Source organism: Oncorhynchus mykiss, chromosome 29 (genome assembly GCF_057628025.1).
Source record: "Oncorhynchus mykiss isolate SJ-2025 chromosome 29, ASM5762802v1, whole genome shotgun sequence".
Lineage (NCBI taxonomy): Eukaryota > Metazoa > Chordata > Actinopteri > Salmoniformes > Salmonidae > Oncorhynchus > Oncorhynchus mykiss.
This window is the reverse complement of record NC_143050.1, coordinates 47,239,688-47,311,776: the sequence shown is the minus strand read 5'-3', so window position 1 is coordinate 47,311,776 and position 72,089 is coordinate 47,239,688. Positions and strand designations below refer to the sequence as shown.

Here is a 72,089-nt window from a genome sequence, read left to right as displayed (position 1 = left end):
ATACAAAATACTAAAACCAGGGCGTGACACCACCCCATTCATTTTATAGATAGGCATGCTTAATTTTTTTTGTCTGGTTTAGCGCCCCCGATAAAGCAAAATATATATAATATATAATATAATATATAATATAATATAATATATATAATATATAATATATATGCTCTTATGATTTGAAATTTTTTTTAAAAAATCAGGAGTAGGCAGTGCCATAAGTGAGTGAGTAAACAGGAGTTAATCAGGGCAATCAATTTTTCCATAAATAGACAGGTATTTACCTCTCCATGGTTGCAGGATCTTGTCTATTTTTACAAGTTTTCTATTGACATTCATTGTGGAGAGCTCATTTATATATTTTGTGATATGAATACCAAGTGTCTGCTTCACCATCAGCCCATGTTATAGGTAAACGGCAGGGTAATGTAAAAGTTGTATTTTTTTAATATCCAATATGTAATATTGTACACTTATCATAATTAGGTTTTAGTCCAGAGAGTCCAGAAAAGTTATTGAGATCTTCAATGAGACATTTCAGGGATCTAGCTTGCGGACTTAATATAAAACTTGAGTCATCGGCCTACATGTGTAATGAACACGAGGGGAGACAGAGAGCTGGTTTCAAGCACAGGGTGTAGCATGGGGTTTATTGCAAAGGACTACAGGAGGAGGCAGGTAGCTGGGTCCAGGGGAAGGCAGACGGTCATACACAGGGGGTCCAAAAGGGTAACAGTACAGGCAGGGAAAAGGCTAGTAACGTAGTCCGGGAGATCAGGCAATAGATAACAGCAAATCCTATAGGCTAAAATACAGGCAGGAAATAGACACAAAGGCATCGTTAGTGAGGCAGGCAAAAACTATCATACACCACAGGAGTAAATCATGGGAAAAACAGAGCTCAGAAAGAGTGTCACAACACAAACAATACATTACTTTTAGCCATTTTTTAAGAGAATCACCAAAATTGAAAAAAATCCAGGCATTTATAAATAAAATCCAGTCTTACTTTATCAAAGGCCTTTACAAAATCTGCTATACATACCAGGCCTGGCTTCTGAGATGTTTCATGATGTTCTAGTAGTTGTCGTATATTATCTTCAATGTATCAACCATGTAATAAAAAAACCTGTCTGATCAGGATGAACCTATACCTGGTAAAACCCTTTTAATTCTGAGTGCTATGCATTTTGCTAGTATTTTTGCATCACAACACTGAAGTGGAAGAGGCCTCGAGTTCTTTAGATTGACTGGCTCTTTATATTTGCCATCTTGGTCTTGTTTTAATAATATTGAAATCAGATCTTCCTGCTGAGTACCTGACAGACTACCATTTCTGTAGAAGTAGTTAAAACAAGCTAGCAATGGAGCTTTGAGTATATAAAAAAAGGCTTGATATACATCTACTGGTATGCCAACCCTGTGGTTTTTCCAGACTGAAAGGATTTAATAGCCTCAAAAAGTTATTCCTCTGTAATTTGGCCTTCACACTGATCTTTCTGTACATTTGTTAATTTTCCATTTGTTTTATTGTTTGGAAATAATTCCTTACAATCGTCATTCAGTGGGTGAGGATGAAAAGGAAGAGAACATCTGCATAAAATATTTAGCTTCCTTGTGTAAAATATAATTCGGAGAATCATAGATGACTACGTCTTTAGTAACGAGTTTCTGCAAATTATTTTTGTTAGCGTTCCTGTATTGGAGATTCAGGAAGAATTTGGTGCATTTTTCTCCATATTCCATCCAGTTTGCTTTATTTTTGTAATATATTATATTAGATCGTTCTTGAATAAGTTAGTTATTTTTGTTTTTCCTCTATCTCTGTAGTATCGGTTTTATTGTCATCTACCTGTACTATTAGTTAATGTATTTCCCTTGTTAGTCTTGTCTCTTTAGCCAGAAACTCTTTTTATTATTGATTAATATTTAATTGAATGACCTCTGAAGGTACTTTTAAAGGTATCCCAAACAATAAGGGGACTTGCTGAAACTATAATATACTGTTAACTTCTTATGGGCAGGTGGGACGGTAGCGTCACACCTGGCCAACATCCGGTGAAATTGCAGAGCGCGAAATTCAATCTACAGAATTATAAATATGTAACTTTCATAAAATCACAAGTGTAATACATAAAAATAAAGCTTAACTTCTTGTTAATTCAGCCGCTGTGTCAGATTTCAAAAATACTTTACGGCGAAAGCACACCATGCGATTATCGGAGGACACATACAAAAGCATGAAAAACATACTCAATCAGGCAGGTGCGCCACGAAAGTCAGAAATAGCGATATAATAAATGCCTTACCTTTGATGACCTTCTGTTGGCACTCCAAAAGGTCTGATACATCACAAATGGTCCTTTTTGTTCGATAATGTCCTTATATCCATAAAAACTCAGTTTAGCTGGCTCGCTTCTGTCAATAATCCACCCAGTTTCCCTCCATCAAAATGCATACAAAATTAATCTCAAACGTTACTAATAAACTTTTCCAAACAAGTCAATCAACGTTTATAATCAAACCTTATGTACCCTAATACGTAAATAAATGATACAATTTGATGCACCTCTACACACCTACACCTGCTCGGGTGGTTGTTGTCCTTGATGATCTTTATGGCCTTCCTGTAATATCGGGTGGTGTAGGTGTCCTGGAGGACTTGCTTGCTGTTTGGGGATTTAGGCTGAGTTTCTGTACAGCACTTTGTGACATCTGCTGATGTAAAGGCTTTATCAATACATTTGATTGACTTCATATCAGGGTTTTAGTCATAAAGTTTCACATTGAAAAAAAAATGTCAATTATTTTTTGAGAGTGGTCCACTACTGCTAGATGAACATAGGGGAAACTGCAATGTCCAATATGAATATAGTGTTATTCCGTTTCAGGTTCATATTATAATTTATTTGGTTGATCATTTTATTTCAGTTACCATATGGTAATTATTTCTGGCATCATTCAGGGTTTGCAATAATCTTCTACATATGAAACCACCTAAGACAGGGTTGAAAGCTTCTACACTACATTTTTTTAAATCTCACTATTAATTATGTTACTAGTATGCAAATCAAATCAGACACCATGCAGCAAGGAAATAAACATCAAGGTAGGTATTTAGGTAAGAATTATGGAAGACTGCATTTACACAGGCAACCCAATTCTGATTGGGTTTCACTAATTGGACTTCTGAACAGATCTTTTTCATATTTTCTGATTGATGTGATTGGTCAAGACCAATTAGTGGAACAAATATCAGCATTGGGCTGCCTGTGTAAACACAGCCTTTGTATCCAAAAGCTTCTAAGTACATGTACATTACATAACTATATATTGTAGATAACATAAGAGACTCACACATTTGAGCCGCCATGCAGTGATCATGCATTAGTTCTGATTTTTGTTTCCCATGTAGGAAACCACAGTGCCACCACCTGGCACATATTCTGACATGTGAGATCCAAAAATAGTCTGTAATGAGGAAGTGTCTGGTTGGACAGATCAGTAGGCCTACACAATATTCTAATGTGTGGTCAGAGTTATTTATTGTCAGCTTGGTAAATTCAATACGTTACTGTGACTGCAATTATTCATACCAGTAACCACATTTCCATCCACGTAAGTAAGTAAAGTCATACCGTCAAAAGAATGAATCACGACAGTGGTGATGGAAATGGGAAGTTTCGGTTAAATTTTATAAAAATGACGACATATCATTTATTGGTTCGTGGCAGGATCTTTTTGTGCCGATAAAATGTATTATCCTGTCTAGGACTGCCTCGCCAACAGCCAATGAAATTGCAGGGTGCCAAATAAATCAAATTTCTCAAACCGACAAGTACTAAGCACCATTTTTAAAGATAAAATTCTCATTAATCCAGCCACAGTGTCTGATTTAAAAAATGCTTAAACCTCTCTGAACCACCCATCCCAGATCTGGGATAATTGTCATCAGCAATGCTGAATAGCATAGCACAACAGTCAAATAATATTACTAGAAAATATTCATATTCATGAAATCACAAGTGCAATATTTTGAAACACAGCTTAGCCTTTTGTTAATCACCCTGTCGTCTCAGATTTTGAAATTATGCTTTACAGCGAAAGCAATCCAAGCGTTTGTGTAAGTTTATCGATAGCTAGCATAGCATTATGTACACTTAGCATCAGGAAGCTTGGTCACGAAAATCAGAAAAGCAATCAAATTAACCGTTTAACTTTGATGATCTTCGGATGTTTTCACTCACGAGACTCCCAGTTACACAGCAAATCTTCCTTTTGTTCCATAAAGATTATTTTTGTTTGTTTGTCGTGTTATGTTCAGAAATCCACAGGAAAGAGCGGTCACGACAACGCAGACGGAAATTCCAAATAGCCTTCATAATGTCCACAGAAACATGCCAAGCGTTTTTTATAATCATTCCTCAAAGTTTTTAAAGTGTATATTCGATAATATATCAACCGAGTGTGTAGCTTTTTCCATAACAGCGGGAGGAACACCAACTCACTCTGAGAGCCCCCACCTATCCACTTAAGCAATGTGATCTTTCGCGCTTATTTTTTTTTTTAAAAAGCCTGAAACTATGTCTAAAGACTATTGACACCTTAAGGAAGCCACAGAAAAAGGAATCTGGTTGATATCCCTTTAAATGAAGGACAGGCACGCATAGGAACACAGAAGTTTCAAATAAGAGGCACTTCCTGATTGGATTTTCCCTCAGGCTTTCGCCTGCAATATCAGTTCTGTTATACTCACAGACAATATGTTTACAATTTTGGAAACTTTAGAGTGTTTTCTATCCTAATCTGTCAATTATATGCATATTCTAGCATCTGGTCATGAGAAATAGGCTGTTTAGTTTGGGAACGTTATTTTTCCAAACATAAAAATAGTGCCCCCTAGCGTCAAGAGGTTTACAGCGAAAGCTCCACAAAAGATTGTTAGGTCACCACCAACTCCCAAAAAACCCAGCCATTTTTCCAGCCAAAGAGAGGAGTCACAAAAAGCACAAAGAGATAAAATTAAATCACTAACCTTTGATGATCTTCATCAGATGACACTCATAGGACTTCATGTTACACAATACATGTATGTTTTGTTCGGTAAAGTTCATATTTATATCCAAAAATCTTATTTTACATTGGTGTATTATGTTCAGTAGTTGCAAAAGAATGCAGGGATATTGCAGAGAGCCACATGAATTCACAGAAATACTCCAACTTAAGTTGGAACATAGGGAGGAGAAAATTAAAGTGATATGCATGGAACTTTAGATACACTTCTCCTTAATGCAACCGCTGTCAGATTAAAAAAAAAAACTTTACGGAAAAAGCATAATCTGAGAACGGCGCTCAGAGCCCAAACCAGCCACAAGAAATATCCGCCATGTTGCGCAGTCAACATTAGTCATAAATAGCATTATAAATATTCACTTACCTTTGATGATCTTCATCAGAATGCACTCCCAGGAATCGCAGTTCCACAATAAATGTTTGTTTTGTTCGATAATGTCCATCATTTATGTCCAAATAGCTTCTTATGTTAGGCCGTTTGGTAAACAAATCCAAAAGCGCGTCCAGTCGGACGAAAAGTTCAAAAAGTTATATTACAGGTCGAAGAAACTTGTCAAACTAAGTATAGAATCAATCTTTAGGATGTTTTTATCATAAATGTTCAATAATGTTCCGACCGGAGAATTCTATTGTCTGTAGAAAAGCAATGGAACGAGAGATACCTCTCATGTGAAATGCGCGTGACTAAGAACGAGGCTGCTGGCAGAGCCCTTAGTCAAACAGCTACCATCCTGCCCCCCTTCACACGAGAAGCCTTAAACAATGTTCTAAAAGATGGTTGACATCTAGTGGAAGCCTTAGGAAGTGCAACATAATCCATAACCCACTGTGAATTCGATAGGGGCCGAGTTCAAAAACTACAAACCTCAGATTTCCCACTTCCTGTTTGGATTTCTTCTCAGGCTTTTGCCTGCCATATGAGTTCTGTTATACTCACAGACATCATTCAAACAGTTTTAGAAACTTCAGTGTTTTCTATCCAATACTCATATGCATATATTTGCATCTAGGACTTAGTAGGAGGCAGTTCACTCTGGGCACGCTATTCATCCAAAAGTGAAAATGCTGCCCCTATCCCAAAGAAGATTTATGCGAGAAATGGCGGTGAAATGCTGTATTAGCAAATATTGATATAATAGCCATCATATCGAAGTAAAATTGGAGTCACACGATGATATGGTGTGTGGTCCTCCCACTATGACTCAGGAAACTATGCAGTTAATTAGACTACATTAGAAAATGTTTTTAATGATTAACTTCACAGGGTGGTGAAAGTGCCCGGTGATGATCATGATGCTTTCCCAGACATTTACCAAGAAAGACTCTTTGGAAAATATTCATACCCATTGTCTTATTCCACATTTTGTTGTGTTACAGCCTGAATTCAAAATGGATTAAGTAAATAAAACATCTCACCCATCTACACCCAATACCCCATTATGACAAAGTGAGATTTTTTATTTATTTAAATTGTGGCAAATTTATTTTATTTAAAATAAAATATAGAAAGATGTAATTTACGTAAATATTCATACACCGGAGTCAAAACTTTGTAGAAGCATCTTTGGCAGCGATTACAGCTGTGAGTCTTTCTGGGTAAGTCTAAGAGCTTTCCACACCTGGATTATGCAACATGTTCCCATTATTCTTTTCAAAATGCTTCAAGCTCAAATTGTTCGTTGATCATTGCTAGACAACCATTTTCAGGTCTTGCCAAGTAGATTTAAGTAAAAACTAACTTGGCCATTCAGGAACATTCACTATCTTCTTGGTAATGAACTCCAGTGTAGATTTGTAAGGATTTTTAATTCTTGAGACAATTCAGACATGGATTGTGTGTGTGTGCCATTCAGAGTGTGAATGGACAAGACAAAATATTTAAGTGCCTTGGAACGGGGTATGGTAGTAGGTGCCCGGCGCACTGGTTTGAGTATGTCAAGAACTGCAACGCTGCTGGGTTTTTCACACGCAATAGTTTCCCGTGTGTACCCAAAGGACATCCAGCCAACTTGACACAACTGTGGGAAGCATTGGAGTCAACATGGGCCAGCATCCCTGTGGAACACTTTCAACACACAAATTGTAGAGACCATGCCATGAGAAATTGAGGCTGTTGTGAGGGCAAAAGGGGTGCAACTCAATATTAGGAAGATGTTCTTAATCTTTCCCATGCATTGATATTGACATTGATATTGCTTCAAATGTTTTTGTGGAAATGGAGTTGGTGGAATTGCCCTTTAATTGATGGCAACTTTCGCAGATTCCAATAATAATATTTTAGTATTATACATTTTATACTAAACCGTAGGCAGAACTTAACCGCAATCACGACTAGGTCGGTTGGTGGAAATAAAAGTAGAGGCTTTGTCGCCGGCATTGCCTTTCATATAAAGAAAAGTCAGCAAAAGGTTTCACAGGAGTATAAGTGTTATTAATTTAGAAAAACGATATGCAAATGCATTGAATAACTGCACTAATCATGGTAAGATGATCTACTGTATATAAGAAGATCTGTTCATCCTCCAGGATCCCTCTTGGAGGCTCCTCAGAGGAGGAAGGGGAGGACCATCCTCCAAGGTGAATTTCATAATGTAAATTGTAAAACATTTAAGAAGTTATCCCTTTTAGATGAAACTATACTAAATATAATCACGTCACCAAATACCTGATTAAAACACACTATTTTGCAAAGAAGGTCTACAGTAGCTTCAATAGCACTCTGTAGGGTAGCACCATGGTGTAGCCGGAGGAAAGCTAGCTTCCGTCCTCCTCTGGGTACATTGACTTCAATACAAAACTTAAGAGGATCATGGTTCTCACCCCCTTCCATAAATTTATGACAAATTCTGGAGGACGTCCTCCAGCCTATCAGAGCTCTTGCAGCATGAACTGACATGTTGCCCACCCAATCAAAGGATCAGAGAATGAATCTAGTACTGAAAGCATTAAGCTACAGCTAACTAGCACTGCAGTGTATAAAATATGACGAGTAGTTGACTCAAAGAAAGAGAAAGACAATAGTTGTACAGTTTTGAACAAATTAATTTCTTCCAAAATAAAGGTGATTCAAGAGAGTGCCCTATTTTTTCACTTTTAGTTTCACTTATTTAGCTAGCAAATGCAGCTAGCAAGTTCAGTCTACTGAAACATCCTGCTCAAACAGAAGGATGCTATGTTAGCTAGCTGGCTATGACTATCCAACATAACACCTGAACTCTTCCAAGTCAAGGTAAGCTTTTGGTGTTACTCATTTATTGCCACCGGGGCCCCCCGGTGTAACTGCTAACTGACTGTACATTAACGTTACTGCATGAATTAAGTGGATTTACTAACGCATTAGTTATATTAGCTATGCTATGACGGTACTTTAGCTAATATGGTGACAATGATGTAGGCTGGAATGGTATTCTTTGCCTGGTAACATACAGCTGATTTGTTGTGCATTGAAGTCCACAAGCAAAGGGAAAAGAAGGAGTACAATGCGACTGTTATGAGTTTATGCATAATCAGGGGTGTATTCATTCCACCGATTCTATTTAAATACGTTTCTTAAATGGAAGCAAACAGAACAAAACGGGGATAAACATACCTGAATTTGTCCAATAGAAACTTGTTTGCAACTGTTGGACTAATGATTACACCCTATATCAGCTAGATGCAGGCAAGAGTGTACAAGGCGGCATTGAATGTCACCGTCTGTCGCCTCAAATCTGTCTCTCGACCTGTGTGCACCTACATTGTAAACTTTAATTCATAGCCTAGGTTGTAGCAACATCATGATGGGTATAGGGAAAATTTGAGTATCATGTTAGTAGACTAAACCTATCGCTGTTACATTGAACTGGGTGAATGGAATATGAATGAGAGTCATCCAATATGCTGTAATAGAAAAAATGATCCAACATAAACCAGCACTCACTGCCACTGCTCCTCATTGGGCGGCAGCAGCGGGGAAGGAGGACTGTGTCCAGGCCTTACTGCAGCTAGGGGTGGAGCCTTGACCTAGGGCTATCAATGAGAACACACCTCTCACATATGCAATGTACTGTGGCCACACTTCCAGCATCAATCTCAGCTGACAACAGGTTGGTTAACACTGCATTTTGTATGCATTTCTTATTTCACCTTTATTTAACCAGGTAGACTAGTTGAGAACAAGTTCTCATTTGCAACTGCGACCTGGCCAAGATAAAGCAAACAGTGTGACACAGACAACAACACGGAGTTACACATGGAGTAAACAATAAACAAGCCAATAACAAACAAGTCAATGACACAGTAGAAAAAAAGAAAGTCTATATACAGTGTGTGCAAAAGGCATGAGGTGGTAGGCAATACATAGGCCATAGTGGCGAAGTAGTTACAATTTAGCAGATTAACACTGGAGTGATAAATGATCAGATGGTCATGTACAGGTAGAGATGTTGGTGTGCAAAAGAGCAGAAAAGTAAATAAATAAAAACAGTATGGGGATGAGGTAGGTAGATTGGGTGGGCTATTTACAGATGGACTATGTACAGCTGCAGCGATTGGTTAGCTGCTCAGATAGTTGATGTTTAAAGTTGGTGAGGGAAATAAAAGTCTCCAACTTCAGCGATTTTTGCAATTCGTTCCAATCACTGGCAGCAGAGAACTGGAAGGAAAGGCAGCCACATGAGGTGTTGGCTTTGGGGATGATAAGTGAGATATACCTGCTGGAACGTGTGCTACGGGTGGGTGTTGTTATCATGACCAGTGAACTGAGATAAGGCGGAGCTTTACCTAGCATAGACTTATAGTTGACCTGGAGCCAGTGGGTCTGGCGACAAATATGTAACGAGGGCCAGCCGACTAGAGCATACAGGTCGCAGTGGTGGGTGGTATAAGGTGATTTGGTAACAAAACGGATGGCACTGTGATAAACTGCATCCAGTTTGCTGAGTAGAGTATTGGAAGCTATTTTGTAGATGACATCGCCGAAGTCGAGGATCGGTAGGATAGTGAGTTTTACGAGGGTACGTTTGGCGGCGTGAGTGAAGGAGGCTTTGTTGCGAAATAGAAAGCCGATTCTAGATTTTATTTTGGATTGGAGAGGTTTATTATGAGTCTGGAAGGAGAGTTAACAGTCTAGCCAGACATCTAGGTATTTATAGTTGTCCACATATTCTAGGTCGGAACCGTCCAGGGTGGTGATGCTAGTCAGGTGGGCGGTTGCGGGCAGCGAACGGTTGAAAAGCATGCATTTGGTTTTACTAGCGTTTAAGAGCAGTTGGAGGCCACGGAAGGAGTGTTGTATGGCATTGAAGCTCGTGTGTGTGTGTGTAGTTACTATTAATTTAAAGTGGAAATGGCCATGCAATAATTCTGTGTGCAATCGGACATGTTGATTATTTTTCGATTAGTAAAAGACAAAAATAATTGTAAAAAAGAAAATGCTTGCCATCCGTCTTAAACCACAGAGTTGTGAATAAGACTACATGGTCACATTGATTGATTCTCCACAGATCTGACTCAGTCAGACAGATGCCTTCCCAGGGGAGTGACCAGTCCCAGAAGGAGGGCAAGTTCTGCATGCACAACCAGATCTTCTCTTGCAAGAGGAAGCAAGAGCACCACGCTGCAGGCCACAGAGAGCTGGGCCGCGGCGGACATCTGAGGGAGGAGACTGCTTGGCGGACTCCTCCTCGGCCAAGGAGCCGGGAGACGAAGGACCCAAAGTCAGAAAACGGCCTTCGGTGGAAACGGGGCAGAAAATCAATCCATTCGAAATCTGCACAGCGAAGGACTGCCTCACATATGGATGCAAAGTCTTCCGCCCATCAATCTGGGCACATCTTTGTTGGTCAGCTCCAAGAGTGCCGTTCAGCAGAGTCAAGCCACAGGGCCGATGGTCAACCACTTTGTCCACCGCTCTCGGAAAAGCAGGAGCGAGCATGACTTGTTTGATAGTAGGCCGAAGGGACAATTGTTGGTCAGTCAGTCATTTCTGTACAGAACTTTGTGACATCAGCTGATGTGAGAAGGGCTTTATAAATACATTTGATTGATTGATCATGCCTAGAAGATCAAGTCCAATCAGTCTATTTTGGCCCACAAATCCTATTTTGGCCCACACCCCCTTTAGAATGGCTATTATACAATGGATGTCCTCTGCCCACACCAAGCCCCATACATACAGAAGAATGAACAAGGTAGGATGAGTTGAGTCTTAAATCGTAAACATATAAACTTGTGGGGCATTCACATGATGTATCAAGTGAGTCATCTAACAGTCCTTTCACCAGAGCAAAGCACCAGGTAGCGATAAAGCCACATCCTGCTAAGATAGCTACACTTGGCTTCACAATTCACACCTTGAGTCCGCTTCAATTCAAAACCTGTAGGCCTAAAACATTATTTTTGCAAGGGAGTGCTGCAAGAGAAAATGTGTGAACTTCTATGCAGTTTAGTTTAGATGACGAGGGAACATAACATTCGATTTTTTCAGTTTTAAAATGTATGCCGAACAAAAAACATTGATTTCAAAGTAAAACAAACATACAACTCTATTGACAAGGATTTCTTCAAAAAATGGCCGCAGAAAATGTTACAATACTAAGGAACAGTGCAGATGGAAAGTTTCGTAAAAGAATGGCAGTAAAATCTCCCTCACTTTATGTGACCAAGTTTTTCAAAAAGTCTTAAATATCTAGTCTGAATGGAGGCCTCCTGAGTGGTGCAGCAGTCTAAGGCACTGCATCGCAGTGTTGAGGTGTCACTATAGCCTGACTGCGAGTCCCATACGGCAGTGCACAATTGGCCCAGCATCGTCCGGGTTAGAGGAGGGTTTTGCCGGGGGCTTTTCTTGGCTGATTGCGCTCTAGCGACTCCTTTTGGTGGGCCGGGCGCCTGCAAGTTGACATCAGTTGAACAGTGTTTCCTCTGCCACACTGGTGAGGCTGGCTTCCGGGTTAAGCGAGCAGGTGTTAAGAAGCAGCGCGGCTTGGCTGGTCATCCTCCTCTAACCCGGACAATGCTGGGCCAATTGTGCACTGCCGTATGGGACTCGCAGTCACGGCCGGCTGTGAAACAGCCTGGGATCGAACCCCAGGCTATAGTGACACCTCAACACTGCGATGCAGTGCCTTAGACCGCTGCACCAGATGCCCAATGGGTGTAGACAAAGAAGAGCTCTTCACTAGATGCCAAAACATTCAAAAGGCCATTTTCTCAAAAGTGAGTTTACAAGTTTATCAACTTTCAAAGCAGAATTACTTTCCCATTGTTCCTCAAAATGCAGTGTATGATATACCTTTGTAGCTCTGAGTCTCTACTTTTATCCAATGTAAAAAACACTATTTCAACTTTTGCTACAAGCCCAAATCCAGGTGGTGAGTCACATATGTGGTATAGTGGACCTGATTGGGACTTGGTTGGGTTAGCTAGCAGCAGGCTATTTTTGGTGGAATCTTGTCAGGTCTTAATGAAGTTTGGCAAATATAAGTGTAAAGCAAATATACAAATTGGCTCTGAGTGTATAAATTATTAATTAAATTATGCCTCTGCGTTTGGACACAAAATGTACACTACATGACCAAAAGTATGTAGTATGTGGACACCTGCTTGTCGAACATCTCATTCCAAAATAATAGGCATGGAGTTGGTCCCCCCTTTGCTGCTATAACAGCTTCCACTCTTCTGGGAAGTCTTTCCACTAAATGTTGGACCATTGCTGCAGGGAGTTGCTTCCAATCAGCCACAAAAGCAATGAGGTCGGGCGATTAGGCCTGGCTCGCAGTCGACATTCCAATTCATCCCAAAAGTGTTCAATGGGGTGGAGGTCAGGGATCTGTGCAGGCCAGTCAAGTTCCTCCACACCGATCTCGACAAATAATTTATGTATTGACCTCGGTTTGTGCACGGGGGGGCATTGTCATGCTGAAACAGGAAAGGCCCTTCCCCAAAAGTTGGAAGCACAGAATTGTCTAGAATGTAATTGTATGCTGTAGCATTAAGATTTGGAAGTAAGGGGCCTAACCCAAATCATGAAAAACTGCTGTTCCTCCTCCACCAAACTGTACTGTTGGCACGATGCATTGGGGCAGGTAGTGTTCTCCTGGCATCCGCCAAACCCAGAATTGTCCAGATGGTGAAGCATTATTCATCACTCTAGAGAACGCTTTTCCACTCCTACAGAGTTCAATGGCGGTGAGCTTTACACCACTCCAGCTGACGCTTGGCATTGCGCATGGTGATCTTAGGCTTGTGTGCGTCTGTTCGGCCATGGAAACCCATTTCATGAAGCTCCTGACAAACAGTTATTGTGCTGATGTTGCTTCCAGAGGCAGTTTGGAACTCGGTAGTGAGTGTTGAAACTGAGGACAGATGATTTTTACGCGCTTCAGCGGTCCCATTCGGTGAGCTTGTGTGGCCTACCACTTCACGGCTGAGCCGTTGTCGCTCCGAAATGTTTTCACTTCACAATAACAGCACTTACAGTTGACAATGGCAGCTCTAGCAGGGTAGAAATTTAACAAACTGACTTGTTGGAAAGGTGTCATCCTAATATGGTGCCATGTTGAAAGTCACTGAGTTCTCAGTAAGGCCATTCTACTGCCAATGTTTGTCTATGGAGATTGCGTGGCTGTGTGCTCAAGTTTATACACCTGTCAGTAACAGGTGTGGCTGAAATAGCTGAATTCACTCATTTGAAGTAGTGTCCAAACTTTTGTATATATAGTATATATTAGCTGTCAGACAAAACCCAGGCTGTAGTGAAACCTCAACATGACTAAACTCAAAAAAGGACTCTGTATGCCACAGTAAATTGCTCCTGACTTTGCAAACATTTGCTAATAAACAGCATCCTATTTGTACACATTTATACTGTACTTGGTGGTGGAAACTCTACAATTCAACGCATGCACTGTGTACTGTTTGATTTTCATGCACTTTTGAAATTGAGACTGTCATGTGACTGTTTTGCAAAAATGAATAAAATATGAAATTTGAATTATTTTTGGCTGCGTTCTGATATTTTTCAGTTGTCAGGGAGAGGAAACAGAAGTTGGTCTATGCTTGATCAACTTAATTATCCTGAACATCATAAACATTTATGATTCAACATTATTACTATTCTGACTGCACCCCTTTTCTCTTAAAGACATCCTGGCAGAGAGCATTTTTTTTGTACAATTAAAAGCAAGCATGTTCATTGTGGTAGTGTGACATTGGTGACCGGTGTGATATACTTACTAGAATTGGGTAACTGTCCTTACCTGAGACCTGAAGACTTGTGTTAGCTCCCCCAAGCAAGCTCATACCCAAAGGCTTTAACTCAGTGAGTTGTTACAGTCTAGTGGTTGGAGTCATCACCTCAACATGCAGGGCATTTGTCACACATGAAGGAGAGACAGGGTAGCACTGTCCTGACATTAACCCACTTCATTTATACCATTTTCCATAGCTTACTCTGTTTTTGGTTCGGATATTTATTAAACAACGCATCAAACAGTGCTTGTTGTTGAGCTTGTTGCGTCAGGTACATAATGATTCAGCAGCAGACAAAGCATTCAACCCAAGCTCCGTCATGGCCTGGCACACATTGGAGCATTTCGGGCAAGTGGGTGCAGATTTACTGGAAAACAGTCATGCGAAACAATCTGGCGTCTTGATTGGTTAGTAGTTGTGTGACAGACGATTCTCCTGGCAAATCAAAAGAACAGCAATTCTGCGCAGATCTCTAAACAAGTCGTTGACAATCTAGACAGATACTTAGATCAGTCGTTATGTTTGTAGCTAATTTATATTTGTACTGCAAGGGGAAGTATTGGAACTCGTGGTTATGCAATATACTGGAATTGGGAAAGAGAAGACAGACCTAGACGTGCAATGTTATAGTTTAAGCTGAGTGATGTGAAATCTACATGTCTTTACGCAGCTAACGTTAACTAGCTAGAAAACATGAACCCAACAAGTAAAGATATGAAAGGTGAGTGTTTTTGTTGTCATAACATGTCGGGCCCTGTTTAACAGGCTGTTACGGACGTGTTTTCCTGGTTTTGTTGAATATAGTCGACTAGGGGTACTGCAAATACGACATTCCCGTGTTGTTTGTGTTTCCCGGAATTAGAAATTGATCAATATTTTTTTTCCTCCAAAAATGTCCGTGCTAGCTACAGTAGCTAGCTATTTAAAATGGTCAGTAATACTTATTTTATAGCTCTTTATCACTCTGATCGATGTAACGTTATATAGCAAGCGTCAGACCACGATATAAGATTGTCTTTCTTTTGAAGTAGCTAGTCATTTTTTTGTTGGTTTTATTGGGATTCTCAATACTATATGGCATTAGCCAGCAGATAGTCTTAGGCTGGACACATGACATTTAATCTTATAAAAACTAGGTTCATCGCTTCAGCCATGGAGCCCAGCTCCCAAATAATATTACCTATTGGCCCAGCTGCTTGCCGTAGTTTTTAAATAATCGCGAAATAACAGGCCTTATTTTAGGGTGGTGCCAACTCCTACTAGTTATATTGATTATGGTGGCACGAACTCACATTTCCCGGTATGTTGGCAATGAGACCAGCCCTGGTAAAAATAATAGGCTTACCTCGGGTAATTTATTATTAACAAGGTTACGGCTACTTGGCGAGCTCATTGTTTGTCTGTGTATACGCATTGCTAGCGATGGCTGGGGTATGCCCATCAGACGTTAAACATGTTCTGGTCATGGTTAACCAGATTTCTCTTCAGAAAAAGGTGTAAAACCTAAACAAAATGCATGTTCCTGTCCTCTTTTTCAAGATGTGGCAGATTTAAAAAGCCAGAATGCATTTTTTAATCAAGAAATAACCTTTTTATAACGATTTTTTGTTTGGAATTACTGCTGGGTAATTTAATATGCCTCAATCTAAAATCGTAGGGAGTGAATACTGCACAGATTCACTGAGTTGCAAACGAAGTTAATTGATTTGTGGATATGACGCAGTTGCTACCTCAGATTATGAGCCGAGCAAGTGTCTCGAATGAGGTATGTAGTACACACAAAGCCACAGGCAGGAGCAAGAGAGCTATAAACCATACTATTTTTTGCCTTATAAACCCCTAAACCTAACAGTCAATCAAATGTATTTATAAAGCCCTTTTTACATCAGCAGATGTCACAATGTGCTATACACAAAATGTAACCCTACATATAACCTATTATCCTTAACCCTAATTCTAGGGTAGGGTAGCCTATAATACTTTTAGAAAATATTTTAGTAATAATTTTATAATAATAAATACCATATAGTACTAAATAGCATTTTGATTATTTTGTTAATCAAAACCTGTCTAAGCATTTAGCTGTTTTTTGTTGTTAGTTTTTTAAATATTTCTTATTGCAAGGCAGAAGACTTGATAAACAAACCACATTTTATGTTTTATTTTTCAAATGTAGTTTGAACTGGGTGACCTGTGGAAGTCCAGGAATTGGTATGGGGCAGGTTTGAGACTGAACTAAGGAATTAACATCACAAATACACTATTTCTCAGTTGCCTCACCAATGTCTTTATGTGAATTAATGACTTGCTAAATATTTCCCATAGACTGCAACATAAGACCACAAAGAATCAGTTATAGGTTACAAGCAACCCTATAATTCATATGAAATAGCATGCAACCAAAGACTATATGTCTCATATTTTTCTAAAATGGTCACTCATTACTTTACAGTTCGCTATATATTGTGTATTAGGCCTGTGTTGCTTTTGGGAGAGCAAGTAAATAGTGACCATAGCAGGTATTGAACCCCGGCCAAATATTCAGTAGCCAATGCGCTAACCTCAACCCTAGTACACAAACATTATAAAAATCATCTTAATATCTCTTATTGAGAGTAAACAGCCTCGGAATAGAGAAGACATGTGCATCTTTAAGCCTGCCAATAAATGCATCATGCAACCCTTGCGAGAAGGCAGTGTTCCCTGAACGCCACAAGCTTTTTGGCGGAGCTTGTTGAGTTGGCTACTTGTTCGAGAAGGCAGAGCGGGTCGACGCTGGTTGATGAATTTTAAAATACATTTTTGTTGACCAGAGGTGACTGAATTAATGTTCAGGCTTATTGATAAGTTATAGTAATATGAAGTATAATATCAAAACATGAGCATAAAAACAGTTAATAATAAACATGAATCATCATATTACTTCACAGTAATCTGGGACATAAAAAGCGCGCAGGGGAGTGGTGAATTCAGGGAGAGAACTAATCTTCTGAAATGTAATTTGTGGTCTTATGCTGCCGTTTATTGGAATTATTTAGCAACTGCAGTAGTGCTGAATAAAGTGTATATCCTTACTAAAGTAGTAATTACTCAGAATTGCAAAATATAAAATGTTCTAGTTCATTTGATCACTTACAACCATAAAATAACAATTTATAGCATAACAAACAATTAAACTGACACAAACCAGAAACACCTACATTTAGTTAATTATACAAATATTTGTATTTATTTAGATGGCTGACATTATCTGCCAAAGTAACACCCCCTTAACATATAAACACAGACACTGAAAATGAGCTTTTAATAAAAATCTGGTATCTCTCAATAGAGCCTTTGCTGAGCATTTTGTTTTCAGGAGTGGTCTGCCTGCCTTGTCATCAGAGGAGGAGATCTGTGAATAATGAAAGGTTAATAAGTTATTGCCACGCTTTCACATAAACTAGGCCTCTATGTTTACATTTCAGTCATTTAACAGACTTTCTTAGCTAGCTACTGTTTGTTCATAACATAACTAGCAATGCATAGTTTGTGTTTTATAACTAACTTAGCTCTCTAGTAGTAGCTTTATCATTGGTTCCATTTCCTATATTTCCTACTAGTGGGAGTAGTCAGTGAGGCCCTCATAAAACTAAACAGTTAAGTTACTACTTATTGGTAAAGTACTGAATACAAAATAAAATCTGGTGAACCCCTGTGCCAGTGATATGGGTGCATGACTACCCAATGAATTACACAACACAAATAGGCTACACAGCTGTTGTTGTTTTACAGTAGTTAGTGATGCACCGATATTACATTTTTGGCCGATACCGATATTTTCCTTGCCAAAAGACCTGATTCTCGATTTTTATTTTATTTAAAAAATGTTTTTAAGCATTCTAGTACAGTTAAATAGTTAACACACACACATATGTGGACACAGCAGTGTCACTACAGTTCCGGGTTCGAATCCAGGCTGTATCACATCTGGCCGTGGTTGAGAGTCCCATAGGGCGGCGCACAATTAGCCCAGCGTCGTCCGTGTTTGGCTGTAGTAGGCCGTCATTGTAAATAAGAACTTGTTCTTAACTGACTTGCCTTGTTAAAGGTTACACACACGCACACCATACTGACCAAAAAGTTATTCAGTTGGCATTTACATATGTCCCCATTTCCAGTAAAACATAATCAAAACCTATTTATTTCACTTACTTGCTGTTTCATTTGTTCAGTTGTTTCATTCTCAACCAGGACTTCTATGGAACGCCGTTGGGTCTTTGCGTGTCAAAAAAGGCGTGTCAAATAAGCTTGTTGACCAATCAGGACCTGAATATGACTTCAAATCACATAATAATTGAACGTGTTCATACATTTTTTACGTAGTTATTACATATTGATTACACTATCACACGTAAAAAAAAAAGATGGCTCATGGATGCAAGCAATGTTCTTCCCCCAAAACATAGCAAAATGACAATCTGTTTCAGTAGATATAGTTGGCTAGCTAACTATAAGTGTCATCTGAAATTACCTTCATTTATAAGACAGTTCTTATTGATTAATGGTGGTCGGACCCATCTATGCGAAGCTAATCATGATAATAATTAGCCACAATAGTGGAATTTGCGGTTAGCCTTCAAAATAAAAGTATGTAATTGACAGTGATGCAAATTAATACAAATAGTAGACTTATGCCGTAATTGAATAGATCATGATAAACGAGGTTGGAATATTATATAAAATCAACGTAAGACAATAAATTGTTAATTTGACAAATCTGTTGAAATCACACTGGATGTATTATACTTTAGAATTGCATTGGGGGCATACTTATTTCACTGTACAGCCTTACCTATGGATTGTGGCTCAATAACATGGGGTATTTGTCTACTCAGTGACACCCAGAGAATATTAGCGTAGTAGCTCTTATTGCGGGACTCTGAAACATCTGAATTGAGCCACATTTATTGTCAACCTATGTGTATTGAACACTTTCCCTAGGAAAACAAAACTGTGTGGATATTTTGTAGTCTGAAAACTCTGAGGAGGATGTTGGGAAAAAAATATTTTGGGTATTGAGTAGACTGATACCCCATTTCATTGATCCCCAATCCTTAGGTAAAGTTGTACAGTGCAATATGAATGTCTGTACACACAATAGGCTGACTGGGGAGGGGATTTCACACAGTCACAGTCTCGTGATGAGAGCTTCAACGCTAATATTTGTGTAAACTCTTCACAGTTGTGTTCTGTGGGTAGACTGATACCCCATTTCGTTGCTTCACATTCCAACCTTGTTTAACATTATCTAGTCTAAATATGGCATGATTCCACTAATTGTAACCTTCTGTGTCACTTTCAAATAGGTGCTTTTTATTTTGAAGGCAAACCGCAAATTCCACTATTGTGCCTAACCCTTATTGTGGCTAGCTTCACAACACATTACATGGTCTGGTTGAGCCTCACTAGCCAGATGAAGCTAGCTGATTGCTTTATAACGTTAGTTTTGGGCAACAGCTGCCTAGCTATTTCTTTTCATGAACTGAAGTTACATTTCAATAGGCGAACAACAAGTGGCTACCTAGCTAATAGTTACTCACAAGGATTGCTAAGAATAATGAAAATGACTGCAGTTTCTACTAGTCATTGTTTTCAGGCTAGTTGTATTGGTGCTAGCTAGGTACAAAGCTAAAGCTAGCTACCCCAGAAGTTGCGGTCAAACAAATAATGCTTCATTACTAACACGGTATTTCAAACACGTCATTTGTGGCCGGTGTATGCTTCTTTGCAGACTTCTTTGTACAGCTTTGACAGTGCTACTGATAGTAGTGGTGGCGCTTGGCTTGCATGCTTAATTCAGAACACACAACATTCTATAATAGAACTGTTATTTGACGTGTCAAATTAAAATCTTATTTAATGCGTCAAATAGTGTTATTGTCAAATAGTGTTATTGTCAATTAGTGTTTTTTTTGACGTGTATCTTTTTTGACACGCAAAGACCCAAGCGGCGTTCCATAGTATGTCGTGAAACTAATAGCAGTGACGCTACTACTGTGTAACTCCGGTAGGGCAACATCTGAAAAATAGCGCAATTGGTAGTGTGTACCGGTGCTCGACCAGTTGCGAAAGCCAACATCACCCACGACAGAGAATGGTTGATTGTTGAGGGCAATGAATTCCATTATCTTGGCATTAATGGGTTTCACCTTTGAGTTGTGTCGCTGAAATTGTTTTACTCTTTCAAATGACTGCTCGACTTGTTGACTCGATGCAGACATTGTGGGCTAGGTTAGGAATGCTGTGTTGCACTTGTAGCGCAAACATTTTACATGGCCATGTACCTACGTTTATATAGGTATGCACGTTAGCTTTGACATCGGTTTTCCACATCGGCATTAAAATAGACATCAGGCCCATAACTGATGCTGGCATTTTTAGCTATTTTCGGCCGATTCCGATATATCGTGCATCCCAAACTGTAGCAGCTATGGTGTTATGACAGTGTTCCTCCAAAGCTTTATTTATTGTAGTTTGAAAATAAGCTGCATAATAATATTCTGTAGTGATATGACTAGCTTTGCTGACACATAGCTACAAAAAGTCCTACATGCAAGAGGACTGTCCTTGAGGAAATGAGATGTTCACAAAGTTTTGTAGCTACCTACCTTCAGTCAGCAATTAAGTGTTGGGGAAGCTGCTCTGAAAGCTACCAATTACTTCACACTAGAAGAAGTTAAGCTACACCTAAAGCTACTCTTAAGAAAAATATAGTTTACTTAAAGCTGCAATATGCAACTTTTTGAGCGACCTGAACAAATTCACATAGAATTGTGTATTATAGATCTGTCATTCTCATTGAAAGCAAGCCTAAGAAGCGGTATATCTGTTCTATGTGTGCTATTTCTAAACATCTGGTTCTTAAGTTTTGTTTTTAAGCAATGTTTTGTGTTATTGAAAGTATATTTCTGTGGTTTAGATGGTAAAGTGATTCTCTACACTATACGTGCTTGTTTTGTCACATAAACTGAAATTCAGTGACCTATTTGAATTTTAACAACCAGGAAATGGCGGAGTGATTTTGGCATAGTGCATCTTTTAAAGTAGATCACTACATCCAAACTACTTTGATACATTTTGGTGTCTAAATCTGAAATGTCATCGACCACAAATTGAAAGACTGATCACTCTGGAGTCAGATGTTAACAGAATTTGTAATTTAGTCTATTAAATCCCAAAACTATGTTTCAAGTTAGAATTTTAGCAGGTCTGATGCCTACTTCACCCATATTTTCTGTTGCACTTAGCTACACCATTACCTGGCAAAAAACACTGAAAACACTGCAAATGTTATTTTGTTTAAAGGGATACTGAGGGATTTTGGCAAAGAGTCCCTTTACTTCCCCAGAGATGAACTCGTGGATAAAATGTTTGTCTATGCTTGCGGTTTCAAGGAAGTTGCTATTTAGCGCTGGCGCCATTGCTAACTAGCATTAACGAAATGATTGGATGTCTATGAGTATATGCTAGCAGATACCCATAGACTTCAAGTCATTATGCTAACCCTGGTTAGGGGTTCGTGAAACTACCTCTAACCTTCTGCATACTGGACAGAGAGACATAAAAATGGTATCCACATGTTAATCTGACTGGGGTAGTAGATCTCAAAGTATCTCTTTAACTACCACCACGCTACTGCAAAATGTAGCTAACTACATGTAGTTCCACTAGTAATTTAATTGCTCTCCAACACTAGCAATTAATTGGGTGGGAAATGGTTTGCGATAAAATGTAGGCTTGGTGAGTCTGTGAATTTGTGAATCTTCCCTCAGGCATCATGGACAAGTCATCATACCGTTTGCTGCAGCTTCTGTCCTTGGCATGGCTGGCCTGTAGGCCCACCTGTAGTAAGTGTACCACTACATTTAAATAACAATTTTTGTTATTAAGTGCTGCTTAGCAGGCACTCTTTTCCACAGCCACAGACAGTCTGATATGTTTTGATTCAACCTCTCTGCACATTAACCCTAGAATGAGCTGTCTTCTTCCTTTAATTTGCTGTGCTTTAATGATAGTGAGCTTTGTACTGACCCTAGTGATATGTTTCCAAATAACCATGAAAACAACCACATATGGACTTTTCCGTCTGTGTAAAATTCACCATGCATTTCCTAGTAGCATTGACTTGATGCATGGGTTTTCTCTAGGTTCTATCACCACCTATGGAACAATAATCCCACAATCTCCATCGGTGGAAATTGGGAAGGAATTCACCGCCACATGTGTACTCTACACAGCTGCTAAAGCCACAGCGGAGGACATCTACTGGAAGTTGAAAAACGTCACAGTGCCCAAAGAGCAGTACACCAAGATAAATGACTCGGCTGTTAGCGTGACCATCACCATCACCAATGAAACGGCCAACTGGTTACTTTGTGAGAAGAAAGGGTCTCCCTTAAACCGAAATCAAGTAATCCATGGGATTCTGTTGACCAAAGGGTGTAAGTATCTCTCCAATGATTTCACATCAACTTTAGGTTATTTCATATAAAAAATAAAAAAAATGTCCACGCAAGTATTTCTCTAATATCTCCATTTACATTTCATTTCTGAGTAATTCATTTGGATACAAGTGCAACAATTTCATACAGAAATACAGTGAAAATGTATCCAAAGGACATGCTTTTGTACTGATATTCACGAAAATGTAACGTACACATTCATAACTTTTATTTTTACGTGCACTAGTACAGTGAAATGTCTTGCTTGCTCTTTCCCAAAAATACAGTAGTACTATTAAAAAGTAGAACAAAAGAGTAATAGAAATGAGAAGAACAATAAAGTAAGGAAGCTGTATAAAGGGTCAGTGCCAATACCATTTTTACTAGGGGTGTGCTGACATGGCCATACTCATGTTCGTTATCGTATCTGTAAATTGACAGTTGACAATCGGATCACATGATACTCGTGATTGGAAAAAGAAACTGAAGTGTTTTAATATTCCTAAGTATATGTTCGTAAAATACCTCCCTGGGGCCAAGCTTCCTGCTGTCCAAATCAAATGTCTTTATATAGCCCTTCTTACATAGGCTGATATCTCAAAGTGCTCTACAGAAACCCAGCCTAAAACCCCAAACAGCAAGCAATGCAGGTGTAGAAGCACGGTGGCTAGGAAAAACTCCCTAGAAAGGCCAAAACCTAGGAAGAAACCTAGAGAGGAACCAGGCTATGTGGGGTGGCCAGTCCTCTTCTGGCTGTGCTGGGTGGAGATTATAACAGAACATGGCCAAGATGTTCAAATGTTCATAAATGACCAGCATGGTCAAATAATAGTCACAGTGAACAGGTCAGGTTTCCATGGCCACAGGCAGAACAGTTGAAACTGGAGCAGCAGCACGCCCAGGTGGACTGGGGACAACAAGGAGTCATCATGCCAGGTAGTCCTGAGGCATGGTCGTAGGGCTCAGGTTCTTCTTCGAGAGAAGGAGAGAATTAGAGAGAGCATACTTAAATTCACACAGGACACCGGATAATACAGGAGAAATCCAGATATAACAGACTGACCCAGCCCCCGACACATAAAGTACTAGAGGCTGAGACAGGAGGGGTCAGGAGACACTGCGTCCCCATCCAATGATACCCCTGGACAGGGCCAAACAGGCAGGATATAACTCCACCCAATTTGCCAAAGCACAGCCCCCACACAACTAGAGGGATATCTTCAACCACCAACTTACCATCCTGAGACAAGGTTGAGTATAGCCCACAAAGAACTCCGCCATGGTACAACACAAGGGGGGGCGCCAACCCAGACAGGAAGATCACATCAGTGACTCAACCCACTCAAGTGACACACCCCTCCTAGGGATGGCATGGAAGAGCACCAGTAAGCCAGTGACTCAGCCCCTGTAATAGGGTTAGAGGCAGAGAATCCCAGTGGAAAGAGGGGAACCGGCCAGGCAGAGACAGCAAGGGTGGTTTGTTGCTCCAGAGCCTTTCCGTTCACCCTCCCACTCCTGGGCCAGACTACACTCAATCATATGACCCACTGAAGAGATGAGTCTTCAGTAGAGACTTAAAGGTTGAGACCGAGTTTGCGTCTCTGACATGGGTAGGCAGACCATTCCATAAAAATGGAGCTCTATAGGAGAAAGCCCTGCCTCCAGCTGTTTGCCCAGAAATTCTAGGGACAATTAGGAGGCCTGCGTCTTGTGGCCGTAGCGTACGTGTAGGTATGTATTGCACGACCAAATCGGAAAGATAGGTAGGAGCAAGCCCATGTAATGCTGTCACGTAAATGTTCTATCCCAATGATAATAACTGACAATCAATAGCTCTGACCAATCCTCGAGGTTTGTAAGACCCTGGGTATAATAATAATTAGTCAAAGACTCAGCTTATGCAAAAGGTTAGTACAGTTTATTCAGAGAACGTTCTAAAGTCAAGAATACAAAACAATTAATTTTATAGCGACTTCTCACACACACACATTCACCCAACCATACGCACACACATTCACACAAACATACGAACACAATGTCCTGCTACGCACACACTGTCTCACTACCCAGCCGACAGAGATTAGGGAGACCTTGAGCCGTACTCCCTGTTCTCTCCCAAGTCTCTAGTCAGGTCGGCGCCGAATTTTGCTCAGACAGTCTGTCTTTAAAATACCATAAAGACCAACATTAGCTATATTGTTTTACCATAATTCTGACTAGAACTACACATTTATTGATTATAATTTTATACATTCTAACGAGTTCCATACAATTATATGGTTTCAGGGTGGAATATTCTAATCATTCAATTAACCGATAGCAGTAAAACCTTGAAATCAGCCCTTGCTTTGACAGGAAGCCAGTGTAGGGAGGCTAGCACTGGAGTAATATGATCAAATTTTTTGGTTCTAGTCAGGATTCTAGCAGCCGTATTTAGCACTAACTGAAGTTTATTTAGTGCTTTATCCGGGTAGCCGGAAAGTAGCGCATTGCAGTAGTTTAACCTAGAAGTAACAAAAGCATGGATTCATTTTTCTGCATTATTTTTGGACAGAAAGTTTCTGATTTTTGCAACCTTACGTAAATGGAAAAAAACTGTCCCTGAAACAGTCTTGATATGTTCGTCAAAAGAGAGATCAGGGTCCAGAGTAACGCCGAGGTCCTTCACAGTTTTATTTGAGACGACTGTACAACCATTAAGATTAATTGTCAGATTCAACAGAAAATCTCTTTGTTTTTTGGGACCTAAAACAAGCATCTCTGTTTTGTCCGAGTTTAAAAGTAGATATTTTGCAGCCGTCCACTTCCTTATGTCTGAAACACAGGCTTCCAGCGAGGGCAATTTTGGGGCTTCACCATGTTTCATTGAAATGTACAGCTGTGTGTAAGTTAACATTATGTTTTCGAATGACATCCCCAAGAAGTAAAATATATAGTGAAAACAAAAAGTGATCCTAAAACGGAACCTTGAGGACCACCGAAATTTACAGTTGATTTGTCAGAGGACAAACCATCCACAGAGACAAACTGATATCTTTCCGACAGATAAGATCTAAACCAGGCCAGAACTTGTCTGTGTAGACCAATTTGGGTTTCCAATCTCTCCAAAAGAATGTGGTGATCGATGGTATCAAAAGCAGCACTAAGGTCTAGGAGCACGAGGACAGGTGCAGAGCCTCAGTCTGACGCCATTAAAATGTAATTTACCACCTTCACAAGTGCAGTCTCAGTGCTATGATGGGGTCTAAAACCAGCCCGAAGCATTTCGTATACATTGTTTGTCTTCAAGAAGGCGGTGAGTTGCAGCGCAACAGCTTTTTCTAAAATCCAGGACCTGTGTCAGAGGAAGGCCCTAAAAATGGTCAAAGACTCCAGCCACCCTTGTCAGAACCTGTTCTCTCCGCTACCGCACGGCATGCGCTACCGTAGCGCCAAGTCTAGGTCCTAAAGGCTTCTCAGCAGCTTTTACCCCCAAGCCAGAAGACTCCTGAACAGCTAATCAAATGGCTACCCAGACTATTTGCATTGCTCCCCCCCCCCCACCCCCCGTACGCTGCTACTACTCTTTATGATCTATGCATTGTCAGTTTAACTCTACCTACATTTACATATTACCTCGACTAACCAGGTCCCCGCCCACATTGACTCTATTGACTCTATACCGGTACCCCCTGTATATAGCCTCACTGTTGTTGTTTTGCTGCTGCACTTTAATTATTTGTTACTTTACACATATTTTTCTAAAAACTGCATTGTTGGTTAAAGGCTTGTAAGTAATCATTTCACTAAGGTATGCATGTGACAAATAAAATTTGATTTGATTTGCATGTTCTCACTACAAAAAAAGCTGCAGGGGGCAGCCAAGTTTGCGGTCACTCAGTCAGAATGCGCATTAGCATTTCAGATTTTTTCCAGACCTCACTTGTTAGATATTATGCACATTGACAGCTTGATAGCAAACGTCCTGGCCATGTGATTTATCATAGTAGCAGGCAGCAGAAATCTAAATGATCGGACTGAAAACATGCAAGGAAAATTAATTGTGAAATTATGAAGTGAGTGGATGGAGAAATAAAGTTTCAGTCTATCCAATCGGAGCAGCAGGATCAACGCACAGTTTGTCTTTCTCTTTACAGACAGGCAAGCTAGCCAGTTGAGTTATTTAGACCATGCAGCACCTCCCTTGACTGACTGACATGAGAAGGATGTGAAAATAAAATGTTTTCCTGATCACAGATAATTACAAAAAATACTCTGTTCTAAATTATATCCATTAAATTGCCCGTATACTGATTTTTGGTAGACTACTTGGGCACACCACTAATATTTACAATGTGCAGGGATACTGGAGTGGTAGGATTAGATATGTATAGGGGTAGATGTCTAGGCATCAGGACATATGATAGAGTAGCAGCAGTGTATATGATGATTGTGTGTAGAGTCAGTATGAATATGTGTGTGCAGTAGGCTTGGGTGGTATACTGTATCCCGGGGTATTTTGAAATACCCTCAGTATGATTTTCCAATTTTGTCTATCATTTACAAAAATACACATTTTAATATTAGTACTTTTTAAATAAATACCTGCAGTCAACTTGTGCACTAGGTAATAGATAAAGCAGATTGCTTTTATAATTTTGCCTGTTAGATTATTTTTCATTATGAAGCTTACCAGTACTAGTTTCCCAAAAGTTGTTTTAACCAGTCGTGTGTTTGTTTACAAAGAAGCACAACAAGCCAAATGGGAGCTTCTTGAGGTGAGTCACTCCTGCAGCGCAACTTAAGAGAGGTGATAAAGTTACACTTTTTGCCAGCTATATATCTTATAACTATTAAGTTAACTATTTTTATTTAACCAGGTAAGTTGACTGAGAACTCATTCTCATTTACAGCAACGAGCTGGGGAATAGTTACAGGAGGGGGCATGAATGAGCCAATTAGAAGCTGAGGATGATTATGTGGCCATGATGGTTTGAGGGCCAGTTTGGGAATTTAGCCAGGACACCAGGGTTAACACCCCTACTCTTACAATAAGTGCCATGGGATCTTTAGTGACTACATGGGATCTTTAGTGACTACAGAGACACCCATTTAACGTCCCATCCGAAAGACGGTACCCTGCACAGGACAATGGCCAAAATTACTGCCCTGGGATCTCTTTTTACATTTTTCCCTTCCTAACAAAGAGAGCCAACCACCAAACGGGGGATGATTTAACAAAAGCGCATTTTGTGAAAAAAGCACAATCGTTGTACGAATGTTCCTAACCATAAACATCAATGCCTTTTCTTAAAATCAATACACAGAATTTTTTTTTATTTTTATCCTGCATATTTAGTTAAAATAAATTCATGTCAACATGAAATATTAAACCAGGGAAATTGTCACTTGCATTATTTAAACCAAAATTCAACATGTTTCATTAATTTGAGACTAAATTGATTTTATTGATGTAATTATATTAAGTTAAAATAAGTGTTCATTGTTCATTCAGTATTGTTGTAATTGTCATAATTTTTTTTATTTTTTATACATATCTATGGGTCTCCGGTTTTATATATACAATGCCTTGCGAAAGTATTCGGCCCCCTTGAACTTTGAGACCTTTTGCCACATTTCAGGCCTCAAACATAAAGATATAAAACTGTATTTTTTTGTGAAGAATCAACAACAAGTGGGACACAATCATGAAGTGGAACGACATTTATTGGATATTTCAAACTTTTTTAACATATCAAAAACTGAAAAATTGGGCGTGCAAAATTATTCAGCCCCTTTACTTTCAGTGCAGCAAACTCTCTCCAGAAGTTCAGTGAGGATCTCTGAATGATCCAATGTTGACCTAAATGACTAATGATGATAAATACAATCCACCTGTGTGTAATCAAGTCTCCGTATAAATGCACCTGCACTGTGATAGTCTCAGAGGTCCGTTAAAAGCGCAGAGAGCATCATGAAGAACAAGAAACACACCAGGCAGGTCCGAGATACTGTTGTGAAGAAGTTTAAAGCCGGATTTGGATACAAAAATATTTCCCAAGCTTTAAACATCCCAAGGAGCACTGTGCAAGCGATAATATTGAAATGGAAGGAGTATCAGACCACTGCAAATCTACCAAGACCTGGCCGTCCCTCTAAACTTTCAGCTCATACAAGGAGAAGACTGATCAGAGATGCAGCCAAGAGGCCCATGATCACTCTGGATGAACTGCAGAGATCTACAGCTGAGGTGGGAGACTCTGTCCATAGGACAACAATCAGTCGTATATTGCACAAATCTGGCCTTTATGGAAGAGTGGCAAGAAGAAAGCCATTTCTTAAAGATATCCATAAAAAGTGTTGTTTAAAGTTTGCCACAAGCCACCTGGGAGACACACCAAACATGTGGAAGAAGGTGCTCTGGTCAGATGAAACCAAAATTGAACTTTTTGGCGACAATGCAAAACGTTATGTTTGGCGTAAAAGCAACACAGCTCATCACCCTGAACACACCATCTCCACTGTCAAACATGGTGGTGGCAGCATCATGGATTGGGCCTGCTTTTCTTCAGCAGGGACAGGGAAGATGGTTAAAATTGATGGGAAGATGGATGGAGCTTAATACAGGACCATTCTGGAAGAAAACCTGATGGAGTCTGCAAAAGACCTGAGACTGGGACGGAGATTTGTCTTCCAACAAGACAATGATCCAAAACATAAAGCAAAATCTACAATGGAATGGTTCAAAAATAAACATATCCAGGTGTTAGAATGGCCAAGTCAAAGTCCAGACCTGAATCCAATCGAGAATCTGTGGAAATAACTGAAAACTGCTGTTCACAAATGCTCTCCATCCAACCTCACTGAGCTTGAGCTGTTTTGCAAGGAGGAATGGGAAAAAATGTCAGTCTCTCGATGTGCAAAACTGATCGAGACATCCCCCAAGCGACTTACAGCTGTAATCGCAGCAAAAGGTGGCGCTACAAAGTATTAATAACTTAAGGGGGCTGAATAATTTTGCACGCCCAATTTTTCAGTTTTTGATTTGTTAAAAAAGTTTGAAATATCCAATAAATGTCGTTCCACTTCATGATTGTGTCCCACTTGTTGTCGATTCTTCACAAAAAAAATACAGTTTTATATCTTTATGTTTGAAGCCTGAAATGTGGCAAAAGGTCGCAAAGTTCAAGGGGGCCGAATACTTTCGCAAGGCACTGTATATATATATATATATATATATATAAAATCGTCCGATTTAATCAGTATCGGCTTTTTTTGGTCCTCCAATAATCAGTATCGTTGAAAAATCATAATCAGTCGACCTCTAGTTGTTGGTCTTTTTCTCAAATGCAAAGAGTGGTATCCAGTTTCTCTTAACCATCATGTGTACTGCCACTCATTTCCCTGAGGCCATTTCACTGAGGAAAATCACAGCTCCCAGTATTGTTGAGGCCCTGGTGAAATTATTTTCAATGTTTGGACTTCCATGGGTAGTGCAATCACACAGAGGTTCAAAGTTCATGTCAAAGGTCTTCCAGCTAGTGCTACAACAGTTGGGTGTAACCCACTGCCTCTCTGGAGCCTACCACCCAGATTCTCAAGGTGCTCTTGACGAGATTTCATCAGACTTTCTATGTTGAGTTTACAGCTTTGAGTTTGAGAGACTGAGATGAAGGGTTCCCTCTTCTGCTGTTTGAAGCAAGTTTTAGTCCGAATGAGCTCGTGTTTGGACATCATGTCAGAGGTCCTTTTGAGCTTACTGAGAGAGAGGTTGTTGAAGGGCAACACCTTAAACACAAAAACAAATCTGTTTGAGCTCGTTGGCGCTTTTTGATACAGATTGCACCACACCAGTGAGAATCTGGAGAAGGCACAAATTAAAGTTTGGTTTGATTGAAAGACCCGAAACTGCATTTGAGGTGGGTGACCAAGTCCTGGTTTTGTTGCCCTTTCTGGGTTTTAACGTTTCAAGCTTCCTTTTCAAGCCATTGTAATTTTTTTTTACTATCTGGAGTACATCGCCACACCGGAGCGCAGGAAAAAAACCCTGGCTGTCATGTCAACATGTTGAAACCATACTTCACCCGCTACGATCAAGGCAGAGAAGTCGATGGAAACCGGTAGTGATGTTCTTCCTATAGCCACTGCTGTCACCCTTGAATATAGTCTTCCTCAATAGCATGAGGAAAGCCCAATACACCATGTGCCTGTTGGACGGTTGACTAACTCAGAGATTCTAGAAGACCTTTTTTCCAGAGGAAAAAGGCAACATTGTTGCAGTACTTTTAGATTATCAGGGTTTATTCTCAGATGACCCTATTCAAACAATTGTACTAGAGCATGACATTGACGTTGGGGACTCTGCCCCAATCAAAGAACATGCCTATCGAGTGAACCCTGAAAAGAGAGAAAGTCTGCAGTGAGGCAGAGTTAATGTTTGAGAACGACATTACAAAACATGGCAACAGCCCGTGGAGTTCGCCCTGTATATTAGTACCTAAGTTGGATGGGTCTCTACGGTTTTGTTCTGATTTTCACAAATCTAATGCCATCGGACATTGGCCAGGGTCGACAATTGTATGGACCGTGTTGGCGCTGCTAAGTATGTTAGCGAGTTCTATCTGCTGAACGGAAATTGGCTGATCCCTCTAACTGAGCGCGCCAAAGAGTTGTCTGCTTTCATTACTCCTGACGGTTTGTTTTCCTATCTTTTTTATGTTCCGTTTGGGTTACCCTCCTACAGAAAGACGATAACACTGTTGAGCACCCTGTGGAATGCTTTTAATAGAAATTGGACACATATCAAAGAAACAACTCGACTATCGAAGAAGAGACGCTCACTTTGGAACTGGCAATTCAGCACTTCGATCATAACCCTCTCATTTTCCTGCAAAAGACTGACTCTTTTGCTGGAGTCTCGTATTGTGGGAGTTTCCCCATGAAATCAGACATGGCCGTGCTAAGGACAACTTGCTTGCTGATTTGTCTTTCAAGGGTCTAAGTTTTGTTTAGCCAGTGTGTAGCCCTGGCTCACAATTGATTTGAGTTTTGTTTTTGATCGTTTCATTCCAAGGGAATTCCAAGGGAATGAGAGTTATAGGAACGTATAGAAATTGTACCTATTTCTCAGAAATGTAAGCGATTTAGGCAACAAAAATAATAAAAAACATACACTACAAAAGTATGTGGACATTAAACTGAGTGGATTCAACTATTTCAGCTGAATTGAATGGCCAACTACAAGCAGGCCTAATCGCCCATCATCAGTGCATGACCTCACTAATGCTCTTGTGGCTGAATGGAAGCAAGTCCCTGCAGCAATGTTCCAACATCTAATGAAAAGCCTTCACAGAAGAGTGGAAGCTCTTATAGCAGCAAAGGGGGGGACCAACTCCATATTAATGCCCATGATTTTGGAATGAGCAGGTGTCCACAAGCAGGTGTCCACATACTTGTGTGTATGTGTGTGCACACAGTACCAGTCAAAGGTTGGGACACACCTTTCATTCAAGGGTTTTTCTTCATTTTAACTATTTTCTACATTGTTGAATAATAGTGAAGACTTCAAAACTATGAAATAACACACATGGAATCATGTAGTCACTAAAAAAAGTGTTCAATAACAATGTTTTATATTTGAGATTCTTCAAAGTAGCCACCCTTTGCCTTGACATCTTTGCACACTCTTGTCATTCTCTCAACCAGCTTCATGAAGTAGTCACCTGGAATGCATTTCAATTAACTTGTGTGCCTTGTTAAGTTCATTTGTGGACTTTCGTTCCTTCTTAATGCGTTTGAGCCTATCAGTTATGTTGTGACAAGGTAGGGGTGGTATACAGAAGATAGCCCTATTTGGTAAAATACCATATTATGGCTAGAACAGCTCAAATATGCAAAGAGAAACGACAATCCATTACTTTAAGACATGAAGGGAAGTCAATGTGGGAACATTTTCAAGCACTTTGTTTCTTCAAGTGCAGCTGCAAAAAACATCAATGAGGACCCAGACAGGAAAGGAAGACCCTGAGTTTTCTCTGCTGCAGAGGATAAGTTCATTAGATTTATCAGCCTCAGAAATTGCGGCCCAAATAAATGCTTCATAGAGTTCAAGTAACAGACACATCTTAACATGAACTGTTCAGAGGAGAGTGTGAATCAGGCCTTCATGGTCGAATTGCTGCAAAGAAACCACTACTAAAGGACACCAATAATAAGAAGAGACTTGCTTGGACCAGTAAACACGAGCAATGGACATTAGATCGGTGGAAATATGTCCTTTCTGTCTGATGAGTCCAGATTTGAGATTGTTGGTTCCAACTGACATGTCTTTGTGAGACGCAGAGTAGGTGAACGGATGCTCTCCGCGTGTGTGGTTCCCACCGTGAACGTGATGTTGTAGGGGTACTTTGCTGGTGACACTGTCTGTGATTTATTTAGAATTCAAGTCACACTTAACCAGCATGGCTACCACAGCATTCTGCATCTGGTTTGGGCTTAGTCTCACTATCATTTGTTTTTCAACAGGACAATGACCCAAAACACACCTTCAATCCATGGAAGGGCTATTTAACCAAGAAGGAGAGTGATGGAGTGCTGCATCAGATTACCTGGGTTCCACTGTCACCCAACCTCAACCCAATTTAGATGGTTTGGGATGAGTTGGACCGCAGAGTGAAGGAAAAGCAGCCAACAAGTGCTCAGCATATGTGGGAACACCATCAAGCTGTCATCAAGGAAAAGGGTGGCTACTTTGACAAATATCAAATATATTTTTATTTAACACTTTTTTGGTTACTACATGATTCCATATGTGTTATTTCATAGTGTTGAAGTCTTCACTATTATTCTACAATGTAGAAAAGTCAAAATAAAGAAACCCGTGTGTTCAAACTTTTGACTGGTACTGTATATTATTTAGTGTATGTTCTGTAAATACGAGATTAAATCATTAATATTCTGATGGCTGACAAAATGTGCCTATCACTTGTGAATGATGCCCAGCATAAGGCCAGAAACAATGCATACCTTTTTTTGTAGGCCTATGGGCTACATAGGCCTACATGTTTTGATGAGGGTTATTTAGACTAAAGTGGCCAAATTATTTTCTTAACATGAAGCACATTAATCTGCTTTCCAATGGGTGTAGAGCATAAGTGGCATTCATATGCAGCCCGTGGGTTTGAAGTTTGGGGAAGATAATTTTCACCATAAAAAACACCTTTATAATGAAAGCATTACATGCATTACTGCATTTCCGGTCACTTTTGATATTTGTGTTTTCCTGCTAATGGAACATTTAAGCTGCCGAGTTTATAATGTGAAGAAATAGCCTAATAGTTTATCAACATTTTAAATGTTCTGTTGCATCAGCCTCATTGCTTAAAACAGGTGTTTTGATGCCAGTGGTTGTATTAATTTGGTTAATTCTATCGCATCCCACAACTGTCCCAGACTATTTTAGGAATATTACTTTGCATAGAATAGGTCAACTTTTGTACTATGGGGGATAGTAGATTGACATAGGCTAGTGCTTTTGCTGTTTGTTAGTCCTATTCATCTTGTTGGCTGACAAAAAGTAAATGTGGACAGTTCTTCCAGTATATTCAATATGCACCTCGGAATTGGATAAGGACGCATGCAGTTGTCCCCAGTGTGTCTATCTTCACTTGTAGCCTGTGAGAAATACCCGGCCCCTTGACGGATAGCCATGTGAGTGAGAGGTGCTTCGTAGCGTGCAGGGAGAAGGGAATAATAATTATTACATTCAGCCTAAGGGTACAAATGGCCACTGACTGCAAAAGGCCTGGATTTTTGAGGGGGCATTACTGCCACACAAAGGGGATACCGCCGGGATATTCGAGGCATTATCAAGTGCTTGTCAAATTGTGAATGAGAGACTGATGAAGCGTGTACAGCCTGCACTAAAAACTAAGCAGAGCTCATGCCTTTCATGCAAATTTTTTCAAATCCTCATTTGAGTCGCATCATGCAGCATACTATATTAAAAATGAAAACAGAGCCCAACATATGTATCACAACTAAAGTTAAAGAAATAATTATAAATTAAGCATATAGAAGTACTTGTTTCTTTAACCACTCAACACGCATGAGCGCCCTACTTCAAATCATTTGTAGAAATGTTCAATTGTATTCTTCATACTGTTAAATTCTAAGAAAATCTTGTCTAATAAATGAACTATTGTAGCCCCCAGCCATATGGCATAGCCAGTTCAGGGCCTAACATAAGGACAACTGAGAGTATGCTATTCTGTTCTTCTGAAAATAGACTACATTTTCTTCATATCATGGTTCTTTAGACCTGTCTAAAATAAATAATGGATTTATTGTGAAGTTGTAGACTATATTATATGGATTTATTAGACTTAAAATATAGATGTTCCAAAGGTCTGCATCAGTGGCTTTTGTGCTATGTGTGAAAGCCAGGAGATGTTAAATGGGTTTATGTTTTATTAATGATCAATTACCGTGAGATATTTTTACTATTTTGTTAGCTACATATTGCACCCTCTACAACCACTGTGATTATTATTTGACCCTGCTGGTTATCTATGAACATTTGAACATCTTGAAGAACAATCTGTACTTAATGGCCATGCACTCTTATAATCTCCACCCGGCACAGCCAGAAGAGGACTGGCCCGGTTTCTTCCTAGGTTCCTGCCTTTCAATGGAGTTTTTCCTAGCCACTGTGCTTCTACATCTGCATTGCTTGCTGTTTGTGGTTTTAGGCTGGGTTTCTGTACAGCACTTTGACATCTGCTGATGTAAAAAAAGGGCTTTATAAATACATTTGATTTGATGTTCAGGTACCACTTGCCATGTGGAAGCAGAGAGAACAGTCTGTGGCTGAAGTCTAACAATTTTCCGGTCTTTCATGTTCACACTGAATGAGCCTAAAGCTTTCTCAGTGTCAGGTTTGGGTTCAATTCAGTTTTCAATTGAGGAAGTGAATTTCAATTGACTTCCTGAATCAAAATGAGTTTTGACCCCATTCTGCTCAGTGTAGTAGGTACATAGCCGTTGGTATGTTTCTCTGACATGAAATAATGGCAGCTGTTTGGTTTATTGGTCAGATCCCCCTGAGAAGCCTGTGAACCTGTCCTGCATGGCTGTCCAGTCTGGCCAAAAGATTTCCTCCAACGTCACGTGCACATGGCAGCCTGGGACAAGAGATGAGATTCTGAAAACCACTTATACCTTGTTTGGCAGTCTAATGTGAGTGTCATACATAAGGTTAGATACATGGTGAATACCAACATTATTTTTTAAATCGGTGAATGAACCTGGCTTCAGTTCTGAGAACCCCTAAATATCAAGGTTCTTAGATAGTATATGTGATTTGTTAATTACTGATTTCTGATCGATTAACAATGTAGATCATTGTTGTGTTTATTCAGTGTCTCAAATAAGAGCAGCAAAGCTCACAGAAGCAGTGGATACATCGACTTCGGCACCTTTCCAAGCTTCATGCAACTTGCTATGTGGGTAGAAGTTGAAAACAAGTTGGGGAAGGTTCGATCTGACATTCTGGATATTTATGCTGCTGATTTGGGTAGGTGGAGTGAAATGTATTTTCTGATTGCCCTTGAGGTTTTTACAATGATTATCACCTCCCCCATATAGTTTAATGGTTTGTCCTGTTTTGCAGTGAAAACGAATCCCCCATCAGATGTCAATATTCTTTCCGAGAATAACTTTTCCAGGACACTCTTAGTGAGTTGGAAGCACCCTATCCATGTAACCTATGTAACGCTGAAATACAACATCAGGTTCTGTACTGTGGGCTCTGGAGACTGGACTGAGGTAAATAGCTCACAATACATGTTAAAAGGATGTTCTTTAGACCTCAGAACTAGACTAATGTTGATATGTCCCGTGCCATTTGTTGTCACCTCAATCCCAAAATGAAAGGATAAGCATCATATAATTTCCTGGTGAAGGGATATTATGGTATGATCTACACAACAATAATGGCATTGGGTGTGTATGGCATGGGCTTGACGTTGGACTTGTTATAAGGTGTGTAAACATCTGGCAAATGTTGGAGTGAAATCTCTCTTTAATGTTAAAAGCCATCTATCCTATCCTTATTCTGTGTTATCAACAGTGAATCAAACATTCTACTTGTATTGTTGGTATTGCAAATTCACTGTAATATGCCACATTGTTGCCCTCTCGACTCCATTTGTCATTATATCCATTTAATTGACTCTCTTTTAGGTACCCCCAAATGACACTGAAAGCTACAAGGAGTCTTTCCGTCTTCAGTACCTCAAGCCGGACACGGAGTATGTAGTGCAGGTGCGATGCATTCATCATATGGGCTATGGCTATTGGAGTGACTGGAGCGCTAACTCTACCGCCAGGACCCCAGAGGACAGTGAGTAGCCATGACAACAAGCATATATCATTCTATTGTGTTTCATTTAGCATGTTAAGCTGTAGAACTCATATGTGAAGTCAGTGTATGAGATATTGTGATCCAGGTAGCTAGTCTATGGATGGCTCAGTTTGTCATATCTCAGATGGCTGAGTTATATCGATTTTGGCTCTGTTCTTTGCCCAGAGCCTACAAGTAAGCCAGACCTATGGAGAGTCATCATTCCCAGCCAAGTCAAAAGTGAGCGGAGAGTGCAAGTGATGTGTAAGGTAATGAAGGCCATACTGAAAATAGAGTGCCACAGTGATGTCTTCATAATACCCATAAAACCTAGTGGTCAAACACGGAAATGGTTGCAATAGTTTTTTTTCCCACCATCATTTGTTGTGTAGACCTCACCGTGAAATACTGACTTACAAGCTCTCACTGTGCGTTCCTATGAATGGAACAGTCCTCCACATGTTGGCAAGTATTCGGCCAGCAACCTTCACCTGTCAGCGGCAACCGCTTTCACGGGCTCCTCATTTGTACAAATACAGAAGGTAAACCACTCCATTATTTTGATGACCCAACTGTGAAACATAATTTATGTAAACTGACATTTGTTGCTTATTTCCTACTTTTTAGATGTGAAATAGAACTGTAAACTCAGCGTTCAGGTTGGTTCCACCAGGCTTATCATAATCGTGTGTGTGTGTGTGTGACCAGTATCTTTGAGGGGCCAGGTGCTGATCTACGCTGCTTTCCCCATCAATGGGGCTCTGGCAAAGACCTAATTTCTTGCCTTCTCACCAACGGTTGTCAATGGGGAGAACAGAATTTGGTATGTTTAGGCTGGCCTGGTAACTTCAGCATAGTATCTGTTTATGTCAGATATGACCTATTCTAACTACCATTAGAAATAGAACAGTGACTGTATGTGTGTTCAAAGATACCTGTATGGAGCAAGACTTGCAAGATGATGTGATGGAATCCGGTGGGCTTCATGCTGATGTCTGAAATGGAGACACCTTGCCCTCAGCAATGAAATGTAATTTTTTTTTTATTGTCTTTTGATATTTATTGAATCGAATGGTACTATCAATGGACCTGTGTATTCTTCAAACATATCAGGGAACTCCTTTCTTAGGCTACACGGTGTCCTGTACACCATATAGGAAGGTTTGACGACTGACATGTTTGGCAAGGTAGCCCCTGCCCCACCAGATGAATATCTGTATTGGCGATGAATGACAATTGGATGAAAAACGAGTGTAATATTCGCAGAAAATAATTTAAACAGTTATGTGAAAGATGGTTTATTCTGTGGAACTGTTACACTTGGAAGTTATCAAAACACTGATCTCACATCTGTAGTTATTGAACTTTAGCTGGACCCATGAGGCGTACTGTCATACCCAGGATGGAGTGTCATGCACTCCACATTTGCTGCCACCTGACTGCACATGTCCTTAACCTGTAATGCATTATATAGATGGAAGGGACTCCCCCACTGGAGAGTAGAAGACATAACCTCATCCAGAGAGTTAGACAGCCACATCCTTAGATTTGGGCAAGTAATGCCATTCTGGTCAGACAGCTGAAGTTGTACTCCAGACACAACTGATTTTGATTAGTTAGGTAAAGTGTAGGCATAGTCTTTATAAGCACAATATATTTACAGCAGAAAATGTTTTGTATTTGTAACATAAACATGTCCAATATTTTATATTTTTTAGGTGATGTATTTACTCTCAAGGTGGGCGACGTTTGTGCAATGTCCACATGTAGCCCACACCTGTAGGCGTATTAGTTCTGGGATTTTGTCTCCCGGGAAAGATAAACAGCGGACATAAGGACAGACGAGACAAAACTAGCCAGTTTTAGAATTGTGTTGTAGGACAGCTGAGCTGATTTTAAACTAGCAGTAGTTGATATTGTTTCCACAGTAACATGTATTTATATTTTGGTATTTGGTATTTTTTTTAGGATCCCCATTAGTAGCTGCTCTTCCTGGGGTCCACATGAAACATGACATAATACAGAACATTAATAGACATACAGTTGAAGTAGGAAGTTTACATACGCTTAGGTTGGATTCTTTTAAAACTCGTTTTTCAACCACTCCACACATTTCTTGTTAACAAACTATAGTTTTGGCAAGTCAGTTAGGACATCTACTTTGTGCATGACACAAGTCATTTTTCCACCAATTGTTTACAGACCAATTATTTCACTTATAATTCACTGTATCACAATTCCAGTGGGTCAGAAGTTTACATACACTAAGTTGACTGTGCATTTAAACAGCTTGGAAAATTCCAGAAAATGATGTCATGGCTTTAGAAGCTTCTGCTAATTGACATAATTTGAGTCAATTGGAGTTGTACCTGTGGATGTATTTCAAGGCCTGACTTCAAACTCAGTGCCTCTTTGCTCTTTACATCATGAGAAAATCAAAAGAAATCAGCCAAGACCTCAGAAAAAAAATTGTAGACCACAAGTCTGGTTCATCCTTGGGAGCAATTTCCAAACGCCTGAAGGTACCATGTTCAACTGTACAAACAATAGTACGCAGGTATAAACACCATGGGACCACGCAGCCGTCATACCGCTCAGGAAGGAGACGCGTTCTGTCTCCTAGAGATGAACGTACTTTGTTGCGAAAAGTGAAAATCAATCCCAGAACAACCGCAAAAGACCTTGTGAAGATGCTGGAGAAACAGGTACAATCTGTATTGGCCACCCATTCTATATCACAGTAAAAACAAGGAATATATCGATATAACCTGAAAGGCCGCTCAGCAAAGAAGAAGCCACTGCTCCAAAACTTCTTAAAAAAGCCAGACTATGGTTTGCAATTGCACATGGGGACAACACCATCCCAACCATGAAGAACGGGGGTGGCAGCATCATGTTGTGGGGGTGCTTTGCTGCAGGAGGGACTGGTACACTTCACAAAATAATTGGCATCATGAGGCAGGAAAATTATGTGGATATATTGAAGCAACATCTCAAGACGTCAGGAAGTTACACCTTGGACGCAGATGGGTCCAAATGGACAATGCCCCAAGCATACTTCCAAAGTTGTGGCAAAATGGCTTAAGGACAACAAAGTCAAGGTATTGGAGTGGCCATCACAAAGCCCTGACCTCAATCCTATAGACAATTTGTGGGCAGAACTGAAAAGGCATGTGCGAGCAAGGAGGCCTACAAACCTGACTCGGTTACAGCAGCTCTGTCATATGCCTTTTATACATAACACCTGACTTGAAGTAAAGATTCAATTATGTATTAATCAATGCCACAAAACTGGGACATTGAAAAGAAACCATAATTACATTGTGAGAGCGCACAGATTTTTCTGCTTTTCCATTATACAAATTGGACCAGCACAAATGACACAATGTAAACAGCATATTGTGATTTTTGGTGGGTGAGTTACAAACAAGTGATTCCTCACAAAACCCAGACATTAAAGGACTGGTTTTCACAAAATGTAATCCATTGAAGAAGTGTCCTTTTGGAGGAAGGATTGTTGACGTATACTGAACAAAAAGCCCTAATATATGGATTTCACATGACTGGAAATAAAGACATGTATCTGTTGGTCACAGATACCATTAAAAACAAAAGTACCTTTGTGGATCAGAAAACCAGTCAGCATTTGGTATGACCACCATTTGCCTCATGCAGCGCGGCACTTCTCCTTCGTATAGAGTTGATCAGGCTGTTGATTGTGGAATGTTGTCCCACTCCTCTTCAAAGGCTATGCGAAGTTTCTGGAGATTGGTTGGAACTGGAACATGCTGTTGTACACGTCTGGTGAGTATGCAGGCCCTGGAAGAAATGGTGACATTTTGATCTACCAGGATTCATGTACAGATCCTTGGGACATGGGGACTTGCATTATCATGCTGAAACATGAGATGATGGCGGCGGATGAATGGCATGACAATGGGCCTAGGTATCTCATCACGGTATCTCTGTGCATTCAAATTGCTATCAATACAATGCAATTGTGTTTGTTGTCCGTAGCTTATGCCTGCCCATACCATAACCCCACCGCCACCATGGGGTGGCTCTCTGTTCACAACGTTGACATCAGCAAACCGCTTGCCCACACAGCGCCATACACGTGGTCTGCAGTTGTAAGTCTTTCTCTAAAATGACGTTGGAGGCGGCTCATGGTAGAGAAATGAACATTACATTTTCTTGCAACTGCTCTTGTGGACATTCCTGCAGTCAGCATGCCAATTGCATTCTCTCTCAACTTGAGACATCTGTGGCATTGTGTTGTGATACAATTGCACATTTTAGATTTGCACTTTTAGGTGCACCAGTGTAATAATCATGCTGTTTAATCAGCTTATTTATATGCCACACTAGTCAGGTGGATAGATTGTCTTGATAAAGGAGATATGCTCACTTGCTTTTGTGCACAAAATTTTAGAGAAATAACTTTTTTTTAGCTCAATGAACATGGGACCAACACTTTACATGTTGCGTTTTTGTATCTACAAATTGGCATAAAATATGACATTTTGGCCTTACACAGCACTCTTTTAAGACTCCATTGTGTTTCATCTTTAGGTGCTGCAAAGCAAACATTGGTGTCATATGAAGCTTTGTCGCTTGTTCTGTAATATGAGTAGTATTTTGGTTTCATCTTTTTTTTGTACATTTAATTTATGAATATAAAAAATGAACATGAATATTGAATAGTATTTGTAAAACTAACAAACAGAGATCCCACTCTGGAACTTTGATATGCCCATTAAGTATATTATGTTCAACAATGTATTGAAATAAATCATTTTTTTAGGCCATATACAGGTGAATATATTCATTAAAGTCACCATGTCTGAGAGAGATTTACATGGTTCTCAATACGTCACGCTAGGGTAACCCTATATGAAATACCTTATTTGAAAAGGTTATAAAATCCCACATTTTAAAGTGTATGGTTAAAAAATTATTGGAACCATTTCCGTGTGTGACCGCTAAGTTTAATGGGTATTACTGTATGACTCACACTGTGGTACTCTATTCTACTGATTTATTATCAGCTCCATCTATTACTTGAATAATAACAGGTGATTGGTTGTTGCCTCCTTCTTTTCCCTGCTACAGGATCCAGTGGAGTCCAATGGAAGGATACAGGGCTACAGCATCAAGATCCAAGATGGAAACTGGGAGACGGTGGCGGTCAATGACTCTGACCTGGATTCTAGGTCGCAAGAGAGGAAAATTATCCCCCTTTACCAGATTCCCTGGTCTGACAAGAGAAGAGGCCTCATTGAATTGAAGGCCTGGAATTCTGTTGGCGAGTCTCCCCAAGCGTCTTTGGTCATCCCAAAATTGACACAAGGTATGTTGACCTTGTCAGCTATACACTATGGTGTTACTCATACTTTCTTCTCAATCTTACCAATGAAGTAAGATATACTGAACAAAAATATAAATGCAACAATTTCAAAGATTACGGTTACAATTCATCAGTCAATTGAAATAAATGTATTAGGCCCTAATCTATGTATTTCACATGACTGGGAATACAGATATGCATCTGTTGGAATGGGCATGGATCAAAAAACATTCCGTATCTGGTGTGACCACCATTTGCCTCATGCAGCGCAATACATCTCCTTTGCACAGATTTGATCAGGCTGTTGATTGTGGACTGTGGAATGTTGTCTTACTGCTGTGCGATGTTGCTGGATATTGGGGGGGAACTGGAACACACTGTCGTACATGTCGATCCAGAGCATCCCAAACATGCTCAATGGGTGACATGTCTGTTGAGTATGCAGAAAGTGGAAGAATTGGGACATTTTTAGCTTCCAGGAATTGTGTACAGATCCTTGCGACATTCGGGCCTTGCGTTATTTATTTTTATTTCACCTTTATTTAACCAGGAAGGCCAGTTGAGAACAAGTTCTAATTTACAATTGCGACCTGGCCAAGATAGCGCGACACAAACAACACAGGGTTACACATGGGATAAACAAACATTACAGTCAATAACACAATAGAAACGTCTACATACAGTGTGTGAAAATGTAGTAAGATTCGGGAGGTATAAGGCAATATATAGGCCATAGTGGCGAAATAATTACAATTTAGCAATTAAACACTGGAGTGATAGATGTGCAGAAGATGAATGTACAAGTAGAGATACTGGGGTGCAAAGGAGCAAAAAAATAAATAACAGTATGGGGATGAGGTATTTGGGTGGGCTATTTACAGATGGGCTATGTACAGGTGCAATGATCGGTAAGCTGCTCTGACAGCTGATGCTTAAAGTTAGTGAGGGAGATCTAAGTCTCCGTGTTACGAATCCCTTTTGGCCCGACAGTCTAGGTGGGGATGGTAATGAGACCCGTAACATAACTCATGCAATTTATAATAGTGACAAAGTAAATGTGTGAACGAAATAACCACAACAACTGAAATCTACCGTCAAACTCAGGGTTTATTAATAAACACACAGTAATGGGGGGAGCAGGAAAAGGGGCTGAGCTGGACCCAAGGAAAGAAACAATAAATATTCAAAACACCCCTAAGCTAGACTAGCCTACTTTAAACAACAGCTAACTAACTAACCAAAAATACAGTGGGTGGTCCGCCCAGTTCTAACTAGTGTATTTAACAAAGTTCACCTACGGGTAGTGTATGCCCATGGGCGACTTGTCTTGGTTCCCCCTTTTCCCACCAGCAAACAAACAAACACCATAACCAAAAACAATCCTCACAGGTGATGACAAAGTGCTATGGAGGTGCTCAAACAAAAGAGAGGTCAATACACAAAGAGAGCATGAGACCTACAGACATGGCATTTACAGAGAGATTGAGCTCAACAGCAAACAACTGACAGGGTTTTTAAACAAAGGGAAAGGAACAGTGATTGGGTAGGAAACAGGAGGAGGTGTGTCTTCTGATTGATGATTGGTGACTGATTGGGGAGTGATGATTTTCACCTGTGAGGGGAGAAGGAGAGAAAAGAAACACACACACACACACAGGATACTTGTATCCATAACACTCCAGCTTCAGTGATTTTTTTCAATTCGTTCCAGTCAGTGGCAGCAGAGAACTGGAAGGAAAGGCGTCCAAATGAGGAATTGTCTTTGGGGATGACCAGTGAAACATACCTGCTGGAGCGCGTGCTACGGGTGGGTGCTGCTATGGTTACCAGTGAGCTGAGATAAGGCGGGGCTTTACCTAGCAAAGACTTATAGATCACCTGGAGCCAGTGGGTTTGGAGACGAATATGAAGTGAGGGCCAGCCAACAAGAGCATACAGGTCGCAGTGGTGGGTAGTATATGGGGCTTTGGTGACAAAACGGATGGCACTGTGATAGACTACATCCAATTTGCTGAGTAGAGTGTTGGAGGCTATTTTGTAAAGGACATCACCGAAGTCAAGGATCGGTAGGATAGTCCGTTTTACGAGGGTATGTTTGGCAGCATGAGTGAAGGATGCTTTGTTGCGAAATAGGAAGCCGATTCTAGATTTAATGCTGAAACATGAGGTGATGGCGGCGGATGAATGGCACGACAATGGGCCTCAGGATCTCGTCACGGTATCTCTGTAAGCTTTTCGTTTATATGGAACATTTATGGGATCTTTTATTTCAGCTCATGAAACATGGGATCAACAGTTTACATGTTGTGTTTATGTTTGTTCAGTGTATATTGTCGCTCTCTGATGGAAATATCTCCAAAAAGGCAATTTTTCAGCAAGAGAGAAAGTTATTTCAACATTGATGGACACAGCATCACAAAAGTTCATAACGACCGCATTCTGGGTTAGATATTCACACCTCACTAAACAATTGCTGTTTTACAACAACAAACAATTATTGGGAGTTACGAGTTTGATGCATGTTATATGTAGTGAACATGTTGCCATTTTTGCTTTAATTTTCCAAGATTGTTTTATCATGTGAATAATTTATAGGCCGTTCTGATGAACTGTACTTTACAATGGTTGCAATTGCGATTTGATATAATAACTCACTTCCTACTGTCAAGGCACTCACACAGGGTTGTAGCCAAAGGCAACCACCCCCAAAATTCCCAATCCAACCAACAATATTTAACTTTATACAATGCATTCGGAAAGTATTCAGACCCCTCGACTATTTACACATTTTGTTACATTACAACCTTCTAAAATGTATTATATTGTTTTTTTCCCTCATCAAACTACACACTTCCTCATAATGACTAAGCAAATGTATAAAATAAAATAACTATCACATTTACATAAGTATTCAGACCCTTTACTCAGTACTTTGCTGAAGCAATTTTGGCTCCGCTCATCATTCCCTAGATCCTGACTAGTCTCCCAGTTCCTGCCGCTGAAAAACATTTTCACAGAATGATACTGCCACCACCATGCTTCACCATAGGGATGGTGCCAGGTTTCCTCCAAACATGATGCTTGGCATTCAGGCCAAAGAGTTCAATCTTGGTTTCATCAGACCAGAGAATCTGGTTTCTCATGGTCTGAGAGTCTTTAGGTGCCTTTTGGCAAACTCCATGTGGGCTGTCATGTACCTTTTACAGAGGAGTGGCTTCCGTCTGGCCACTCTACCATAACGGCCTGATTTGTGGAGTGCTGCAGTGATAGTTGTCCTTCTGGAAGGCTCCCCCATCTCCACAGAGGAACTCTCGAGCTCTGTCAGAGTGACCTTCGGGTTCCTGGTCACCTCCCTGACCAAGGCCCTTCTCCCACGATTGCTCAGTTTGGCCGGGCAGCCAGCTCTAGGAAGAGTCTTGGTGGTTCCATACTTCTTCCATTTTAAGAATGATGGAGGCCGCTGTGTTCTTGGGGACCTTCAATGCTGCAGATTTTTTTTGGTACCCTTCCCCAGATTTGTGCCTCGACACAATCCTGTCTTAGAGCTCTATGGGAAATTCCTTCAACCTTATGGCTTGGGTTTTGCAGAATTTACCACAGGTGGACTCCAATCAAGTTGTAGAAACATCAAGGATCAATGGAAACAGGATGCACCTGAACTCAATTTTGAGTCTCATAGAAAAGGGTCTGAGTACTTATGTAAATATTTATATATAAAAATGTTTATACATTTTGCGAAAAATTCTAAAAACCTGTTCTTGCTTTGTCATTTTAGGATATTGTTTGTAGATTAGCTGAGTTTTTTTTGTATTTAATCAATTTTAGAATAAGGCTGTAACATAACAAATGTGGAAAAAGTCAAGGGGTCTGAGGACTTTCCGAAGGCACTGTAAACTCCATAAATAAAGTTGTGTAGTCATCTTTTAAGAGTGTATAGAAGGTAAATGCTTGATCTGAATTAAAACCAGCCTGTCTGCTTACTTTACCCTTGCCTGACGACTCACCCTGAATTTAATTTCGCTGCTCTATCAATTGCTACATACATTCAGTATGAATCTGCCATCCAGAAGTAGTTTTTTGTAACTTCAAAATGAGGGGTATTATACAAAACAAAATAATCTGCATTTGGATCGTCTTTAACCAGAGTATCACATTTATAAAGTCATATATGGGCCAGCTCTGGCTCAACCCATCGGTTTCTGGGACCAATCAGTGGTCAGCTTTCTAGAAATTTTAGGGGAGGGAGGCAAATCCAGAGAAGAAACCAGATTAATTAAATCTCTCGACTGATCTTTGTGTGTACAAAAGCAGAATAAAACCACTTTATCTTTGAAAACTGGACCATCCATTTCTTTGTGACGTAAAAGCTAGAGGATCAATAACTGTGATCAATGGTTGAAGTGTCTCTATCAGGCTACACATTGTGATAAGCCGATAAACCCCATTATGTTATACAGCCCATTCACCTTCAGTTGACTTTCAGATGCCCTCCAGCAATGACGACTGACATCAAACAGTCCATAGGCTGTACAGTTTCAATTACGTTCTAATTCAAACTATCTATAAATGCACTCAGTTTCATAAGCAGGTAAATGATACTCGAGTCATTGGAATAATTTCCTCCAGCAATGACGACTGACATCAAACAGTCCATAGGCTGTACAGTTTCAATTACGTTCTAATTCAAACTATCTATAAATGCGCTCAGTTTCATAAGCAGGTAAATGATACTCGAGTCATTGGAATAATTTCGCAATTTCAATAGCATTAGTAAAAAGTGTATTTCACTATCAAGTGAAATACACACTATCAAGTACATTTCTGTAGAGGAGGAAGGGGAGGACCATCCTCAGTGAATTTCATGAAAATAATGAAACATTGAAAAAGTTAACCTTTTTTGATAAAACTATACTAAATATAATCACGTCACCAAATAATTGATTAAAACGCACTGTTTTGCGATGGTCTACAGTAGGCTCAAAAGTAACACCATGGTGTAGCTGGAGGACAGCTAGTTTCTGTCCTCCTCTGGGTACATTGACTTCAATACAAAACCTACGAGGCTCGTGGTTCTCACCCCCCTTCCATAGGCATACACAGTAATTATGACAACTTCCAGATGACATCCTCCTGGCAGCATGAATTGACATGTTTTCCACTTGATCAAAGGATCAGAGAATTAATATAGTACTGAAAGCATAAGCTACAGCTAGGTAGCACTGCAGTGCATAAAATGTGGTGAGTAGTTGACTATGTATAAACTCACCAAAAAAAGAAACGTCCTCTCACTGTCAACTGTGTTTATTTTCAGCAAACTTAACGTGGAAATATTTGTATGAACATAAGATTCAACAACTGAGACATAAACTGAACAAGTTCCACAGACATGTGACTAACAGAAAATTAATAATTTGTCCCTGAACAGGGGGGGATGGTCAAAATCGAAAGTAACAGTCAATATATGGTGTGGCCACCAGCTGCATTAACTACTGCAGTGCATCTCCTCATGGACTGCACCAAATTTGCCAGTTTCAGTTCTTGCTGTGAGATGTTACTCCACTCTTCCACCAAGGCACCTGCAAGTTCCCGGACATTTCTGGGTGGAATGGCCCTAGCCCTCACCCTCCAATCCAACAGATCCCAGATGTGCTCAATGGGATGGAGATCCGGGCTCTTCGCTGGCCTTGACAGAGCACTGACATTCCTGTCTTGCAGGAAATCACGCACAGAACGAGCAGTATGGGTGGTGACATTGTCATGCTGGAGGGTCATGTCAGGATGAACCTGCAGGAAGGGTACCACATGAGGGAGGGGGATGTCTTCCCTGTAACGCACAGTGTTGAGATTGCCTGCAATGACTACAAGCTCAGTCCGATGATGCTGTGACACCCAGACCATGACTGACCCTCCACCTCTAAATCTATCCCGCTCCAGAGTACAGGCCTCGGTGTAACGCTCATTCCTTCGACGATAAACGTGAATCCGACCATCACCCCTGGTGAGACAAAACCGCAACTCGTCAGTCAAGAGCACTTTTTTCCAGTCCTGTCTGGTCCAGTGACTGTGGGTTTGTGCCCATAGGCAACGTTGTTGCTGGTGATGTCTGGTGAGGACCTGCCTTACAACAGGCCTACAAGCCCTTAGTCCAGCCTCTCTCAGCCTATTTCAGACAGTTTGAGCACTGATGGAGGGATTGTGCATTTCTGGTGTAACTCGGGCAGTTGTTGTTGCCATCCTGTACCTGTCCCACAGGTGTGATGTTTGGATGTACCGATCCTGTGCTGTGCCGATCCTGGGTGAACGGATAGTCTCTGCATGTGTGTTTCCAACCGTAAAGCATGGAGGATTAGGTGTTCTGGTGTGGGGGTGCTTTGCTGGTGACGCTGTCTGTGATTTATTTAGAATTCAAGGCATACTTAACCAGCATGGCTACCACAGCATTCTGCAGCGATATGCCATCCCATCTGGTTTGGGCTTAGTGGGGCTATCATTTGTTTTTCAACAGGACAATGACCCAAAATACCTCCAGGCTGTGTAAGGGCTATTTGACCAAGGAGAGTGATTCATCAGATGACCTGGCCTCCACAATCACTTCAATCACTTGACCTCAACCAATTGAGATGGTTTGGGATGAGTCGGACCACAAAGTAAAGGAAAAGCAGCCAACAAGTGCTCAGAATATTTGGAAACTCCTTCAAGACTGTTGGAAAAGCATTCCAGTTGAAGCTTGTTGAGAGAATGTCAAGAGTCTGCAAATCTGTCATCAAAGGGTGGCTATTTGAAGAATATCAAAATATAAAATATATTTTGATTTTGTTAACACTTTTTTTGGTTACTACATGTTTCCATATGTTATTTCATAGTTTTGATATGTTCACCATTATTCTACAAATTCAGAAAAAAAATATATTTTTAAGAAAAACCCTTGAATGAGTAGGTGTTCTAAAACTTTTTTAACTGGCAGTGTATATCTACTCAAATTTCAACCCTATGTCCTGCTCAATAAATTAATACTGACCGAGTCTACACTCTCCTTGTACGCGAGAGACAGAAATAGTACGTTTGGCCCAATGCCCTATATCTTTAATTTCGATAATTGGCTGGATTGTGTACTAGCACTCGAAATGTAATCACTAAGCCTGGAAATTGAATAACTAATCCTACACCGACTATGTCAGAATAACAACAAGAATGCAGCCTCCATATCTTGTTCAAAAACCTCATGGTGCATAACATCATCTGGGTGTGTAATTTAAACTGCTTTTCAGTTTCATATTGGCTGAATGCAACATGAAGGCCTCGTTCTATCTTAGATTCCTTGCACGGTGCATCAATATGTTGTGACGTTGGTACCATTAAATGCAATGAAAATTATTTTAACAAATCAATTCACTATGCTTAATTATTACAATGATTAAATTGCTCATGTAACAATTGTCCAACCGGACAATTCCTTTGTCTGTATAAATGAAGTGGAACGTAGCTACCTTTCACGTGAGCGCGCCAGACCGAGGCTGTGGCACTCTGCCAGACCACTCACTCAAAGAGCCCTTATGAGCCCCTCCTTTTGAGTAGAATCCTCAAAACAGATTCTAAATACTGTTGACATCTAGTGGAAGCCTTGGGAAGTCAAACATAAGTAATATCACCCTGTATCTTCAATGGGGGCCGAGTTGAAAAACTACAAACCCCAGATTTCCTACTTCCTGGTTGGATTTTTCTCAGGTTTCTGCCTGCCATATGAGTCCTGTTATACTCACAGACATCATTCAAACAGTTTTAGAAACGTCAGAGTCTTTTCTATCCAATACTACTAATAATATGCATATATTAACATCTGGGACAGAGTAGGAGGTAGTTCCCTGTGGGCACGCTATTCATCCAAAAGTGAAAATGCTGCCCCCTATCCCAAAAGAGTTAAGAAAATATTTACCAAATAATCTAATGTAAAGAATTATAAAAAGTAACGTACCGAGTCAATGTGCGGGATCTAGGTTTTACATTTAGATTTATAGAAAATGTACAACTAAAGGATGCATTTTTTACTCCTCCCATTGACTTGCCAAACCCCAAACCCTGGTCTGGTCTGCTGTGTCTGCTTCACAAGCATTCCCAGAAATCTTGCAATGTTGTGCTTCTGGGTTTAGAAACGGTGATATTATATTTATCTTATCCATCTAGCTAGCTTGGCTTAGCTCTGTTCATATATTTATACGAATGTGTGTCAGGAGAGACTACAGTATATTGATGTAAACGGTTCGGCATTGAGATGCTCATATCATGGTGTCACGTTGTATTTGTGTGTGCTGTGTATTTCAGAGCCCCCTTCGGTGGAATGGCTCAGCTGGTTTACTCAGCAGGGGAGGCTGTGGGTGAAATGGCAGCCCCCCAATGTGACGGCCACAGGGGAGCCCTACAGGTCTGAGGTGACGGAGTACATACTGGAGTGGGTGTCTGTCAGTGATGGCGCTATGGACTGGCAGAGAGAACGTAGGCATACTAGGACGGCAGCCATTAAAGGTAAGAAGGAAACACACATGCTATGTTTTTACTGAGTATTGTCTTGTAGTTTGGCTATAAACTCTTTGGTTGTCTTTCTGCTGGTTTTGATGACTCATCCCTAATGTTGACTATATTGGTAAACAGGTCACAGGGATCAAATAAATCCAAACGTTATTGTACTGTCTTATGTCTAATGTTCCCAATCAAGGTAACCTTCAGAAGTTCAATCGCTACAATATATCTGTGTATCCCATGTACTCTGGTTGGACTGGGAAGCCATTGACCATAGCAGCCTTTCTGGAACAAGGAGGTAAGAAATAGTACTAGTCACTGAACTACTGTAAAGTATACACAGTATTTGCTGTGTAATATACCTATAGTGGTGGTTTCCCAGACACAGCTTAAGACTATTCCTGGACCTATTTTTTTTATTTTTTTTATTTGACCTTTATTTAACTAGACGAGTCAGTTAAGAACAAATTCTTATTTTCAATGACGACTTAGGAACAGTGGGTTAACTATACCTATAGTGGCCTTGTTCAGGTTGCAGAACAACAGATTTTTTACCTTGTCAGCTCGGGGATTTAATCTTGCAAACTTTCGGTTACTAGTCCAACGCTTTAACCACTAGGCTGCCTAAAAGAATGCTCAATAGAGAATCTCCACTGAAATAGCTTGTTTTACTAGGCTACTAGACATTGGTTTATTAATATCATGATATTTGCTACAGTAGCTGGTAAAGAAAAATAGGTTTTATTTATTTAATTTATTTCACCTTTATTTAACCAGGTAGGCTAGTTGAGAACAAGTTCTCATTTACAACTGCGACCTGGCCAAGATAAAGCAAAACAGTGCGACACAAACAACCACACAGAGTTACACATGGAATAAACAAACATACAGTCAATAACACAATAGAAAAATGTACAGTGTGTGCAAATGAGGTAAGATAAGGGAGGTAAGGCAATAAAATAGGCCATAGTGGTGAGGTAATTACGATATAGCAATTAAACACTGGGGTGAAGAAGATGAAGGTGCAAGTGGAGATACTGGGGTGCAAAGGAGCAAAATAAATAAATACAGTATGGGGATGAGGTAGATTGGATGGGCTATTTACAGATGGGTTATGTACAGGTGCAATGATCTGTGAGCTGCTCTGACAGCTGGTGCTTGAAGTTAGTGAGGGAGATCCAAGTCTCCAGCTTCAGTGATTTTTGCAGTTCATTCCAGTCATTGGCAACAGAGAACTGGAAGGAAAGGCGGCCAAAGTAGGAATTGGCTTTGGGGATGACCAGTGAAATATACCTGCTGGAGCGCGTGCTGCGGGTGGGTGCTGCTATGATGACCAGTGAACTGAGATAAGGCAGGGCTTTACCTAGCAAAGACTTGTAGATGACCTGGAGCCAGTGGGTTTGGCAACGAGTATGAAGCGAGGGCCAGCCATCGAGAGTGTACAGGTTGCAGTGGTGGGTAGTATATGGGGCTTTGGTGACAGACTGCATCCAATTTGTTGAGTAGAGTGTTGGAGGCTATTTTGTAAATGACATCACCGAATAATGTTAATAACATATTTGTTCACCTGTTCTGGTTGATGCAGCTCCGCTGGAGGGTCCCTCTGTGAAAGTGAGGCGGACGGGGAAAAACGACGCTGAGCTAGAGTGGATGGAGATTCCACTGGACAAACAGCGAGGGTTCATCACCAACTACACCATCTTCTTCATCACAGGGGGCAAGGAACACTGTAAGGAACCACACCTTGTAGACATTACTGCACAATCATACCTCTTTATGAATGTGTTTCTTTGGCTATAGTTGGACCTTTACTGCTATTTGAAAATACCAGTAAGTATTTGCAAGTATTGGTATTTGTAAGTGCAGTACTTGTAGGTACTGATATTTGTAAGTACAGTATATGTTTTTTGTTGTTGTCCAAACTAAACATTTACAGCTGCAATAAAAATAAAAAAATGGTACAAATTTATTTTGGTTTTTTTCAGCAATAGTTGTCTCTACCGACACCTACTCTTACACTGTGAAGCGCATGGCCAGCAACAGCAAGTATGTGGTGCGGGTCATGGCATCTACAGTACAAGGCTCTACAAACAGCTCGGACCTGTCATTCAATACTCTGATGTATGGTGAGTGAAGCATTGTTAACTGGACACTTCATGATATAAGGTATACAGTATGTATAGAGTGTGTATATGGTGCATTCTGAAATTATTCAGACCCCTTGACTTTTTCCACATTTTGTTACATTAGACTTATTCTAAAATGTATTACTAATGTATTATTATTATTATGTTTTTCCCTCAACAATCTACACACAATACCCCATAATGACAAAGCAAAAACTGAAATTTGTGCAAGTTTACTACAAATAAAAACCTATTACATTTACATAAGTATTCAGACCCTTTACTCAGTACTTTATTGAAGAGGCGGCAGCCTAGTGGTTAGAGCGTTGGACTAAGTAACCAGAAGGTTGCTAGATCGAATCCCCGAGCTGACAAGGTAAAAATCTGTCGTTCTGCCCCTGAACAAGGCAGTTAACCCACTGTTCCTAGGCCGTCATTGTAAATAAGAATTTGTTCTTAACGGACTTTCCTAGTTAAAAAAAAAAGCACCTTTGGCAGTGATTACAACCTCAAGTCTTCTTGGGTATGATGCTACAAGCATGGCATGCCTGTATTTGGGGAGTTTCTCACATTATTCTCTGCAGATCCTCTTAAGCTCTGTCGGGTTGGATGGGGAGCGTCGATGCACAGCTAATTTCAGGTCTCTCCAGTGATGTTAGATCGGGTTTAAGTCCAGGCTCTGGCTGGTCCATTCAAGGACAGTCAGAGACTTGTCCCGAAGCCACTCCTGTGTTGTTTTGGCTGTGTGCTTAGGGTCGTTGTCCTGTTGGAAGGTGATCCTTCGCCCCAGTCTGAGGTCCTGAGTGCTCTGGAGCAGGTTTTCATCAAGGATCTCTCTGTACTTTGCTCCGTTCATCTTTCCCTCAATCCTGACTAGTCTTCCAGTTCCTGCTGCTGAAAAGCATTACAACAGCATGATGCTGCCACCATGCTTCACCGTAGGGATGGTGCCAGGTTTCCTCCTGACGTGACACTTGGCATTCAATCTTGGTTTCTCATGGTCTGAGAGTCTTTAGGCGCCTGTTGTCAAACTCCAAGTGGGATGCCTTTTGCTGAGGACCTGTGCCTCGACACGATCCTGTCTCGGAGCTCTATGGACAATTCCTTTGACCTCATGGCTTGGTTTTTGCTCTGACATGCACTTTCAACTGTGGGACCTTGTATAGACAGGTGTGTGCCTTTCCAAATCATGTCCAACCAATTGAATTTACCACAGGTGGACACCAATCAAGTTGGAGAAACATCTCAAGGATGATCAATGGAAACAGGATACAACTGAGCTCAATTTCAGTCTCATAGGAAAGGGTCTGAATACGTTTGTAAATAACATCTGTAAAAACCTGTTTTCACTTTGTCATTGTAGGATATTGTGTGTATATTGATGAGGAAAAAATCTATGTAATTCATATTAGAAAAATGCTGTAATGTAACAAAATGTGGAAAAAGTCTAGGAGTCTGAATACTTTCCGAATGCACTGTGTGTATACAGTACCAGTCAAAGGGTTTAACACATATGGAATCATGTAGTAACCAAAAAAGTGTTAAACAAATCAAAATATGTTATTTTAGATTCTTCAAATGAGCCACTCTTTCCCTTGATGACAGCTTTGCACACTCTTGGCATTCTCTCACCCAGCTTCACCTGGAATGCTTTTCCAACAGTCTTGAAGGAGTTCCAAAATATGCTGAGCACTTGTTGGCTGCTTTTCCTTCACTCTGCAGTCAAACTCATCCCAAACCATCTAAACTGGGTTGAGGTCAGGTGATTGTGGAAGCCAGGTCATCTGAAGCAGCACTCCATCACTCTCCTTCTTGGTCAAATATCCCTTACACAGCCTGGAAGTGTGTTGTGTCATTACTGCAGAATGCTGTGGTAGCCTTGCTGGTTAAGTATGCCTTGAATTCCAAATAAATCACAGACAGTGTCACCAGCAAAACACCCCCACACCATCGCACATCCTTCATGCTTCACGGTGTGAACCACATATGTGGAGATCAGCCCTTCACCCTATCTGGGTCTCACAAAGACACGGCGGTAGGAATCAGAAATCTCAGATTTGGACTGATCATACCAAAGGAAAGATTTCCACCGATCTAATGTTCATTGCTCGTGTTTCTTGCACCAAGAAATTATCTTCTTATTATCGATGTCCTTTAGTAGAGGTTTATTTGCAGCAATTCGACCATGAAAGCTGATTCACGCAGTCTCCTCTGAACAGTTAATGTTGAGATTTTGAACTCTCTTGAACTTGAACTCTCTGAAGCATTTATTTGGGCTGCAATTTCTGATGCTGGTAACTCTAATGAGCTTTTCCTCTGCAGCAGAGGTAACTCTGGGTCTTCCTCTCCTGTGGCAGACCTCATGAGTGCCAGTTTCATCATAGCGCTTAATTGTTTTTTGTGACTGCACAGAGTTCTTGAAATGTTCCACAATGACATACCTTCACATCTTAAAGTAATGATGGACTGTAGTTTCTCTTTGGTTATTTGAGCTGTTCTTTCCACAAATGAACTTTTAACAAGTTACACAAGTTAATTGAAATACATTCCAGGTGACTACTTCATGAAGCTGGTTGAGAGAATGCCAAGAGTATGCAAAGCTGTCATCAAGGCAAAGGGTGGCTACTTTGAACAATCTCAAATATAAAATATATTTTGGTGTGTTAAACACTTTTTTTGGTTACTACATGATTCCATATGTTATTTCATAGTGTTGATGTCTTCACTATTATTCTACATTGTAGAAATGTGTAAAAATAAAGAAAAGCCTTTGAATGAGCGTCAACTTGTGTCAACTTTTGACTGGTACTGTACCTCAAGACATAGCACCATAACTACCTTTTGACTGGTACTGTACATATATATATACATACAGTATGTTCCATCCTAGAACTTTTCAATATATTTCCCGGATTTTTTATGAATTTATTTGCAAATTATGGTGGAAAATAAGTATTTGGTCAATAACAAAAGTTTATCTCAATACTTTGTTATATACCCTTTGTTGGCAATGACAGAGGTCAAACATTTTCTGTAAGTCTTCACAAGGTTTTCACACACTGTTGCTGGTATTTTGGCCCATTCCTCCATGCAGATCTCCTCTAGAGCAGTGATGTTTTGGGGCTGTTGCTGGGCAACACGGACTTTCAACTCCCTCCAAAGATTTTCTATGGGGTTGAGATCTGGAGACTGGCTAGGCCACTCCAGGACCTTGAAATGCTTCTTACGAAGCCACTCCTTCGTTGCCCGGGTGGTGTGTTTGGGATCATTGTCATGCTGAAAGACCCAGCCACGTTTCATCTTCAATGCCCTTGCTGATGGAAGGAGGTTTTCACTCAAAATCTCACGATACATGGCCCCATTTATTCTTTCCTTTACACGGATCAGTCGTCCTGGTCCCTTTGCAGAAAAACAGCCCCAAAGCATGATGTTTCCACCCCCATGCTTCACAGTAGGTATGGTGTTCTGTGGATGCAACTCAGCATTCTTTGTCCTCCAAACACGACGAGTTTAGTTTTTACCAAAAAGTTATATTTTGGTTTTATCTGACCATATGACATTCTCCCAATCTTCTTCTGGATCATCCAAATGCTCTCTAGCAAACTTCAGACGGGCCTGGACATGTACTGGCTTAAGCAGGGGGACACGTCTGGCACTGCAGGATTTGAGTCCCTGGCGGCGTAGTATGTTACTGATGGTAGGCTTTGTTACTTTGGTCCCAGCTCTGCAGGTCATTCATTAGTTCCCCCCGTATGGTTCTGGGATTTTTGCTTTCCGTTCTTGTGATCATTTTGACCCCACGGGGTAAGATATTGCGTGGAGCCCCAGATCGAGGGAGATCATCAGTGGTCTTGTATGTCTTCCATTTCCTAATAATTGCTCCCACAGTTGATTTATTCTAACCAAGCTGCTTAACTATTGCAGATTCAGTCTTCCCAGCCTGGTGCAGGGCTACAATTTTGTTTCTGGTGTCCTTTGACAGCTCTTTGGTCTTGGCCATAGTGGAGTTTGGAGTGTGACTGTTTGAGGTTGTGGACAGGTGTCTTTTATACTGATAACAAGTTCAAACGGGTGCCATTAATACAGGTAACGAGTGGAGGACAGAGGAGCCTCTTAAAGAACAAGTTACAGTTCTGTGAGAGCCAGAAATCTTGCTTGTTTGTAGGTGACCAAATACTTATTTTCCACCATAATTTGAAAATAAATTCATAAAAAATCCTACAATGTGATTTTCTGGATTTTTTTTTCTCCATTTTGTCTGTCATAGTTGAAGTGTACCTATGATGGAAATTACAGGCCTCTCTCATCTTTTTAAGTGGGAGAACTTGCACAATTGGTGGCTGACTAAATACTTTTTTGCTCCACTGTATTTTGTATTCCAGTAATACATTTTCATGTTTTGTAATGTGTCCCAGTAAAGCTTTTTCAAAGTAGCAGTCCTGAACCCCCAATGCTCCAAATACACTTCGTAGTCGCTACTTCAACCTATTCATTGTGCCCTTCTGTCATTTCTGTCATTTCTCCTGTCATTTCTCCTTTTAGTTGTAGTCTATTTTAGTTGTACTGTTACTGTACCTCCAACCCGTGTTTGTCCACAGTTTCTAGAAGGACATTTTTTCTGACCAACATGCTCAATTTTAAGGCATGTTCCTAGCTTCCCAATGTCCATTCTAGTTCTGTGTGTCTATCCCTCAGCTCCCGGGCAGATAGAAGCCATTGTGGTGGCTGTGTGCATCAGCTTCCTGTTTTCCGTAGTGCTGACCATGCTCTTCTGCATTTACAAAATGGACTCGTAAGTCTCAACTACACTCTTGAATTGTATGAAGGAGAATGTCTCTACATTTTACATTTGGATGTTTACAATGGCTGAAGTGTGATGTTCAATTGTAAGAGCATTTACTCAGATTTGAGTAACACAATTAGTATATATTATTATAAAATACTATAATTTACCAACATTTGACGACACAATATAGCTCAGTATTTAAATTATTTATTGTATACAGTCATTTTTGCTGATCTTTATCAAGGATGTCAATAATTTCCACTGTTGTTTTCTATGTAGGATAAAGAAGAAGATCTGGCCACCGGTACCTGACCCCTCCAACAGCACTATCGCTAAATGGTCTCCTGATTTCACATCCAAAGTAAGTTTAAGTGCCTCCTGTGCTAGTCAAAGAGGGTGTTTATGTAAGATAAGATGGTACTTTATTTCTAAAACTTTATAGTACAACTCACCTGCTGAGTCACTTGTCAATTAAGTTTATCTGTTTTGCTGAACTCTCTAAACATGTATTGCTCCTATCTGCTCTCCACTGACCGTAACATCCACATGGGTCATTCCACCACAAAAACGAGATTGACACCCACCATCTCAGATTGTTCTAAAATCGTTTCGGTTGTTGGAAACAGAAGATTATTTTGTTGAAATATAATTTGATCTCTGAGAAATTAAGCTAATTGATTGCATCCAAATTGGCCATTTTATATTAATGGAATTCATATAATATTCAATACATATAGTACCTATCATCTAATTTGGACCATGTTTTTTCCTAACTATGACTAAGACAAGTAGTATGGAGCTGTGCCTCGGAGTATTGTTTATTAATCCTATCCTTCATCCAAACTTGCAATGCCTCTCATTCATAATGCGATCTTTTATAAGTGTGTATGGCAGAGTCATCGGTTGGACTCATGGTATTTCTCCATTTGTCTACTTTGCCTTTAAAATATTCATTAAGGTAATTTGCAATATCATGTCGTTTTGTAAAAAACATACCCTTTGATTCAAGAAAGGAGGCAAACATGTTTGAATACCTACCCATTATAACATTCAAACATGTTTGAATACCTACCCATTATAACATTCAAACATGTTTGAATACCTACCCATTATAACATTCAAACATGTTTGAATACCTACCCATTATAACATTCAAACATGTTTGAATACCTACCCATTATAACATTCAAACATGTTTGAATACCTACCCATTATAACATTCAAACATGTTTGAATACCTACCCATTATAACATTCAAACATGTTTGAATACCTACCCATTATAACATTCAAACATTCTCCATATTTTTTTTCTGTCACCCTTGACTTGAAATTTTGTGCTGATAATATCCTTTCTTTTTACCTTGGTCTCAAGATTTCTTAAATGTACAATAACTTTGCTTATCCGACAGAGTGCCAGATCTATCTGCTTCCTTTTTGGCATCATTACGTTGAAGCATTACATTTCTCAGCTCATCATCAATCCATGGGGCAATGTTTGACATCACAGTGCGTTTTCTTAATGGGGCATGCTTATCAACAATACTCATAAATAATTTCACAAACACACTCAGTGCCATTTCAGGATCATCCTCACTACACACTTCCAGCCATTGCACATTCTTAACCTCATCCACAAATGAGTCCTGATTGAACCCCTTGTAGGAACTTTGGTATATTACTGTACCTTAGGGCCAGCCTTTTGGTATTTTGGTTTTTCTAGTGAGTGCCATTCAGCCACAAGAGCATTGGTGAGGTCGAGCACTGATTAGCGATTAGGCCTGGCTCGCAGTCGGCATTCCAATTCATCCCAAAGGTGATCGATGGGGTTGAGGTCAGGGTCCAAGCTTTACACCACTCCAGCCGACTTGGCATTGCGCATGGTGATCTTAGGCTTGTGTGTGGCTGCTTGGAAACCTATTTCATGAAGCTCCCGACTAACCGTTCTTGTGCTGGCATTTCTTCCAGAGGCAGTTTGGAACTTGGAAGTGAGTGTTGCTGATTTTTACACTCTTTGTGCTTTCCACTTCACAATAACGGCACTTACAGTTGACTGGGGCAGCCAGGCTGGCTTTGGCTGAAATAGCCGAATCCACTAATTTGAAGGGATGTCCACATACTTCTGTGAAATATATAGTGTACCTTATCCAACATTTCACAAATTACATCAAGCTATTTCATATCAGCATTAGACCTATAGCAGAAGCCAACTAGTATAGGTTTCAAATGTGGTAAATGCACCTGTACCCACAGAGCCTCTATTTCACTTAACATTAAGTCATTGCGTTGTTTGGCTGGAATATGACTCTGGACGTAAACTGTGACTCCATTTCCTTATCTATTCCTTTCCCTTCTGAACTAATGATGTCCCTAATATTTAGATCTCAGCATCCTCATATGAAAACTCCTAATGAGTCTGTTATTGCTAATACATGAATCTTATGACAGCACTAGACCACATGTTTCATGAATCTTTATTCCTTAAACTGCATATATTCAAATTGGCAATCAACAGACATTTTCTTTGGTAAGTTTAGAGTAGGGATCATCAACTAGATTCAGCCACGGACCAATTATTTCTTCAGCGTATGGTCAGGGAGCTGGAACATAATTTGTAGACTGCAAGTTGACCGCAAGAAGTCCAAACAGATCCTGACTAAAACATAATGAGCTTACATTTGTATACGATCACATATCTCTCTCCGTTATGGGATCACTTGGAGCTGGAGCTGATTTGCTGGTGTTTTTACGTTATGTCCAACAATTCACCCGCGTGCCACATTTCGGGCCGCTGGTTGCCAGTTGGGGATCCCTGGTTTAGAATATTTGATTGTCCAAGCATGAATCAGCAGTTGGAATCTGAGAGATACTCCCTGTGTGCGTGTTTGGGGGTGGGTCAGAACCTGGTAATATCAAGATGTAGGATGGGACATAAACCTAACAATTTCAATGACTAATTTCTATGAACTTGGAGGGAAAACATCACCAAATTCACAGAGAATACATTATATAGGATGAGAGTAGTCTGAGCCGCTGCTCCATTCTACTTGTCTTACTCATTGTTCGAAAAAGTTTGGTCCAAATCGGATGTGAGGTACTATATTCAATATTATTTGAATTACAATAGGCAATTTGGTTGCAATCTATTAGCTTAATTTCTCAGAGATCAAATTATATTTCAACAAAATAATAATTTAGGAATGCTAATCTTATATTTTACTAACTGCAGAATGGTCTTTGTTTCTGGCCATTTTGAGCCTGTAATCGAACCCACATATGCTGATGCTCAACTAATCTAAAGAAGGCCAGTTTTTTTTATTGCAGTTTTCAGCTGTGCTAACATAATTGCAAAAAGGTTTTCTAATGATCAGTTAGCGTTTTAAAATGATAAACTTGAATTAGCTAACATTGGAACACAGGAGTGATAGTTGCTGATAATGGGCCTCTCTACGCCTATGTAGATATTGAATTACAAATCTGCCGTTTCCAGCTACAGTAGTAATTTACAACATTAGCAATGTCAACACTGTATTTGTGATCAATTTGATGTTTTTTAATGGACCAATTTTTTTTGCTTTTCTTTCAAAAACAAGGACATTTCTAAGTGACCCCAAACTTTTGAACAGTAGTGTGTATATATATTTCCTGAGCTTTCTTACATCTCCTAAATATAGGACCAATATATTCCACTTCTCAAATGCATTGTTTCAGTTTTCAAATTCAGTTCTCTAAATTCAGATTAGAAAAACCAGAGAGAACGTCCTGGTACTTTGCCAGCCAGGAAAGGTAGAAGAGAACAGATAGAATCAAACGCTCACTGTGGTAAACAGAAAGGTCCACTCATGGGGTTGGCATGATAAGCTTAGATCATCTGGTCACTCAATGTAGAGGGGATGAAGACGCGGTAATGGGTGCTGTGTGTTCCATCTCCTCTTGGAGTTTTTCGATACACTTTATCCTGAATTATGCTGAACTTCTCATTGAAGCGACTTTTCGAGTCTTCAGACAGACGCACCACAATTGATGATCATCACCATGATGGCGGCATCATTCTGCCGTGCTCTCCACACACTCATCATCCAGACACTTAGCGGTAGTGTAAGTGCGGCACAATGGAAGACAAACATTGACAGCCTCTGTAATCCAAGAAAAGGCATCTGGTACAACATTCAGTTTTCCTTTGCGATACTAAATGATGAAGTCAAACCTCGGAAGTCTGATAAACCAGTGAATAAGATGGCCGTTGGTCTTGCCTGATGCCAGAACCCACTGCAGAGCAGCGTGGTCTGTGACAACTGTGAAGACCTTCGCCTCCAAGTAGTCCATTTCTCCAAAGCCTAGACCACAGCGACGCACTCCCTTTGTCGTTGAATAATCCCTCTCGGCTGAATTAAGGGTGTGACTTGCATAGGCAAGAAATTATTCTGTTCCAGGTCCTGTTTGATGAGCCAAGACTGCTCCAAGTCCTGTTTACTTGCATCCGTGTACATGATGAAGTGAGCATTCAGGTTAGGATGTCCAAGCACTGGAGGAGTGTTTGAATGTTTTAAATGCACTTTGGCATGCAGTGGTCCATTGGAATTTCAGCCCCTTCTTACGGTGGTTGAGTGGTTCAGCAACCTTTGAAAAGTCAGGCACTAACCTGTGGTACCATCCAGCCATACCCAGGAGGTGCTGAACAGCCTTGAGGGATGTGGGAATTGGGAACTCCTGCACTGCTAAAACCTTGGCTGAATCTGCATGGATATCTTCAGCATTAACCACATGACCAAGGAACTTGAGTTCTGGCTGCAGGGTCAAACCTGCAGCCTTTAGTCTGTCGAAGATGGACTGTATGTTTTGCAGATGATCAGAGGCAGAGTAGATTATGATGTCATCCAGATACACAAGACAATTTCTTCCCCTCAGATCTCCCAGGACAGTGTCCATCAACCTTTGGAAGGTTGCCGGAGCGTTCTTCAAACCAAAAGGCATGACTTTGAAGGAGTACAAACCAGCAGGGGTGACAAAGGCAGTCTTGTCCTGACTAGCGGGATCCATTGCCACCTGCCAATATCCAGATTACTGAAGATGGATGCTCCTACCAGAGATTCCAGTATGTCATTGATGTCCGATAGAGGGTAGGCATTACTTTCTGTAATCTACACAGAATTGATGCTCTTGAGCTGTTCACTGAGGGGGACAGCCTGTACGGATGCTGCTTAATGGGGACTTCATGCTGGCTATAGATGTTGTGTTTGAAGACAGTTGTGTGGCCGGGTGTAAGTGTACAGATTTCACCTGGGAGAGTTGCCACTTCTCATCATCGGGGGGGGGGGGGGGTGTATGGCCTTAAGCAGGGTGATAGCCGGGTTCTCTGGCATCACTGTTGGAACTTGTTTTTGTCTGTCTTTTCTTTGTATTTTCTCTGTCCTTGTCTTCCTTGTCTTCTACTTGAGCTAGCCAGGACTCTGAGTAAGGTAGCAGGAGCCAGCCTGAAATCAGTGCATTTCCAGGTTGAGATGGATGAGGCCGGGAATGCTCCAGGCCAAGGACTACAGCAGATGCAAGGAGGTTAATAATAACATGATGCAGCTTTATTTTCATATCAATCCAGCCCAAAGGAGTGGTAGGTTCTCCATTGGCCAAGTAGAATAGTCCTTCCTCCCAGGTTCTCCTCGTGAGGTAATGCCCTATTTCGCCACAGGGCTCCTACATCAAGGTGTAAGTTGCTCTTGTGTCGATTATGGCCTTCCATAACAGTCAGAGGATCCGATAGTTGTTGCGGAATTGGAATAAGAAAGCTAGTTGTGCTGGATTGTACAAGTTAGTTGTTGTAGTTGTGCTGTCGGTAATAGCCGGGTTCGCTGGCCATAGAGGGGGCAAGAACCTGGAGCATGTTGGACTTTACACCTCCAGCACATCACTGGACTTTGGTCTTGGATCTTGGGCACAAACGGCTAAGACGGTTTAGCCCCAGTAGAGCTGTTGGGATACCGGGATGAGGGAACAGGGTTTTGAGTTTGTAGGTAGTGCTTCCAGTCCTTCTCAAACTGAGTCCCACGACACCAGATCATCCACATTCTGTACACATTCCCGAAGTTGACTGACAAGGCGGGGTACCATGTTCTTAAGAATGAGAATGAATGATCATCTCCTGCTCAGTAATGTCAGCCTTCCATCTCCTACATATAACTCGATAGGAGAAGCCAAAGTCCCGGTTTGTCTCTGCTTCACCCTGGACTCCGACAAGTTCATGCTCATAGAGAGGGTTAGGATCGTTTATGAAACTCCTCCCAGGTTGACACATGTTCACCAGCTATCTCCCACCAGTCTCTTGCTGTACCATGGAGAACAATGTGGAGGGTAGCAAGAACCTCCAAGTCAGTAAGGGGCAGGATAGAAAGGAAGTCATTACACTCCGATAGGAGAAACAGTGGATCAACATCCTCTTCTGGGCTGCCAAAAGTGGGGAAAAGTAGTTTGATAGGGAGGGAGCGCTCTAGAGGAGGCATGACAGTGGCAAGGGGAGTTCTGTTGTTTAACAGTATCTTCAGAGGGTTTTTTGTAGTACTACCTGTTCCTATTCCCTTAATGGCAGAGCCTGAGGCAGAGGTAAACCCTGAGGGAGGTACAGAGGATTTGTCCAGAAGGGAAAAGCACTGCATTACCTCCTGGTGCAGCTCCTCCAGTTGAAGGTCTGTGGCTTTTTCCATCTCATTACAGGTCTCCTTTTGAGTCTGTTCAATCAAAATAATAGTTCCCCTCAGAGAGTTCTTCATAACCTCTTTCAGATAAGAACACACTCCCTTCACAACAGAGGCTGACTCCTCTGCTCTCTGTTTTTGTTCCTCCTCAATGTAGATTATGACAAGATTGTTAGTTTCTATGAGTGTTTTGAAACTTTGCATTTTCCATTGAACATCCTGCTTCAGAGAATCTAGCAAATATTTCTTTCTCTGAGCAGTTTGTTGTTGGTTTTCCTCCATTTGACGGGGGAGGTGAGCCAACCTCGGCAGCACATCTTTCTGATCAGCCTCCACACTTTCACTGAGTTTGCGAATCGAATTCCCCTGCATTGTCAAACTATGGTGGGTGTGTGTCCATTGTTGTTCCCTTTGTCCAGTGAGCACAGAGACACCTCTCCCAGTCTGTCTGGGCAAGGTAACAGGAAGAGGTTGAGGGGAAGGTAATGGCGGAGAAGTAATAGCTGAGCCTGAAGCCTAAGGATAAGGACCAGTGCTCTCCAACTCCATTACACCATCGAGTCCTTCCACAATGAAAGAATCCCAGTGTCCACATTGACACAGTATGGGGTTCCAACAAAAGACATGATTCAGCTTTGTGTGGGTGGTGTCATGGGTGTTTTTCTTTTCAAGCCCCTGTTTGGGCTCCAATTCTGTAGCGGTATTGTTAGAGGGGGGGTAAAAATAGATTTTGTTCGGGTGCCAGGCAGGTATTAACCCTGTTGAAAGGAGAAGAGTAGGATAGATGGAGTACCACTACCAGACACACACATCAGCAGAAGAGACTGCCTAGAGTGTAGCCTGTTGGCCAGATAGCCAGTGGAGAGAAAAGATAAGACACACCATATAAAAACACACATCACAGCACAGGGTTAACCCCACCAATAATACCTCATACAATAATAATGGCAGAGCAATTTAACGGCAACTTCATAGAAACAATTGACAAGAAAGAATCCAGTCATCAACATTCGAGGACTTCCAGTGTAGTGTATTACCTATATAGTGAGGGGGGTATGAATGGGTGTGTGGGGGTGTGAGTTCATAGACAAAATAAAGGCCTTAAAATGTCACAAAAATCTTCTCGGCCAAATGTTAATAGTCCTACACAATATCAACTCTTACGCAAACTTCCTTTAACTAAAATGTCACACCAACTACAAAAAAAAAGTATGCTGCAGTGAAAGACACAGGAGGGATTGAGGGGAAAAGGAGAGGAGGGGGGGTCTTAGCTGTTGACTTCAGGCTTACAGTTGCACTGTCTGTCCATCTGATACACCTGATGGTTTGTTTTTCAAAGCTTGGCAACAATGTTGCTACTGCTAGGCCTCCTGAGTGGTGCAGTGGTCTAAGGCACTGCATCGCAGTGCTAGCTGTGCCACTAGAGATTCTGGGTTCGAGTCCAGACTCTTTCGCAGCCGGCCGCGACCGGGAGACCCATGGGGTTGTGCACAATTGGCCCAGCATCGTCCGGGTTAGGGGAGGTCTTTGGCCGGCAGGGATGTCCTTGTCCCATCACGTACCTGCGTACACAGTGCAGTCACAGTGTTTTCTCTGACACATTGGTGCAGCTGGCTTCCGGGTTAAGTGGGCATTGTGTCAAGAAGCAGTGCGGCTTGGTTGGGTTGTGTTGTGTTTCTAAGGACGCGCAGCTCTCGACCTGCGCCTCTCCCGAGTCCGTATGGGAGATGCAGCGACGAGACAAGACTAACTACCAATTGGATACCACGGAATTTTGAGAAAAAAAGAGGTCAAACTAAAAAATACTCCATGTGAACAGAGACAGGAGCGGCCCCAAAAGATTACAACCATGACCTAGGGTGGTAACACTGCAGATTGACTTAAACACTTTACAACTAAGCACGCTGAAAATAAACAAGACTTCTGTAGCGTTACACACACTGTCCAACTGCCGTGCCAACCAGGAGCTCCACACAGAGAGCCTGAAGAGCTGTTTATTTATTTCCTCCTTCCTGACTGCTGATGAGCTCTTAAAGTGGCAGCGCATGGTGAAGGCTCCATGCAGGATTTCGCCACAAGTTGTATTGGTTCCATGAGCTCTAAGTATGAGGTCAGAGGGGTGAAATGTAACCGAGATGGTTCGATGACTCAGGCTCTTTTGACGAGTAACCTTACCGGAGACGTGAAGACTTGTGTTAGCTTACAGAACTGATCCCTTTGGGCTTTAGCTAAGTGGGCTAACACAGTCTTGTGACATGCAGGAGACCTAGTTCGAAAGAGCAAGATTAAATCGGGAGTGGAACGTCTATCCTTATGTCTATGACAGGGCTAATCAACTGTATTTTTATGGTGGCCTATTTCTTGAATGGGATCATAACCGAAACGGTTCAAACACTACAGCCAAATTCATAGGAAGAAAATAAATTCTACATGCCACATTTGCTTCAGAAACCGGCAGAAACTTCTGTTTACCACAGTGAGCATTTAATTGTATCCGGTTCTTCTCTACTTTTCTTAGCTGGCAAAGCCTCAGCATGTTGTCTCTGGTTTTGAATCTGAATTTGAAAACTGAATCGGAATGCATACACAGACAATGAATGTAATATCTACCATATTGAAACTGAATATATAAATATTGGATTTGAATATTCAATTAAATTTAAATACATTTTAAAACTGAATGCAATATTCACTTAATTCAGTTTCAAATCATGAAATACAAGTTCAGTGTGTTAATTCAACGATTCAATTTGTGCATTACAAATTCAATATCCTAATACAAATGAAAAATAATGGAATACAAATACAATTTCTGTTGGCACTGTTCTATGTGCTCTATTTCTATGCTATTTCTAAGTTTTGTTTTTGTGTCTTACTTTCTGTTTTCTACACCAGTTGAAAATACAATATTTTGGAAAATATATTTCACAGTGGTTTAGATGGTACAATGATTCTCTACACTTGACTTGCATGTCATGGTACATGAACTGAAATTAGGCGAACTATTAGAATTTTAGCAACCAGGAAATGGCGAAGCCATTTCTGCATAGTACATCTTTAAGGAAACACTGTGGGCTTGTTACAATACATAAATCATGACGGATTTGACGAATATACACTTTGGTTCACCTTCACATAGATGTGACATTCACTTTAAAGAGAACTTGACTTGACTTAACCCTCCCTTTTTGTTCCAGGCTGACATTCCTAAGGAGAGCGCGCTGGGTGACGTGAGTATTGTAGAGGTGGACGTGTTTGACAGGAAGTCTCTGTGTGAGGAGGACAAGGCAGGCCTGCCGCTCAAAAAGGACAAATACCTGTCGGAGGAGCATAGCAGCGGCATCGGCGGCTCCTCTTGCCTGTCATCGCCTCACCAGAGCGTCTCAGACAGCGACGAGGGCGGCGACGAGGGCCAGACTACAGCCAGCACCGTCCAGTACTCGTCGGTGGTGGCATCCTGCGGCTACAAGGGCCAGACCCCCTGCCCTCTCCCCCAGTCCGGCTCGTCCCAGACGCCCAGCTTCACCCGCTCCGAGTCCACCCAACCCCTGCTGGACAGCGAGGAGCACCCGGAGGGCCCCGAGTCACAGCGCTACCTGCGGAACCCCTACTTCGGGCGCTTGCCTGGGGGGAACAATGGCGACAGCGGAGACCTGGAGGACTTGAACCAGATGGAGATGAAGAAGCAGGGGTTGGCTTTGCGCCGGTTCTGCCCCCTGGAGGAGGACTTTCAGCAGACCACACCCACAGAGGAGGGTCAGTCACCTGACGGACAGCCAGGCCCTGACCCTAGCTACATGCCTCAGCTCAGCGGCTACAGGCCTCAGTGTTAGGAGGACGTATGGTGACTTAGTTCGAGGTTGTCACACTTCATGTACAGTGATTCTTCCTCTGCGCCTTTGTTCATTTCACTTTTGTTCCAAACTTTGTCAGCCTATTATTTTTGCACTTACCCAAATGGCAATCATGAACTTCATGTGGGCATCTTGACGTGACTTGTTAAATCACTTTTAAGTGGATGATATAGTTTGCCTGTATGTCAAGGTTTTATTGTTTTAAGATCCTAAAAAGGAAATAGATGCCTACATGCAGACCCGTTTATTTTCAGTTAATTACTGACCTAGGTAGTTGGCGTCACCCATTGACCTCTTAAGAAAAGTCCATAGCCCCTATTCTCTATAAGCCGGCCAAGTTGAACTTTGAATGGACAAAGTGTGATGACGCATCATTCCAAGAAAGAAGACTTGAAGGAAGCGAAAAGGTGATGCTAGCCAATACAACAGGACCCTCTTGAAATGCAGTACCTTCAGAAAGTATTCATACCCCTTGACTTGTTCCACATTTTGTTACATCCTAAATTCTAAAAGGATTCAATATAAACATTCTCACCAATCTACACACAATACCCATAATGACAAGGTGAAAACATGTTTTTTGAAATTGTAGCAAATTTATTGAAAATGAAAAAGCGATATGATTTACATAAGTATTCACACCCCTGACTCAATACATGTTAGAATCATCTTTGACAGCTGTGAGTCTTTCTGGGTAAGTCTCCAAGAGCTACGTGCAGCTGGATTGTACAAGTTAGTTGTTGTCATTGCTCGACAGCCATTTTCAAGTCTTGCAACTAGTCTTGTAACTAGGCTACACAGGAACATTCAATGTCATCTTGGTAAGCAACTCCAGTGTATTTATGGACTTTTGTTTTAGGTTATTGTCCTGCTGAAAGCTGTATTTGTGTCCCAGTGTCTGTTGGAAAGCAGACTGAACCAGGTTTTCCTCTATTCCTCTGTGCTCTATTCCATTTATTTATTTATTTTCCCCCAAAAAACTGTAGTCCTTGCTGATGACAAGCATACCCATAACATGATGCAGCCACCACCATGCTTGAAAATATGAAGTGTGGTACTCCGTGATGTGTTGGATATGCCCCAAACATAACGCTTTGTATTCAGGACATAAATTACATTTCTTTGACACATATTTTGGTAGTTTTACTTTAGTGCTTTATTGCAAACAGGATGCATGTTTTGAATATTTGTATCCTGTACAGGCTTAGTTCTTTTCACTCTGTCATTTAGGTTAGTTTTGTGGAGTAACTACAATGTTGTTGATTCATCCTCAGTCTTCTCCTATCACAGCCATTAAACTCTGGTAGAAAGGACGCCTTTAACTTTGTACTGACTGGGTGTATAGATCCACCATCCAAAGTGTAATGAATAACTTTGCTAAAAAGGATATTCAATGTCTGCTTCTTTTTTTTTACCCATCTACCAATAGGTGCCCTTCTTTGTGAGGCACTGGAAAACCTCCTTGCTCAACTGAGGGACCTTACAAGTAATTGTATGTGTGGGGTACAGAGACGAGGTCGTCATTCAAAAATCATGTTAAATACTTATTGCACACAGTGCGTGCATGCATCTTGTGACTTGTTCAGCAAGGTTTTACTCCTGAACTTTAGGTTTGCCATAAAAGGGGTTGAATAATTGGCTCAACATTTCAGCTTTTCATTTTTTATTCATTTGTAAAAATGTCAAAAAAACATTGTTCCTCTTTGAAATTATGGGCTATTGTGTGTAGGCCAGTGAAATACGATCTCAATTTAATACACTTTAAATTCAGACTGAAACACAAAATGTGGAAAAAGTCGAGGGGTGTGAATACTTTGGAGGCATTGTATGCTACACTAGTAGATGTATGGTTAATGACATATCTTTCCAGATAGAAAAAACAGTTTGACAAATGTACATTTTGCCTTTTCACAATGCCTTATTGACTTTGTGTCATGAATGGAATGAAGAAATGCTATGCAATTTCCCTGCCCATCAAAACTTCTTGTTCGAGGTCAAATATAGAGATATTACTGTTGCATTACAAGTTTTTGTATAATTTGTTTCTGGGAAATGTTTTTCATATTCATTTTTGTGTTGTCATGAATTTTCCGAAGACTGAAAAGTGCAGTATATTTTGTTAATTTGTTTGAGATTCTTTTGTTTGGAACATACGTACAGATCTCAACAGGACAATCTCCAATATTTGTTCCTACAGAGAATATGCTCAGAAAGGGAAGTTGCATGTACAGACCTTTTAAATATTGCTACATTGAGGGTTATAAAAAATATTCTTCCACCATCACTCAGTTAACACTACTTTTCCATATATACGGGAAACAAACATAGCCTAGTACTTCACTGCATGCCACCAGAATACATGTGCCCTTTTTGGAGCATGGTTTGTGAATGTGTGACATTATCCAATATGAAATAAACCAAATGTGTTATCCATGTGAACTAATAATTGACTTCTAAGTCAGCATATCTTTATAGAGCTTTATTTTCAGTGAGACTTTCAACATTAATAGAACAGAATATATTAGTCCATCGTACGGGGAGGAAGTAGGAGTTCACAATACAATATTGTTTTGGTGTGCTCGGAAAATAAAATGTCCTCTCCCCCTCTACCTTACCAAGTCAGTCCATTATTTAGGGTCAAGTGTTGATAAAAATATATCAACTCTATGGGGGTATATCAGCTTTAATATTGCAGATTGTGAATTCCATCATTTGTCTGCATCTTTTCCAAAACCCCTTTTTTTTTTTTTTTTTTTTTTTTATATATATAAAATATATATTTAATACATTTTCCTTTATTTTCCACTGACAAGATCGGTTAGTTTTACATAATATGTCCCATATGTAACGCTCGTCGTAGGTGGAAGAAGAGGAGGACCAATGCGCAGCGTGGTAAGTGTTCATATTTTTAATAACGTAATGAACACTGAACAAAATAAAACGCAAACGAACAGTCCTGTATGGTGCTGAAAAAACACTGAACAGAAAATAATCACCCACAACTCAAAGGTGAAACCAGGCTGCCTAAGTATGGTTCTCAATCAGGGACAACGATTGACAGCTGCCTCTGATTGAGAACCATACCAGGCCAAACACCGAAATCCCAAATTATAGAAAAAATAACATAGACTGCCCACCCCAACTCACGCACTGACCATACTAAAACAAAGACATAAAAAGGAACTAAGGTCAGAACGTGACAACATACTTCAACTGTGGATCCCCAGGCTTTGTTTATTACGGCCACGGAAATTCTTTTTTTGTGCTGCTTACAGTCCCAACAGGCAGACCACAGACCTGGACTGATGAGTTTGTGTTCAATGACTCTGTGAATTATATTTTTTCTAAAGAACAGCATAGGGTCAAAACAAGGATGAGCTTCATGTTTCTCTAGTCATTGCTCGCGTCCCAAAATGGCAGCCTATGCTTTATATAATAAACTACTTCTGACCTGAGCCCTACAAAAGTAGTGCACTGTAAATGCATTAAGGTGCCATTTGGGCTGCAGCCAGTGACTCAGAGACACTATTGTGCAAGATACTGAGGTAGATCCGTTTTTCAGTCAACACACTTGCTTTCTGTTCTCTAGAAGGGGTGTTCCAAAACTGCATACTGGAAA

At 40.6% G+C, this 72,089-nt stretch overlaps 1 protein-coding gene across 1 annotated transcript; it reads left to right on the top strand.

The window, feature by feature from the left end:
* The first annotated feature begins 14,751 nt into the window (after window positions 1-14,751).
* On the top strand, window positions 14,752-70,913 carry LOC110509538 (interleukin-6 receptor subunit beta). The gene is made up of 16 exons (XM_021590456.3): window positions 14,752-15,016; window positions 22,110-22,184; window positions 22,485-22,778; window positions 35,852-35,993; window positions 36,176-36,330; window positions 36,427-36,581; window positions 36,999-37,158; window positions 37,345-37,427; window positions 42,271-42,508; window positions 50,825-51,025; window positions 51,216-51,317; window positions 52,605-52,748; window positions 53,005-53,145; window positions 57,841-57,937; window positions 58,211-58,292; window positions 67,814-70,913. The coding sequence occupies exons 1-16, from the start codon at window positions 14,989-14,991 to the stop codon at window positions 68,447-68,449; spliced, it is 2,733 nt and encodes a 910-aa protein (XP_021446131.2). The 5' UTR covers window positions 14,752-14,988; the 3' UTR covers window positions 68,450-70,913.
* The last annotated feature ends 1,176 nt before the right edge of the window (window positions 70,914-72,089 follow it).

Excerpts from the sequence above, each read along its gene's own strand:
- LOC110509538 (XM_021590456.3), top strand. The coding sequence starts at position 14,989 with ATGAACCCAACAAGTAAAGATATGAAAG. Across the intron at positions 42,509-50,824 it reads CATCCCAAAATTGACACAAG|AGCCCCCTTCGGTGGAATGG; the intron begins GTATGTTGACCT and ends TGTGTATTTCAG. Across the intron at positions 51,026-51,215 it reads TAGGACGGCAGCCATTAAAG|GTAACCTTCAGAAGTTCAAT; the intron begins GTAAGAAGGAAA and ends TTCCCAATCAAG.